This window comes from Eutrema salsugineum, unplaced genomic scaffold, assembly GCF_000478725.1.
Source record: "Eutrema salsugineum unplaced genomic scaffold, Eutsalg1_0 scaffold_2, whole genome shotgun sequence".
NCBI classification, from domain to species: domain Eukaryota; kingdom Viridiplantae; phylum Streptophyta; class Magnoliopsida; order Brassicales; family Brassicaceae; genus Eutrema; species Eutrema salsugineum.
The window spans coordinates 18,089,217-18,160,702 of record NW_006256829.1 but is presented as its reverse complement, the minus strand read 5'-3'; the positions used below and the strand labels follow the sequence as shown (position 1 = coordinate 18,160,702).

At 37.0% G+C, this 71,486-nt stretch overlaps 6 protein-coding genes and 1 pseudogene across 6 annotated transcripts; 3 read left to right on the top strand and 4 right to left on the bottom strand.

Annotated features, from left to right (window-relative positions):
* Nucleotides 1-146: 146 nt before the first annotated feature.
* Nucleotides 147-3,023, bottom strand: LOC18018282 (probable protein S-acyltransferase 9). Its single transcript, XM_006402131.2, has 5 exons — nucleotides 2,744-3,023; nucleotides 2,086-2,271; nucleotides 1,393-1,692; nucleotides 940-1,173; nucleotides 147-860 (listed from the first exon to the last, which is right to left on the bottom strand). Exons 1-5 carry the CDS (start codon nucleotides 2,780-2,782, stop codon nucleotides 384-386), a joined length of 1,236 nt encoding a protein of 411 aa, XP_006402194.1. The 5' UTR covers nucleotides 2,783-3,023; the 3' UTR covers nucleotides 147-383.
* A 10,332-nt stretch (nucleotides 3,024-13,355) lies between these two features.
* LOC112086632 lies at nucleotides 13,356-15,337 on the top strand. The gene is made up of 4 exons (XM_024155604.1): nucleotides 13,356-13,415; nucleotides 13,571-14,431; nucleotides 14,514-14,538; nucleotides 14,787-15,337. The coding sequence occupies exons 1-4, from the start codon at nucleotides 13,356-13,358 to the stop codon at nucleotides 15,335-15,337; spliced, it is 1,497 nt and encodes a 498-aa protein (XP_024011372.1).
* Nucleotides 15,338-19,890: 4,553 nt separating this feature from the next.
* LOC112086631 lies at nucleotides 19,891-20,776 on the bottom strand. Its single transcript, XM_024155603.1, has 2 exons — nucleotides 20,323-20,776; nucleotides 19,891-20,240 (listed from the first exon to the last, which is right to left on the bottom strand). The coding sequence occupies exons 1-2, from the start codon at nucleotides 20,774-20,776 to the stop codon at nucleotides 19,891-19,893; spliced, it is 804 nt and encodes a 267-aa protein (XP_024011371.1).
* Nucleotides 20,777-28,489: 7,713 nt separating this feature from the next.
* Nucleotides 28,490-31,498, bottom strand: LOC112086630. The gene is made up of 6 exons (XM_024155602.1): nucleotides 30,268-31,498; nucleotides 29,998-30,184; nucleotides 29,553-29,732; nucleotides 29,376-29,502; nucleotides 28,905-29,295; nucleotides 28,490-28,812 (listed from the first exon to the last, which is right to left on the bottom strand). Exons 1-6 carry the CDS (start codon nucleotides 31,496-31,498, stop codon nucleotides 28,490-28,492), a joined length of 2,439 nt encoding a protein of 812 aa, XP_024011370.1.
* Nucleotides 31,499-34,404: 2,906 nt separating this feature from the next.
* LOC18018280 lies at nucleotides 34,405-35,229 on the top strand. The gene is made up of 2 exons (XM_006402129.2): nucleotides 34,405-34,612; nucleotides 34,870-35,229. Exons 1-2 carry the CDS (start codon nucleotides 34,430-34,432, stop codon nucleotides 35,218-35,220), a joined length of 534 nt encoding a protein of 177 aa, XP_006402192.1. The 5' UTR covers nucleotides 34,405-34,429; the 3' UTR covers nucleotides 35,221-35,229.
* A 5,197-nt stretch (nucleotides 35,230-40,426) lies between these two features.
* Nucleotides 40,427-41,286, bottom strand: LOC112086629. Its single transcript, XM_024155601.1, has 4 exons — nucleotides 41,146-41,286; nucleotides 40,786-41,050; nucleotides 40,597-40,711; nucleotides 40,427-40,487 (listed from the first exon to the last, which is right to left on the bottom strand). Exons 1-4 carry the CDS (start codon nucleotides 41,284-41,286, stop codon nucleotides 40,427-40,429), a joined length of 582 nt encoding a protein of 193 aa, XP_024011369.1.
* Nucleotides 41,287-47,101: 5,815 nt separating this feature from the next.
* Nucleotides 47,102-47,185, top strand: LOC112086947 (annotated as a pseudogene).
* The last annotated feature ends 24,301 nt before the right edge of the window (nucleotides 47,186-71,486 follow it).

The following is a 71,486-nucleotide window of genomic DNA, read 5'->3' as shown; positions in this document are numbered from 1 at the left end:
TGTGGAAAATTTCTATACATAGGGTCAGTGTCATGGTTTCTAAAATTTTAGTTAGAATAATTGTTGTTCCCTCTATTTTAAGACAGTGGAGTGCCCCGAAGATATTCAATAAAATTGGAACCATAAGATAAGCCAGTAGAGTCACCTCAATCATTAGAAATTATAATGGCTAAACATTCAAAAAGTTGAACAAACAAAACTTAGTTTTGACTCCTACACAACTCCAAGCTTACACTAAACTTATTCACAGTTGCCCCAACTATAATGTTCACAACTCCCAAACCAAACCACGAGGGTCTAAACCCGTAATATAGTGAAAAAATTAAAACAATTTCACTCAGCAAGAAAAAGAAACCTTTTTAATTACTTCCACTGTTCACTCATCACCGTCCTTCCTCTGCAGCTGCATAGCTTCTACTCTCACTGACTGAAGAACCAACAATCATATCCTTCTGTGCTTTGCTTCTTGTTCCCCAGTTTCCATGCCTCGCTTCTGATCGAATAGTTGGTGCTCTCTCATTAGACCCCACTCTCATTTGGTCAATATCGACCCTGTGATTAGCAGTATCGATACCCTCTTCAGCATTAGAACGCTGCTGTAGTTTTATAACATCTTCATCAATGTCTAAATCGTCTTCCACCTTCTGACGCCGTTCCTCCATACTTACTTCATCTTCCGCTCTTTCCCATGTGGTAGCCAATGTAATATTTCTCGGAGGCTCTTCTTTGGTGAACGCTCTGAAGTCATTCCTCGAGGGCTTAACTTTCGAGCAAAATGTCTCAAGAAAATTGTTTGAACAACCACGGTTATAAACGTTGATTCTATTGTCTGATCTGTACCGGAAATTCTCATAGGTCGTCTGAAAAAAAATCACAATGTGGGGAATCAGATGAGACACAGTTTACTCAATACAAATCCAGAACAGATCAAAAACATACCTGATTTGTACTAATAAGATACAAATGGAATCCAGTAAGCCCTCCAACAAACCACAGGGAAATAAAGCAATATATCATCAACATAACAGACCAAGGTGATTCTCGCATTGCCCTCCACACAGTACCTTGATTGTTATCCATCAGAACCTTGATGTATAAAGCAGACATCGAAAACACGTAGATGCAGAGAAGGGTTGCAGAGGAAACAAACATAAAGAAGTACCTATAGTTTCTCTGCCCACCAACACACACACACAACAACAACAAAAAAATGCGTTGTCAAGACGTATTGGCCTAACAGAAGAAAAGATGGAGGAAAATCAAAGCCATAGTTTTTTTCATCAACAGATAGAACAAATGTTCAACATTTGCATATTAACGGCTTTTTTTCAGGTTATAACAAGTTATGAGCTACATATCTCCCAAGTTTAATATGCGTTTAAATCAGCTTACCACTCCAATGCACTGGCCTACCCACGGGCAATGATGATCAAAACGCTCAACACAATTATTGCATATGGAACAATGTGAGCAACGAGGAGGCCGATAAAGCATGCATGTATCGCAGTATTTAACTCTAACAGAAACGCCATAAATCATGACTTCTTTCGTCCTAGGGATTTGAACAGTGGGTGTTTGTCTTCCATCACTTGACACAGTCGTATCATAGCATAATTCTTCCTCAGGCGGATGCGAATTTCTTGGAACGATTCCAGGATCTCGCGCAGAAGTGAGGAATAGCAGGATCAGTACCTATCAGAACCAGTTATATGATTAAACAAAGCAAAAATGAAGGGAAGAACATTAAACCTACCCATCAAAAAATTCCAAAAGCCACACAGAAAGTGGCAACATTCAACTTATAGCTTGTGAAACATAATACCTCAAACTTCACTACTAAGCTAGACAAAAGAACATAAACATCATATTATACATTTTAAATTCATTCTTTTGGTTAGATTCTTAACTTATTGTGTGGTAAGATGGTTACCAGTGAATCATACTACGATGCATTTCTATAATCAATTACTCAAAAGTTACAAAAGAGATGGTACGTGTTTACACTACCCTAAGTTAGAGGTAAAACATGTAAACAAGACAAGACATCAAATATTGAATATCAAAAGGGCATTGGAGAAGACTTACGAAAACAGTAAATAAAATCGCTACCACTAAGATTGCATCCCCTGCGGTGCTCGGTAAGAACTCGTGGCGAAGATGTGTTGCAACAAATACAGAGAACAAACTAACTGGAGTTATGATGAGCAGCAAGGTAAAAGGAAGAGACCAAGCGTCTGGCCCAAATATCAATCTCCCACCAAATAAAAACTTCTGCAAAATAGCAATGAAACAGGAGACAGATTGATCATGTAATAACTATACTCACAAGTATAAGGGGATTCCATCGAACAAAAATGACAATATGGTTTCATCCAAAATGCATGCTCATGCTTGGAGAAAGAATCAAGAGACCGATACTGAACATTTATGTTCATCAATGTCCTATATATGGCTTCTATTGAACAAAATAAAATATAGTAATAAGGTCATCTTCATACTTAGACCTTGATCACTTGAGCAAATGATAATAACAAGCTATCAATAGTGATAAAGCTAAAATATATTCGAGAAATCGAATTCTTACCAAATGAAAATTTTCCTCCGAACCAATCAGTCATACTACAGCGTAAAATGTCTCTTTTAAAGAAACCCTATGTAAGAATTTCTTGAGAAACCAAGAGAATTCGAATAATGCAGATTCCAGAAAAGGGAGAATCACATACTTTAACAATAGAAAACTTACATTACTTCCCTTCCAGGCTTCGTGGACCCGTCTCGCCATTAGAATCAGCGAACGGATCAGACACTCTTCGCTACTCTCTGACCAATTGGAAGATCCTGGAAATTTCTTTGCCGATTCATCTCATTAAAGAGTAAGCGCGGAAAATGATGCAAACCCAGAAGAGAGTTATAGCGAAAAGAAAGATAAATGGTGGGTTTTGTACGATTCGTGGTGAATGTGATCTCTCTCACAGAGAGCGTTTTCGTTTCTGGATTGTGTCTCCCAAGACGAACATGATAGTTTTGTTCCTTTTTTCACTTTTCTTTTTGTTTATTTTATTACGACATTATATACTTTGAAAAGAAAGAAAAAAAAACATATGGCATAAAAATTGAATTGAACCAAACCTAAATTCATCAATTTGACTCCAAACCAAAGTTTATTATCACTCGAACACCGAATCATCCAACCCGATTTACCAAATTAATTTAAACTGTTTGTTTCGGGGTTTTTCGTCCATTTAGAGGTTAATCTCCAGCACTATTGTAACATCTCTTAGTCCAATTTGAAGAAACCCATCAAACCCCAATCCATTTAGAAAACCCCAATCCATTTATAAAACACTAATTTAGTATCATATTTAAATGAGAAATTAAAAGAGAACGAGCCTTATTTGTTTCTCCAAAGTCCTAGCCACCAAGAGAAAAAAATAGATATCATCCTTAGCCGCTCCAGCCACCGCGAGCCTCCTCCCTGTCGCCTCCTTGATTCCTTTGCTTTCAGCCCTCTTTGATCCAGGTCTGCATTTTTGTTAACGTAGGGATTAGATCTAAGTTTTTTTTCTTATTTTCTTGTCTTCTTTTGATATGTGAAGTTTAGATCTAATGAAGTTTGGACGTGTTACAAAGTACATACACATTTTCTTCATGCATCTAGTCAGATCTACATCATAAAACTGGATTAGGATCTCATTAGAGTAAGAATCTGCATGCTTTCTTGGGACTATGTTGCTTAACTAGTGAGTGGAAAATAGCTATATCAGTTTTTCGTCGCAGCTAAGGGATGTCGATGGTACAAATATTGTGTGCTGGGAATCGGATCTGGAGAATAGGCCGGTTCTCAATGCCGGAAGGTTAAACGAACTTCAAGACAGTCTGTGTGACCTTGGTTTGATATATTGAGCAGTGGTTCTGGAACGTGGTGGATGAGAAATTGTGTATCCCATGTTTGTGTAGTTGTTTGTGCGCTTGTAGAGCATGTTTGTTGTTTGTTTAATTTATTCTTGGCATATTGGTGAAATATGAGCGGGTAAGGGAGCGAGCCTAGGTTTGGTTCTCATAATCTCAATTACTCACCATTCCTCTATATCTATTATTTTGCAGGTGGGTATGGTGATGATGTGTTTGATGATGATTATTAGGAACTAGATGATGTGTTTGATGATGATTATGAAGAACTAGATGAATAGTTCTAGTGTGGTGTGCCTTTGGAGAGGAAGGAGGTTTTATTTGGCTTTTAAGATAATCCCGTAATTCATTTCTAAGACATTTATTTTGGTATTTATTTTGGATTTTCTTTAAGAAGTCTTCTTAGGATTTGTAAGACTTTGGATTGAGATTTGGGAATAAGAAATGGGAATTTGTTGGGAATGTGGTTGTTAAATGAGAAATAGTTTGCTAACTTATTTACCAGTGAGTGGGATTATTGGACTGGTCTTTTAGCATGCATTCCTATTGGTGTCGCAACTGATTATACTCCTGAATCGTACAAAAGAAAAAGCGATAAAAAGTGTAACTGGGGAAAAGGGGCTTTGGGACACTCTCCCCATAGATGCTGAGAATCTTGCAAAAGAAAAGGAATTGATTCATCGCAAAGAGAGAATAGCCCTTCTTTACCCTACATCACCGGGTAAAAGATGCCTCTACTTCTCCGCGTGCTGGGCATACCTCTTCCATGTATCTTTCTCGTGGCAGAAACAAAACAACAGGGAAAGACCTCTTCATCTTTATTTGGTAAAGAGGCGGGGTTAAATGTGATATGGTAGTTTCGTCTGGCTCCTTTGAGAAGGCAGGATCGGAGTGTTTCAAGTTGGTAATAGAGCATGGTTCGAGAGGACATTAGAGAGTTAAGTTTAGAGTATTAAGGATGGATATCAGATTTCAAAGTTTTCAACAAAAAAAAACCACCACCTAGATTAGCTTTTCTAGTCATTGTTGTTGTTTTATTTGCAGAAATATCAGTCTTTACGCGACCAGACTGACTTACTTGCCTCTCTCTTGTTGTGAATTTGTAGATCCCTCCAAAAAAAAAGAATGTTCAAGCAAGGTCTGCAGCCGGTCGTTTGGCTGGTGAGGATCAAACCACAGAGACCCTAGGAAGTGTGAATGGAGGCCCAATGAAGCAGCAGCAAGCCCCCGTGAACCAACCAGGAGGAAACCATGTTCGAAATGAGCCTGTTTATGTGCCAGCCGCAGCCCATGCTGCCTTCTTGGAGGAGTTTCACCGATATCAGCATAGGTATAAAGACATGAACCAAGGACCATGTGTGAATGCTCACCAGCAGCAGCATCATGTGCCACCTCTAGTGAATCTTCATCTGCAGAACATGCCTCCGCTGCTGCCTCTTGCGCCAGTTAATGAGTTTGGTTTGACGTATTATGAGGTCATGAGACATCTAAATGACATGAAAATGGAAGCCTTTGGAAGGAGATATGATCTTGTCTCTGCTGATAACTATAGGAAGAGGTTGTAGAGGAATTTTGATTCCATGAGGTATTCGGAGGGTTACTGATAGGATTTAGCTATTCATTAACTTAAGGATGAGGCACTGATATGGTGGGAATGTGTGGTATAAGAAGTCCAACGTTGTTATGAATTGACATGGGATGATCTTAAGGAGGAGTTCTCCCAAGAATACTTTTCAGCTGAGGCCATATACCAGATTGAGAGTGCTTTTGTGGACCTTCGCCAGGAAAATTGTAATGTAAAGGAATACAAGGAAGAGTTTAACAGGCTGAGGAAGTTATCCAGAGAGCATTTCACACAAGCTGAGTTAGTTTACCAGTTCATGAAGGATCTGAGATTGAAGCTAAAGAAGCCCATAGAACACCGGTTTTTTCAGCTCCAGTCTCATACTCTTCATGAACTGGGAACCAAATCAGCTTGCGTGAAATGCTTCTTGTAAAACCTCCTCAGCCTGTTAAATTCTTCCTTGAACTCCCTCACAGTACAATGTTCTTGGCAAAAGTCTTCAAAAGCACTCTCTATCTGGTCCAAGGCCTCAGGTAGAAGTATTCTTGGGAATAATCCTCCTTAAAATCATCTATGTCAGCTCATAAAGACCTTGGACTCCTTCTACCACATCTTTCCATCATATCAGTGTCACGTTTTGAAGGTACTGAACAACTAAATCTTTTCAGTAACCCTCTGTGCACCTCATGAAATCAAAATTTTCTCCAACCTCTTCTTCAATTATTAGTAGAGACAGGATCAGATCTCCCTCCAAAGGCTTCCATTCCCATGTCCTTCAGGTGTTTCATGGCCTCTTAATTTGTCAAACCAAACGCATAAACTGGCGCATGAGGCGGCGGTGGAGGCATGTTCTGCGCCTGAACATTCACTGGGAGTGGCACATGATGATGCTGCTAGTGAGCATTCACACCTTGTCCTTGGTTCATGTCGCCATACCTCTTGGATCCTCCAAGATGGTAGCATGGGCTGCGACTCGAACATGAACAGGCTCATTTCCAACTCGGTTTCTTCTCGGTTTGTTCATTGGGGCTTTCTGCTGCTGGTGGTCCACTAAGACTCTCCATTCACACTCCATGTGGTCTGTGTGGTCGGATCCTCACTAGCCAAAAACGACAGACTGCAGACCTTGCTTGAACATTCCTTACTTTTGGAGACATCTACAATTTCACAACAAGAGAGAGGCAAGGAACTCGGTCTGGTTTTGTAAAGACTGATTTTCCTGCAAATAAAACAACTACAGTGACTAGAAAATGTAATATAGGTGGTGGTTTTTATTTTTTTTTGAAAGCTTTGAAATCCGATTTCCACTGCTCTACCTTGGATATCTCAGATCACTGGTAAATTTTTGTGCCTCCTAGGACTTCTCAGATCACTGGTAAATTTTTGTGCCTCCTAGGACTATCTCATTAAGCAATCCCCCTTAAAAAAAACTAAAAAAAAAAATTGAAAGGAAAGAAAACAAAAAGCCTAAATAATTATTTGGCCAAAAAGTTCAATAAAGGGAGGCATAGTTCATTGGTGACAAGTTTAGACGCCATTTGATTCCTTTTCCGCGCTAAAACATAAGTTTGGAGGAATGGTGAAGAAGTAACAAAAAGGAGGAATTTGCAGCCACTATTGTGCAAAAAGATGTGACTGGAAACTGTGGTTATTACTATATCCTTCTTTTCTTGCTTTTTTGCATAATATCTTGCATCCTCCAGCAAAAAATGGTAACCCAAAACATGTTAAGCCTCACTATTAAAAAGTCTTTGATATCTAGCCCCTTCTGTTGAGAAATTTACGCAAAATTTAATGGTTGTAGAGAGGTAGTTGACCAAAATTTTGAATCTAGATAGGTTGGATTTCGCATCAAGGACACCATGTTATAGTGACACAGGGATTTTGTTGAGAATTTTTTGAGGATGGATTTAGATTGATTTAGTTTGATTGTTATAGTTTGGAAGGACTGTGTTTAGCTAGTTCACTCAACTTTCAACCTTCTTTCCGAGCTTTGATTTCTGTTTTGTTTAAGGACAAACAAAGATCTAAGTATGAGAGAGTTGACATAACCTTTTTTTACACCTTTTTGGATATGATTTCAAGATCTTTTGAGGGTGTTTTAACCCGGTTTTTGATATTTTTTCAAGTGATTTCTATGTTTTGGAGTTTCAAAAGTCTTTTTAGGTTATTTGGACGAAAACATTGCAAATTGGAGCAAAACACTCAATTTTAGACAGATGTAGACCATTAGCAATCCAACTTTGGAAGAAGACCTTCTCACCGTCTGTTGATGCTGCATAGAATGGGGGTTGGTTTTACTAAGCTTCAGGTTCTAAATTTATAATCCCTAAATGTCTGCAAGTGCACAGATGTGCACTGTAATACTTAGGGTATCGATCCACAAAGACTTGGCTGTTTTAGTACGAATTCACGCTAATACTTAAATCATATTAGAGCTGAACAATTTGGGTTTTTGGTTTTGGGTGTCACTAAATCTAAGCTAGAAAGCAAAGTAAGTAAAAAACAAATAAAAATCGAGGTTGTAAATAATTAAAAACGGACGCTGAGCTTAAGGGAAATTCGCAGGGATTCATGGACTAAACCTATGACGGAAATAAATGATAAAGATAATCGACTACGGATGTTCTAGAACTTGAGTGCGGTAGTATGACTAGCCTACTCTCGCAGTACTAACCAACTGTCAGTCACAACCCTGACCAGTAGCTTTCGACTCTGGCCCCAGCCACAATTGTACGCAATAGTTTGAACAAGATTCATCTACATTCAAAACTCACCTATAAATAGGTTTTCACTCCTATGACAGAGCTGCTCTTTTCACCCTAGGTCGGACAACTAATGAAAACTTTCGCAACACCAGTTATCGAAATCGAATTCTAAGTGGCCAACAAAAAATCACGGAATAAGAATAAAGGTAAACGAAGAACACCTAGAAGATTGTAAATCCTAAATCTAACAATTCATAGAATAAGACACATGAAATTCTCTTTGAAAAATCCCATTAAACCCAACTGGGAAACTACTCAAAGAATCACACAATAAGAATAAAGATAAACGAAACCTAGAAGATTATAAATCCTAAATCTAACAGTTCATAGAAGAAGACACATGAAATTCTTTTTGAAAAATCTCATTAACCCCAACTGGGAAACTACTCAAACATATTGTAACAAAACATCATAGAGTATCTAAAGTTGCTGAAAATTAAAAAGAACAAACAAGAGAAACGAAGAACAGAGGCGCAGATGGAGGCATGATGATGCTCTCCTCGACGGATCATCTTCGAAGATAGCTCCTCTCTCTAGGATTTTTGTAAAAATTAGGCACACACACAAATCTCTCTGTCTCACTCTTTAGAAATGACCTAAGGGAGGTATTTATAGCTTATGGAGTTGCCTTTGACACTTAAGGCTTCAAAAATAATGAAAGAAATCGAATTGGGCCTGAATTAGGTCGTCTCGGGATGTCAATGTTGTCTGGCCGCGGTCGCGGTGCTTGTATCCATGGGGAATCATAGTCTGGCCGCGGTCACGGCCTATGCTCTCCTTCGAGACTGTATTTTCTGTCTTTAGTGTATCAAGAATATCTGAAGATCCAACCGTTGGATTGTCTTCAAACCAATTGCATTAGAAATCTGGTTGTCTATTCTATGTCGTCTCAAATTTTGGGGGTGATCAGACGGTGAGAAAATTTTCAGCGCTTGCCATACTTTTGACGGTCTGCGTTTATCCAAAATTGTTTGTTTATTCCAAATTACACAACTTTAGTCTAAGTTTTCTGAAAAGTATTTTGAAATTCTAAAACATTGAAAATACTTTAAAACCCATTGAAAAACAGAGTTAAAACACCTGCATAAGACATTAATATGATTCATAAAAGTGATCAAAATCCGTTGTTATCATCTGTTCAAGCTCAGTTTTGGACACAAGATAGAAGGATCAACAGTCTTTCATATGCAATTGGTTGGAGGATGATCCCATGGTTCGATCTTAAACTACATGAAGGTTACTGAAGCCCCACAAAGCTGTCAAGTGCAGAAACCAAGAAGCAGAAAAGCTCATGGCCACAACCTGAAGTGTCGTGAATGCGGACAAAGACACTTGGACCGTAACCTGAATGTTCTACCAGCGTTCAGTTTCAGTTCAACACAGATCAATTAAGTTGCAAGTCCACTTCAAACCCATCACTTTGATGCATGAAAAGAAATCATATGCGCCTCAATACGATGAAGATACCACATCAAAACAGGTCTTAAGTCTTCTGGTGTGACAACTCTCCAACCACTTCATACACACCAGAATCAGTTTGCGACATCTCATCATCACCATCGACTATTGGAGCGGCCGTTTTTAATCTTCTATATTCTTTGTCTTTTGTTTCTGCAATTCTTGTTTGTCTTGATAATGAATTTTAGAATTATGTCTGAGTATTTCTTTAGTTGGGTTTAAAGGGTTTTCAAAGGGATTTCATGGTTTAATTTGATGGATTATTGATGGAATAAAAGGTTTAATACTTTTAGGAGTTTTTCATTCTATTTGTTCTTATTGCATGATTCTTTGTTGGCTACATATAAGCGGATTTGAGGAAAATACGTGCTGAATTTATTGACCAGAACTAGAGCAGGGGCACAATTGTGTTGTAAAATACAAAACATACTTAGAGGACATTGTGAGCGTATTACGAATTTGATTTATTGCTGATGTGACTGTGTAATTACCAACAAATGCTGAATAGTTAAATTATTTTGATTTAGGTATTAGCTCGTTCAAAAGTTGATACAATTAATGCGTTTCCATGTTTGAGTTCTAGATCTGCATTAATTGATAGCTTTTATCATTGTTTAAACCTGTTAAAGCAATCCATGAATCCCTGTGAATTTCCTTAGACCAAATGTTTTGTTTAATTATTTACATCTTCGTCTTTAATTGTTATCATTGCTTGCTAATTTTGTGACATTGAACAACAAGTCCCTCTTGATTTTGTTTTAGTTTGATTTTAGTTAGATTTATTCGTATTGAAACAACTAAAATCTCGGTCTCGGGAAAGGTAAAAGGATAATTCAATCTGTGCGGTATTATATTTAGTTTCACTCCATAAACATCAAAATAAGTTGACTCTTGGTACAAGAACATGATTCCTACATGCGACATGTGAAAGTGACAAATTCATGTTCACAGGGAAGATAAGTATGGGCGCTCTGTTCAAAGGGAAGGTAAACTGGAAAAATAATGCCATTCTCTCCCTGGAAGGAGTTGATTGTCCATCCAAAAACTCTCTTAGCAGAATAACTCACAAAAACGCAAATACTCCTTTCAATAAATTAGCCTTTGATTCATCAATATTCATTGTTTGGAATTCACCAAAATTCCACTAAAAAAGTAGATACTTCTCGGATCCACCATTCCTAAGAACTTGCAGTCACCGATTCTTTATTCATATATTCTGTTTTCCGACTCTCGTTCTTGTTCTTGACACATCACAACCTCTTTCTTGGTTCTCCACCATAGTATTTCTAAGCTCTAACATTCACTGTTGATTGTGTAGGAGACATGCCTCCAAGTAGAAGAAAAATACGTCAACAATAGCCATGTAAAATATAGGTATATATTACTTGTATCTCAAAAACTTCTGCGAACCGAGTTTTTATAATATTAGAAGTCTTATCAAAAAGTTTCACTTTTTTTGATTGAATTTTACACAATACCTAAGACTATTCTTAGCTTGATACCATCAGATGCTCACATATTTAACTTAGGCCAAACAAATTGCACTCGACCATGTTGAGCTTTCTGGACTTGCATGTTGAGAAGACAATTGTAAGACAAAAACAAAAACAAAAAAGCATAGAGGTTTTTCTTGAAAATTTTGAAGGGCCTATCGTGTCTCAACAACATTATCATATTGGTGTCTCCCTTTGGAAGTTGTATTTTTTAGTTGTAAGTGTACAACGCTAAATCTATAGCTCAAACCATTGTTCTTACTAAGAGGCCGGCTCTGGGTTAAAGTGGGCAAAACTCTTGCTTTAGGCACCACAACATATTAAAATGTTTAAATTGCATCATACTTAAAAGATTAGTGGTGGTGTAGTGGTTACTTTCATTTTTAATGCAGTTGAGGTGTGAACTTTCCTGTAACTTTTTAGTGAAATAGGAAAAAATCCAAAAAAATTCTGAAATTACAATTTTCAGCCAAACAAAACACCAACTATTAGATGGACAAAACAAATCTTTAACTTTCTTTTACTGATTTGTTTAATCTCAACTTTGTTTTGACGAAATCATTTTAGACCTAACTTTAGTCAGCTATAACTGTGGACTAATATCATGACTACAGGCTTGATAAATTAAAAGTAGAAGCTTTTTTAGGTGAGTAAAAAGTTTAAAATTATTTCGTAAACAAAAAATTGGATATTTTTTTTGGAATAAAAAATTGATATTTTTCTACCAAACTATATTTTTGCAAAATTTTTGATTAAAGTAATGGAAACTTTGCTGGATAATAAAATATCCATAACTAAAAAATAGTTAGTTTTGAAAAAAAAAACACAAATATGAAAAACAAAATCACTATTTTTTTTTGTTGTTGTCGACAACTCATCTGATTAAATCAAGTTTTGATCGGTAAAATGATATTTCTGTGGAGTCATCCCTACCGAATATGTCTGACTTATATGGATTAATTATACTAATTTATCTTTCACCATATTTTATTTTATTTTTAAATTTAGAAAATTTAGATTTTTTTTTAATTTAAGAAAATCATTTAAAATAGATTTTGGCTGAAAATCATTAGGGATATGTAAGTTTCTAAGAAATCGAATCATGTATTTTTTTAGTTTTGACATATCATTTTGAATAATTTATTAAAATTTTCTAAAATAATAATTTTTTTTACAAAAAAATATTTATCAAAAAAATTCTCAACTTTTATTGTTCTAGTCATTTTAATCCAAATATTAGTCAACAGTTAATGTTAAGATTAAAATAGTTTGGTCAATAAAATGTAGAAATTTTTAGATTAGAATTGAAAGTTTGTTTTGTTAATCGAATAGTTGGTGATTATTTTGACTGAAAATGGTTATTTTGGAATTGTTTGGCATTTTTACTGAAATGTATCATATGAGCTCAAAATTGTGTGTTTTGTGCATCTAAACATGGCGGGCCGAGCCTCTTAAAGTCAGGTAAGGACGTCTGCATTTTGTATCTAGCCTTTGGTTGACTTTCTTGATCAATTTTTTTTTCAAAATTTTAAGAGCACTGAGCACCAATAACAGTAATGTAGTTAAGAGAAGTGTTTTCGCCGATGATTATAATAAATAGCGTAGATCATGTATGAATTGTGTCAGAGAGTAACATGTGATTTTTTGTATGTCAAAAAATGTATGATTTTAGTAAATAATGTGTTAAATAAAATAGCAAATTATAAAAAAACTAACATGAATTTCAAAAATAATGGGGCAAAATTCCACTCCATTCAATATACTTAAAGAGTTATATGAAGATATATCTACTAATAGATAAACTATAATTAGGTCGTCAGGGTTTACACTGTGCGTAAGCTATTGTTTAGAAAAAAAATCTCACATTACCCTTATATCTGTGTCAAATCCTAGGTCTAAAAACAGAAGCTAAAACACGTTTTCCTAAGAATTTATATCTGTGTGGGGCCCTATCTTCTGTCATTATCAGGGTTGCTGGTTGTGTTTTCGTCGTTGAAAGTAGTGGGAAGTTTCTAAAAAAAAATAAAAAGAGGAAAAAGTTGGCTTTATCCGGTGTGTGGGAAAACGAAAGGTTTGAGTTCAGTTAGGGCTTCAATATCTGAAAAATAACCCCAAGCAGCGATTCCTCTTAAAATCAAGGAGTTACAGTTTCTAATTGCGGCAATGGACAGTACAGATCATAGCAACGGCGACGACGTCTTGTTCGATTCAATGTCCGACCAGGTAATTTTTGGGTTTTAAAGATTTCGAGTTCTAATTGCATGTTGTGGATTCAACATCAGAGGTGTTTGATTATCTGCGATTTTCGATAACTACGATAGTTTTAGTGGTGCGGTGGTTTTTGTTCAGTAATCATTAACTTGAAATCCTTGTTGTAGGTTGCCGATTCTGATCTTCCTCAAAGGATTTTTAGTCCTGAACAAGTGCCCATGGAAGATCGTGTCAACATTTACCAGAAGATGACCATCATCAGCGACATAGATGCCGCTTTGAACCAGTCTGAGAGAGAATTCTTGAAAACATCTCAGTTCGGAAAACTGTTCGACTTCGCACATCAGCCGGCGTGGTCCGGCGCATTTAGACTGTTTGCTTTAACCAGATTGTTAGACGTTAAGAAGGAGAACGAGATTTGGTTGGTGTTTGCAGGAAAACCAATAAGATTTTCAATTAGAGAGTTCAAGATTGTATCCGGATTGAATTGTGGGAAATATCCGTCGACACAGAAGAAAAAAAGAAGACCTCATGTTGTACCAGAGTTTTTCAAGACACTATTTGGCGACGAGAAGGAAGTCCCTGTTGAACGGCCCATCGAGATTGTGCAGAAAAAAACTGCTCTGGATTCCCAGCTGAGGCTGTGTTACGCGTGCCTTGCAATAGTGGATGCATTTCTCGTCCCTTCAGTTCATTTTAGTCGTTCTAAGGTGAGCATGGATCATGCCGAGATGGTTGAAGACCTAGATGCATTTCTTCAATACCCATGGGGAAGGTTATCATTCGATGTGATGATGAATTCTATAAAAGGTAGGAATTTATCTCAGATTCTGACTGCGACAATTACTGTGGGGGGACTATTTCCAGCTTTACAAATGGTGGTTTTAGAAGCAGTTCCGTCCATTCAAGACGATGATGAATCTTCTGATGATGAGGTAAGTAGTCCTTCACGGGTTGCATCTCGTGGTCGTCCCCAGAAAGTTCAGCTACAACTTAACAAAGCGAGGGTGCTCGACGAAGAGGAGAAGGTATGTATAGATATTACATGTAACAACTATCCCGGATTAAATTGTGAAGTGAATTTACTGATAACTGATATGTTGAAGGTAGATAGACATGGTGGAACCCGACAAAAGTAGTTGCTAATTTTGCGACGCTGAAGGTTAGTAGATATAGAAGAACTTTAGTTGCTAACACCTGTTGCATAACTCGTTTAGATGATATAAGCGAAGTTTAGGTGCTAACATTTAGCACACGATAACCGGGGTAACTGATATTATTGAATTAGATGCTAACTTGTACATGTAATTTTTTAGCAATTCCTAAGGTAATCCAACGACTATGTTATGTTTTAAGTCGACGTTCATTCAATCATTCGGCCAGATTTTGAATTCGACAATGAGCAAGAGGATCTGTCTTGGAGTGAAGACGAACCGGATGAGAGGGTTGATCATATGAATACGCTTATCAACCAAGGATTTGAATTTAAGTCTAACATGTTTGGTCCTGGTCTTGATCCTGAATCGTTAGTGGCCCGAACAAGTTCTCGCAGGGGTGGTCAAAAAGCAAAGGTAGCGGCAGCAAAGAAAGGCAGGGGTAAGATGAGAAAGTCTAGTAGACGTCGTACAACCGCAACGGTGGCGCCTACCAATGAGAAAGTAGTGGGTCTCACGGAGGAGAAAATGAAGGCACTCGTTTTAAAGATTGTTCAGGACAACAACAGGAAGATTGAACGATTGTTAGCAGATAAAAATCAGACAATCATCAACAGTATAACTCAGTGGTTTCTTGATAACGCAGTTATCGATCGCGAAATGAATGCTGGTCCATCTTTCTCGGGGTTAAGCGCTGGGAGAACGAGGTCTCGGCAGCAACAGGCTGCGCCTAGTGGCAACCGGTTGCTTCACCACCAAATGTCCCTCAACACCGAGTAAATCTTGAACCCCAGACTATTGAAGATCGTTCTGCTCCGCAGTCAAGCTTGGATCCATGTAATATGCCTACAGCAGATGAGATCGTTTCACATTACGTATCAGCAACCGTTGAAGATGGCAACAATGCGAGAACAGCAGCTCTGGATGGTGAGGATCAGAACGATACCATAAATGAGGTTAGCTTCCAAGTTGCAGAGGATGGTCTAGATGGGACACCAATATCAGGCGACGCTGGGATTGGTTTTACAGAAGACGCGAGACGAGAGAAGGTATGTTGGTAACGTAGTTGATTTTGGATCTTGTTGATTTTGGATCTTGTTGACCGTCTTCTTTTGTGTTTGCGGATGATAGGGAATGGAAAATGCGGATACTCACCAGCTTAATGGTCAAAAGGACGGCGATAAGTCACCATCTCTGGTCAATTTGCAGGGAAAGGTTCTCATACCCAACCTGTTCTAAACAATTATGTTAATTATGTTAGTGAGTTATGGTTTAGGTAATAACCAGGTTTTTGGCATAATAGCCTCATGTTATTTGTATGCATTCGGGTGATTATTGTTTGTTAACCGAACAGGAAACTCTGGACTCATCCGTAACCCAGACTTCTCAGACTTCACAACCAAATCCTGTGTGAATCTCTGAGCCAGGAGAAAAGGTACCCGTAATGCATCGTCGTTAACGGTTAACAAATAACGCTAACATATATGTGATAGGCGTTAACCAACGTGTTAACCTGCAGCATTTTGAGTTAGTGTCTAACAATATTACTTCATATGTGGTAGATATATAGGTTTAGGTGCCTAGTTTTCGAAAATACGTATGTTAACGTTTCGGTGGCCTGTTAGGTAATCGTAGTAGGGGCTATCCACGTTATGGGAATAATGGCCTTATGTTTTCACGTGCCCCACAGATTACTTGATGCATTTGCTCTATATGTTACAAGACACTGTGGCCTCATCCGCATCTCAGAATGCACAATCCATTTCAGTGCCAATCCCTGAGACAGGATACAACGTGGTGGCAAAGGTACTGTCCATTTAATGTACCCAAAACCAGATATAATACAGGCAACTTATTCATAATACAAGTTAGGTGCTAATAGTTCCATCGTTTAAGGCTAACCATTGTTTTGTTTTGTATAACTATATTATCGCCTAAAAAATCAAGCATATACAACAACCTGGATTTAGGCTATATTTTTGCAAAATTATTCAATAACAAATCAAAAACAGACGCTAACTGCTAACATGCTATTTCCGTTCAATGAGTTTAGGAGGAATGTCTAGGGGAGTCACAAGCAGTGGGGGTACTTGATGTTAACACGTCCGACCCTGATGACCACACTACGGAGGTTTAGTGTTCAGCTGCTGCAATCTGTGATTTATTTTAAAAATTTTGATTTTGTGGTTAGTAACGCATGTTTTTTGCTACATGGTGGGAAGATGGACGGAAGTGTTCCTATCTCTGAAAGGGAGGACGACAATCCCCATACGCCTGTTGAGGTTTCTGAGCCTCAAGTTGAGGTGGAGCAAATTCACAGGAGATTTAGCAAGCGTGTGAGGACAGTATCAACCAGATATGACAGTCCATTTCTCTGTGAGAAACGAATTAGATCAATAATAGGACAGAATCCTCCAGTTGATGAGGCGGAGAGATCCCTACAACAACGCTTTAAAAAAGCAATGAAAGCGTTCAAAAGGTTACAGTCTAACTTAATTGTCAACGTTTAAATGAGATTTGTGCTTTGTTTTTTAAAACCACATCAAAGCAATGTTGACGCTTGGGATATTCGTAGGCCTCTGAATGTCGGTGAAGGAATTGTGCTAACGTCGAAGGATATAAACGAAATGCTGGGGGAGACAGAAATCAATGCCTGCCAAGGTTTGTATAATAAACTTGGTATTAATAACGATCTTCTTCTTTATTATGAACATGTGTTTCTTCCCCCAGGTGATGGATACTCTCTGCATGCTCGGCAGAAACTTGCTCCGTGAAGACAGTCGGAAACCCAGAGTCGATGTATTGGATTCTAAGTTTGTATCAATGCTAACCAAGTTGTACCCGAGATTTAGCAAGGCGTATAACCGTGCTGCCTTCAAGTTTTCAAAAGCTCTTATCGAAAGAGTCCAGGGTGTTGGTGAGCTCGACCGCGTGCAGCTTTTCACTGATGCCGACGTCCTTTATTTGCCATTCAACCTCGATATTAAGCATTGGGTATTCCTTGCGGTTGATGTTGTCTCCTGCAAGATCCATGTTATCGACTGCAATGCCAAGCTTCAGAGCGATGTTAGCATGTGTACTGAAATCCGTCCTTTAGCGGAGATGTTGCCTTATTTGTTTAAGGAGGTTGCCGCTAACGAACAGATGAGTCAGGTTGGGACCAGCGAATATGAGATTATAAGGGTCTGCAATGTTCCTCAGATCAAATCAACCCCTGATGCCGGCCTCGTCGCCTATTTCTTGATGTTATCTCATGCGTTATTTGGCATCCAGGGTTGTCTTGAATTCGACCTTACTCATATTGATATGGAGGCAAAGAAAGTTGCGATGGTTATGATTGATCAATACCTTTAAATGGTAATCACTTGAAGACCTTGTTTTTCCAGTGTTCTCATTATGTCAGACTTGCAAGCTTCCACTCGTTTTATTAAATGTTGTTTCTGTTTTACTACCAGATATTTGAATTTGAAATTACACGATATTCTAGTTATCGATACTATTTAATCTCGTTTATCTAGGTATCTGTTATCTAAAAGGGTTTAGTGTTGAAACAATTGGTATCTGCTATCTTGAATATCTGTTAACCGCATTATATTTTATTTTAACATTTTGTCACTAATCTCCATTCTGCATTTGTTTTTCTTTTAATTCAATTTTCAATATATTGTTAGGCGCTAACAATATGTGAATTACGTTGAGTAAATGTTGTCTCTGTTTTACTACCACATTTTAGGTTTTCAAACTACGGAATATTCCAGTTATCGAGACTATTTTAATCTCTTTTATCTCGTTATCTGTTAACTAACAATGTTTAGTTTTGCAACAATTGTTATCTAGTATCTTGAATACCCGTTAACCGTAATATCTTTTTATGTTAACATTTTGTTATAAATATCCATTCCGAACATGTTTTTCTTTAACTCAATTTTAAATATATTGTTAGGCGTTAACAATATCTGAATTAGGCTGTTGAATTGAAGTTAATTTTTTGACACTAAACTGCCATTACTAGCTGATAACATGTCATTCCTAGCTGCTAACAGTCTATATTATGGTGTAACAATCATAGATTACCTGTTTAGTATAGAGTTTTGGGACTACGATTTCGGTTTACTGTTTTGAAAGTTAGGGTTAAGGGTTTAGGTTTACAATTTGAGTTTCATGCTCTAGTCTTTAACCGTTAACATTATAGCCATTCACTACTGAGTTACTTGATTTTTACAATGTTTAAGTTAGCCGCTAACAACTTGACCTGCTAAACATTGAAGTTAGCGTGTAAACAAATCATGTTAAGTGTTTAGGTTCCGTTTTGGATTTTCGGCTTTAAGGTTTGGGGTTTAGGGGTTAGCGCTTAGTGCTTACGGTTCAGTTTTGAAACAACTGTTATCTGCTATCTTGAATAGCCTTTTACTAACGTTCTAAACAACTGTTACTTGGTTTACGTTACTAAGTTCGGAATTAGGTCTTGAATAGCCTTTTAACACATCGTAGCTAGTCTCTAATTCGAGACGTTAGCGTGTAAAAAAAGTATGTTAGTTGTTTTCGGCTAGTCCCATTAAATTGCATAGAATTACCATTTACTATTAGTTTTTCTTGTTACTTCACTTAACGATTGAAAGGTTAGACGATACCAATATATGAATTCGGTAAAGGATTTTCTACCGGTAGATGTTATCGTGTAATATTAGTTCTTTGATGTTTGCGTTTAAGTTTTTTTTTAATAGTGGCTGTTTTTAAAGATTTAACTTTGAATAAAAAATGATTCTGTAATTACTTCAGTTATAGACTAACATTGTCTCGATGATATAATGGCTTTATAATTGATGTAGACAAATAATAACGATTTGCATATATTAAGGATGGTGGAGTAGGTTATACAACACATAGCCGCGGTCTTACAAAGTCGTCTTTAAACAAGTCAAAAGTCGACGACTAACTACTTGGTCATTGCAGCCGTTACTATAGACAAAGTAAAAATGAACGGCAACATATTTTTGAAGATCCTAAACTTCCCTTACAAAGAGAAACAGAAAAAAATGGGAATTAGGCACCATCCTTCCGCCAAAAAAAATCTGATTCAGCGTGCTTATTCCCCCTGTATAAAAATGTTAGCTGTTATACTAATAATCATCATAAAAGCTTAGGATAATATGGAATATATGATTACCGATAATGGGGCTTTGCAGGTGGAACGGTTGTGACCGCGCCCCCGGCACCTTGTGCACTTTCTCCTTGACACACGCTTGAAAAGTTCGAACCCAAATAATTAACAGATATTAACAATTAATTATTTGGTATAAACCACTAACATAAGCAACAACTAATGAGTTTGTCTACCTTAAATTCACCACGAGAATTATCCGCAGCTTCCGTGGCCTTCCTGGTGGTCGACGAACAGACGGGGGTGCAAGATTTCCACCACCTACATCTTCTGGCTTTGGAGCAAGATGGTCTGTATCTGGCACCGGCATAATAACCCCACTGTACGCCAACTTCCGATACTCGGTTGAATAATGAATGTCAACCAAACTATCTACACGGACGCCTTCTTTTATTGCTGCAGCTATGGCATGGCAACAAGGAATGTGTAGTAGTTGGAATTCCCTGCAACCGCAGGTTTCTTCCCACAAATTCACTGCAAAAGCCGTATCAACATCGTCACGAACCTCATAGAGTCCATTACCTGCACGTTAACCAAGATAGAAGATAAATTATATTTGTTACAAAAAGACGTCACCGTGAATGGAATGCAGGGTCAGGGGTACCGATTTTCATGACGAAGTAGCCGGATGACTTGTGAAAACTCTCAATCAGCATTTCTTGTATCTTTGGGTTCACAATGTCGTTTTCAGTGTTTGCAGACTCTCTTCTTAGAGCAAACCAAGAAACAAGGGTTGTTCTTATCGTTTCCAAGATTGACATTATGGGGTACTCTCTAACCATTGTCATCACCTTGTTTAAAGATTCTGAAATGTTGCTAGTCATCACATTGTATCGTTCACCTATGAAATAAGACCTAGTCCAGTGTTCAAAACCAACTCGCTCCAGATATTCAGCACACCTAACATCGATGGACTTTATCTCATGGAAGGCTTTGACAAAGTCGCTGAAACGGTAAGCACGGCCAGCTACTGATGTCAGGTGACTGAGGTGCTCAGATTTAAACTGTGTCACGACATTCCTTTGTAAATGGACAATGCAGGCTCCATGTGAAGACATCGTATACACCTTCAACGATTATCAAGATAATAGTATTATTAGCAGTTTGTCAAGGTTAGTCGGTAACAAATAGTTTTGTTAACATAAAGTAATAACGACTAACCTTTCGAATACTGCGTAAATTGAAGCATGGCGATCCGAAACAAAGACTAGATCATGTTCATCTGGAACAATGGTGCTTAGCTTCCTCAGGAACCATTCCCAGGAGTCGTCGTTTCACTGTTGACAATGCCAAACCCTAGTGGAAATACTTGGAAATTTCCATCCTGAGCACTTGCGGCCATGAGACAACCACCATAACATCCGCTTAAGTGGGTAGCATCGATCACAACCACTTTCCTCATGTAGGGATAACCTTGAACACACGCACCTAACGAGTAGAATAGATATTTGAAACGTACCACCCCCGTTGCTGAAGTCTCAGTTTCCAAAGCTACTACCGAGTTGGGAATGGTGGTGAGTAGTTTTTCAAAATTGGTGTGACCAAAGCAAAGCTCGCCGCAGCACCACCTAATGCGTTATCCATCGCAAGTTCCCTCGCTCGCGATGCCTTCTAGTAGCTGACGTGCAGACTGTATTCTTGACGTAACAGGCGGCGAAGATCACAAGCTCGCGGACCTTTGTCGTTCAGGCCATATCGCTCACGGACCATCTTTCCTATTACCTCCGTAGATGCTACTCGGTGGAAGTCCCCACGTGCGTCCACACTGCAAGTGTGTTTGGCGTTGACCGTTCTTACTTCAAAGCGAACACTGTCTTTCAACTGCACCGTATATATTCGCCAAGGGCACCTAGGACCCACACACACCACAATGACGTGCTCTGGGCAAGAATTCAGTGTCTTGAAGTGGAACCTTCGATTTATTGCATGAATGGCGAGTTTCAACTTGCACTCCTCCTTATTCTTGACGATGCGCCCGACGTAAATTTCATCGCCTTCGTATTGTACATCACCTATCCCTCTGGCTAACTCATCACCTGACAAATACACAGAGTTAACAGTATCTAATTAATAATTTGTTTATCACTTATATCAGTAATTAGCAAATAATTTGCTTACCTCCGGCTACAGGGTCATCAAAGTATGGAGGTGCGTCCCTCTCGTGCAATGCTGGTTCAACCCGGGGGTCAACGTTAACCGGCGGCGTGTGAAGCATAACAACCGGATTTCCGGTCAGCGAAAGAGGTGTCTGACTTAACATATGTGGATTAGCGACTATCACATCATGTATACCATGTAACACGGTATTGTTACGTGATAACATCATTGCTATTAACTCCGCAGACATTTCATGTGGAGCTGTTGATGAAGTTCCTACTTCACGTGTAGCCATTCCTCTCTCGGTCATCACTCCTTTGCCCTTGTCGGCCAGCGTGTTAGACGATTGTATCAGATCCATTTGCGGAGTTGCTGTTTGCAGTATCGGATCCGGGACTGGATCGTCGTATAAACGAGCGATCAAATCCTCACCTGCAGTATGAGAGGATCACCTCATTTTTTCCATTGGTTCCTGTTTCGGTTAATGTTAATCAATGTAAAATCATTCAAGTTTCAGTTACCTATGAGCGACATACGTATGTCAATCTCCTCGGTTGAGACTAGTTCTTCCTCGGAGAAGTCATGACTACTTGATGATGACGGGATTGATGTTGCAGAGGAAGACGACTCCACATTCGCCACATCAGTTTGTGTAGGCACAACTGGGTATTCTTGGTCTTCCTCTACGTACGCCCCAGCCAAAGTAAGCTGTAATCCCGCCTCACGGCAGGCCGTTGGGATTGTTGACATTTTCGCGGAGCCATCTATATCCATGACGTCAACTGCACTAGTAACAGTGTTAACAGCCTCGTTTTCAGTAGCCCTCCCAAAAGGACATGGTGGGCCATGGAAGAAACGCCAGAGTTCAGTCAGATCGCGAGGAAGGGGAGACTCATCCGTTTGAGTTTGCCTCTCCGGAGATGCAGCAATCATAATGCCTGCAAATGTGTTATACGTTTTAACTGTTAATTTTTCCGAGTAACTATACAAAATATATTGCATCGTTGTAACCAAATAAACTAAACCCACAGTTACCTTTTCCTTTTGAACAAGTGTTCAGCTTGGCAGAGTCTGAACCGTTTACACTACTAGCTGTTGGAATAGCAGGTGATGCGGCCACAGTCTCCAAGTTGTTCATTACCACTGTTTGAAAATCTGTTAACAGTTAACATCGGTTAAACACCTGCATATACCCGTAGATGGTGTAAATGTTATGCTTGTTAAAATATAAGCTTGTACCTCTTAATCGTGGTAATACCGTTGTTGGAGTGTCTGTTGGTGAGGGCGTGCTCGAGTACTGCACGCCGTAGGGGACAATCGACATTGCTGCGCTACCAGTACTAACACAGTTACTATTTAAATCCAAAGATCGGTTAAACAAGTAAGCAGTTGTCTCAGACGTCGGACGGTGAACCCTAAATCGCAGGTAGACCTCTTCCAGGTCGGCCTTGATTGCCAAAAACAAGGCTGCGTCTTCATCATTTTTAATAGGGATTGGGAGCCACCTTCCTCCACTCAGGACCCAGAATCCATTGAGGGCCATGTGTAGGTTATGTCGACTTCTTCTTCCGGTTGAAGTTTCAACCCCGATTTAATTGCAGTAACCATCGAGATGAAGGTGTCTCGTTCCTTCATTCCAATAGAGGAAAAAATCCCAACTTGGTCGGGTTCGTGAACCCAACTTCCATCGCTTCGTTTCTTCCAGACACCGCGGACAACAGAAACTTCAAGAGTCATTTCGCCAAGATTCTGTATAACCGAAAGGTGAATTATTAGATAAATGGGATAACAGAGAGTATCAATAGTTCTGTTTTCAAGATATCGTAGTTACATGATTACTCGTATAACGGAATATCATAGAAATCGAACACACTTACCTGATTTTAGGAAGCAGTTTGTTAACGTCTCACCGGCAGTTATTACGGCTGCAACCAGGTTTCTCTGTAATAAATGAACTACTGGGTATGTTTTTTCTGCTTCATCTTCATTACCAGCGAAGCATTAAATAGAGGAGTTAACCATTAAAATATTTATTGTTAGCGTACCAATGTGATTGTTACCTGAACAAGTTATCGACCATGCAATAATAAGATATTGCGATATCTTGTGTCAAGCGGCGCTGCGTATCCAGTATTCTCTGCATATGTGTCAGGATTTAAATGTTGTTGTCGGTGCAGGCTCATTTAAAGTAATCTCTGACTTCAGCACATATAGGGGCAAATCGGGAATGATTTTAGTCAAACTATTTTTCCACCTAAATTTTATTTATGCTTTGGTATTTTCTTAATAAACTGGACAATTTTTAGTTTCTACCCAAGTTACTCTAGTTTAAATTGGATCGTTAATTGCGTTAACTTTTTTCAATATCACTTTAATTTGGAACTACAAAACATAAGGGCGTTACAGGTGGGCATAAGAGGAGGCATATGTTTAGTTTTTTTCAATATTATGGTTTTCCGACAGCCATATGTTTTTTGACAGATTTCCGACGGATCTCCAATTTTGTCCTTTATCGATGGATATCCAACGGATGCAGTTTTCCAACGAAAATCCGGGAGATATTGAATTTGTCAAGTCCCGACTTCCCAACAGGATCGCTTCCCGACGGATTTCTGACTGATTTTTTTTCTAACGGATTCTCGACGGATTTTGTTTTGTAATTTCCGACCAATTTCCGACTAATTTCCGACCACTCCTATATTTTAATAAAAAACATATTTAAAAATAAATCATATAAATAATTTATTAAATAATTAAAATGCTAATTTAAAATTAAATTTATAAATAAAATCAAATTCATACAAAATATTAAATATCCAAATTACAAAAAAACAATTATTTCTAATTTCCTATTCCCGTACTTCCGCCTGTTCCCGGTCCTGGAAAATTAGGGAACCTCAACCTCATCCACGTCTTCATGTTTGAAAGCTTTATTTCTGTATAAGCTTTAGCTTTCTTCAAAGCCGTTACTTTCTCTTGAAATGTTTGGTTATGTTCCATAATATCTTTGAGAATCTGGTTAAGGCTCAATATCTCTTCCTTGTATAATACTTTTTCAAGACCATGTCAACGTCATTTTTTGACAGGAAGTACCTGCAATAGTCAAACGAAAATTTTGAATTAAGAAAATTTAAAAGAAAGAACAATTTAAATTATAAAGGAGAAACAAAAAGAAAACAAACTTACTTCGCGAACCCGACGGTTGACTTCCTCGCGCGGGAGAATGACATGAGAGGAAGAATCACCTTGTGACTGGATGAGCTCTTCATCAACCTGTGAACAAATTTCAGCTACAAGAGGATCTTGAATTACGTTGGATGTCTTGTTTGTGTGACACGCCTACATCAGGTCTAGATGACTTGGAGGTTCTACTCCTACCGCATTTGTCTATTAAAAAAACTTATAAATAATTTTTTTTAAAGAAAACAACTAATATACAAAAGTATTAAAGGGAAAACAATATTACCATTTAGAGTTCTCGACTCAAAAAACTCGTCGAACCGGATCAGGAAAAAAACAGAAAATTAGCGACAGCAGAAATGGTCGGAAATCAGTCGTAACTCAGCATTGTACGTCTGATTAGCGATTGAAATACACAGTCGCTAATTCTTAGTCGCTAATTCAAACAGTCGTAGAGTAGTCGCTAATGTGCGACTGAATTACGACTAATGTGCGTTTGATATTTATTATCGTAAATTAGTCGTAATGTAGTCGGCAAATTTAACGACTACTTTACGACTACTTGTGCGACTCAATTACGACTATAATGTAGTCGTATTAATAATATACGAGTCGTAGGTAATTAGTCGTTAAATATAACGACCAAGTTACGACTGTTTCGTGACCCATTTACCTTCGAATTAGCGACTGTATACCGACTGATGTCGAGAAATGAATAGTAATTTGTTGCAATTTTGCGACTGATTTGTTTCTGATCTGTGACTATTTTCCGACTAATTTATGACTGGTTTGCAACTATTTTGAGCATCGTATATTCAATTTGGTATTGCTGTTTACAAACCCCCAATTTGAAACCCTGATTACAAACAATGCTCTAAAAAGTCTTTTTTGAATTCTAAAATCATGATGAATATTTAAAAAGCAAAAAGGAACAAATAATTTACATAAAAGTCATTGCATACAAACCAAAAAAATCTAAAATGGTTACAATATACAACCATTATAGAGAAGTAGACCTACTCTTCTAAGTTTCCGAGACATTATAATAGTTCCAAGGTTCTAAAAAAAGTGAGAAGAGACCTACTCTTCTAAGGTTCCATTAGTTATCGGATCAGCAGGTGTTGGAGACTTCGCAGCAGGAGTGGTCGATAGAGGAGTTTGACTAGCCAAAAAATCATTGAACCGTGGATCAGTTTGAGTCAAGTACCTTTCAACCATCGTGATCTTCTCGAGCTTGGCTTCTTGCGCAGCTGTAGTTTTGGCAAACTCTGCTTCACGCCGTGCATTCTCAGCCGCTTGGAGCTCAATTTGCTGTTGAGCTTGTTGAAGCTGTTCCTGCAGAGTGTTGTAGGATGCAGAGCTTCCTGGGTACTTCCTCTTGCCATTTACATACAAGTTAGAGAGGCTACCAACTCCATAAGGTATTCCTCTTTCACACATAATAGTGGACTGCGAATACAAAAAAAAAAGAGTTAGCTCTCGACGAGGAAAAAAAAGAGTTAGCAAAAAAAACCCAAATAAGAAAACTGAATCGTACCTGTAGAAACAAGTCATTCTCCTCTTCAACAGTTAGCTCTCGACGAGGTGATGTACCCTCAGGATTCTCTGAGTTTTCAGTCCTGATGGCAGACAACTTGGCTTCCAAGTTTTTCTGGTAAGTCTCAACCACTCTCTTTGCCTTTCCATCCACATAACTCCCATCCTTTTTTGTATGAGTCCTGATGAAAACTTCACCAAGACTCACCGGTCTACCTAATTCCTCTTCCTGAAATGATAAACCAAAATATGTCAATGGGAAGTTATGCATCGATTCATAAGACTCTAACACTTAATGAATAATAAAAGAGTAGAAAGTTACCATTTCTTGCTGGATTTGCAGATAGGATTTCTGACCTGAGTAGTGAACGTGAGGACCAAGACCGTCACGTTCAGACAATCGAGCAGCTGAAGTGGTTGAACTCTTTTCTTTGGATTCTTCTTTGTCCCAATGCTCAGTCATTTGTTCCCAGAGTGTATCGCCGATCCAGTTAGGTTGCACTCTTGATTTCCTAACGGTGCTGACCATATCCTTCATCCTGCTTTTGCAAATACTCTCAAACTTGGCTTGAACCACACCAGTGATCAAGGGATCCCAGGTGTGGGTTTTCTACAATAACAAGAGACAAAGAGATGATGTTAGAATAATACATAGATACAAACTCAATAACAAACACATATAAATGAAAATGAGGATCTTACCGCGAATTCCACGAAGTAACGCTCTTGCCTATCACGAGGCACACGAGTCCAGCTGTAGAAAGGGCCATCAAACTTGTTGGTGAAGAACTTGGTAATCTTCCGGGTAAGTGAGGACTTGTCACGACCAAACCTACATACAAAGAAAACAAAGGAAGAAGTCATCGAGATCATCATTTGAAGAAGGAAACAAATCAAGCTAGAGGAAGTAGACTTACCACGTTGTACCCGGTTTCTCTATGGGAGACAACACCGTAGTATAAGCCTCTCTTCCAGGCTTTGTGAGCAAGGCATTAAGAATCTGAAGCTGGTCTTCAGAGAGATTGACAGCACTGTCTTGTTCTTCAGAAGGATCTGGAAATGCAGCTTCTTCACCGTCATAATGAGCTTGTTGAGAGTGTGGAGAATTACCTCCTTCTTGAGATAATGGAGAGGCTCGGTTTTGAGAGAAAGAAGAAGCTCCGGAAGCTCCTTGATGAGAATGAGGTGATGCAGAATGCTGCCGATGAGGTTGGTCTTGGAAGCGGTGTTGAGGAGATGGAGAGAATCGAATTTGCGATTGCTCTGACCTTCTAGGTTGAGGTGGTGGTTGCAACTCAGGGCCTCCTTGTTGCAAGCTCTGGAAGAGCTCCATCGGCGGTGGATAGTCTCAGACATGTGTCGGCGCGTAGGTTGGGACCAGCGGTGGTGGAGATGTCGCCGGTATGAAATCATACCGACTGGGTAACGGAGTTACGGCGGCTCCTCCTCGTGCTCCTCCGCGTTTCTTCCTTCCACGGCCACCCATCGGATTCCAGGAGAGGCTTGATATCGAAGGTCATTGGGAATCGATCAATTAGGGTTTCGGGACCAGCGGTGAAGAAGATCGATCGATTAGAACTGAAAATTATGGTTTATCGATCGATTTAGAAGGGTATGGGATCGTTTATCTGTCGACTTAGGGTTGGAATCGAATCGAAAAGGGATCGATTTCAAGGGAGCTTTTGGGATTTCGGGAATTGGGGTTCGTGGAATAGAAAGTGATTTGGGGATTTTTCGCGATTAAGGGTTAATCGGGGTTTAGTGGGCTTAGTAAAATTATTGGGCCTGTTAATGGGATTAGGGTTGGGCTCAATTAGCGAGTTTAATTTTAGACCTTTAGTAGGAGATCAGTCGCTATTCAATCTGTAAAATTCTAATTTTTGTAAAAAAAAATCAACATAATTTATCTTACAACACAACAATTTTATTCATGTTTTGTAATCATAAACATACACAGATTAATAAGGATTCTCTTCGTCTTCATCTTCATCATCAGATGATGATAAATTACACATAAATTCATCTTCTGGTTCTGCATCTCCGACATCAAAATCGAGATTTAGCGGGTTTACTCTGTGTACTCGATTTTCAACAATGATATCTTCAATTGTGGTCAGCATAACAGCATCATCACTCTCTTGTTGCAAGAGAGTTGGTTCTTTATCTTCATAATTTCCTGATATATTCCCTCTTGGATTCACTTGTAAGACGTTTAGCCACATCTGCTTTGGTTTTTTTCGGGTTGGATATGGAATATAACATATTTGATCTGCTTGGGAGGCTGTGGAATACAAATATGAATACCAAGTGAATATATCATCATTATATTTATTGAGTTAGATATAAATTTATATATTTATATATCATGCGTACCTAGAATAAATGGTTCATATTTGTTGTACTTTCTTGATGAAAGAACGTCAACGACACCACCATTGCTCCTTCGAGTGCCTCTACCAATTAAAGGGTCATACCACTCACACTTGAAAAGTGTGATTTTCAAATTTGCCATCCCCTCATACTCTAGTTGTATGATATCAGTTAAGATCCCGTAAAAATCAGCTTCATCAGATGCATCGGTGTAGTTTTCTCCTTTAACACACACTCCAAAGTTACATGTCTTCCGTCCTCTGCCATGGTTCTGTGTATGAAACAAATATCCTCTCGTAAAGTAAATAGGCCAGGTTTTGGCTTTATTGACTGGTCCGTGAACTATATCCTGAAGCCAAATAGGAAAAGGATTTGTGGCATTCCAGTAAGTAACCTGCACATATAAATATATGTATACATTACTAATTTGTTGATAGAAAACGTACATAGTTAGTAAACATATAGAAAACGTACATAATTCTTCACCCATGAAGGATATTCGTCAGCTCTTTCTTTAGCGACTTCTTTATCAGAGAGTTGTGGATATTTTGTGCAAATATAATCCTCAAACATCTTGTATAAAGGGTTGTAAGTAATGATACTAGAAATGATATTAGATTATACATCTGAAAAGGATGAAATTCGATATACCTCTCAAAGGGTTGAAAGTAATCGCAATTTCGTAAAACATATGCATGTGCAATTTTGTGATCTTTTTCTGAAAGCCATATTTCATGCATTTGCCCACTTGGCCGACCTACGTGAGTAAATATATCAGGAACTCCGGGGACATCATATATAGGGACTTCACCTTCGTCAAATCTTGTTAACCTGTGCAATATTTAATAATAAAAATGAATTCACATATTAATGTAAAATTACCTTGGCCATTATAGACTAATTATAAATATGAATTCACAGTTTTGGAGTTTACCTTGATTTCGTTTGTATATGATCGGAAAAGTAATGCTCCGTAAAATAAGCAATCTCGTCATTGATATATGATTCAACAATTGATCCTGATGCATATCTTTTATTTTTTGCTTTTGCTTTCAGTTTTTTTAAAAACCTTTCAAAAGGATACATCCACCTATACTGCACGGGGCCTCCTAATTCAGCTTCATAAGGAAGATGTATAGGCAAGTGCTCCATTACGTCGAAAAATGATGGTGGAAAAATCTTCTCCAAATTGCATAAGATTAGGACTATGTTTTGTTTTAAGATTTGGACCCTGTTTTTTTGCAAAGTTCTTGAACATAAGTCACGAATGAATCCTCCAATACCTAGATATATGAAAGTTCAATTCAGAATAAATTACTATAATCAGAACTTTTACATGTATGTACCATTAAATCGACTAAAGTACCTGATAATGCTAGGTGGACATTACGGTCCAAGAGTTCTGAAAAGATAAATGGAAGTAGCCGTTCCATAAAAACATGGCAGTCATGACTCTTCATGCCGGAAAGCTTTCCTCTTTCTATATCAACACAAGCAGCTAAGTCTGACGCATAACCGTCAGGAAATTGTACCCCTTTCACACATTCCAATAATCTTCTTCTATCAGCTTCTTCCAATGTGTATACTGGAAAAGGAGCTTGACCATTTTCAGCAAGATGTAAGTGTGCCCGATCACAAAATCGTTCTATATCCAACCTTGACTTGATATTGTCTTTTGATTTACCCGCAACACTCATTAGAGTATTCATGATGTTATCAAAGAAATTCTTCTCTATATGCATCACATCAAGATTATGTCGGAGATTGAGGTCCCTCCAATAAGGCAACTCCCAAAATATACTTTCTTTGTGCCAGTTATGCCACTTCCCATATCCGGGCATCTTTTTTTCATGACCGTTTCCACCGCAATCAGACGTTTTTGCAGGATTGACAGTTTCTATTCGCTCACTATAAACTTGTTCACCTGTCAAAGACTGTGGTGGTGACTCATTTATAGCGTGTCTACCCTTCAAAAAGTCTTTTATATTCTTTCGTAATGGATGACCATGAGGGAGAAACCTCCTATAACAATCAAACCAACACGTCTTCCTTCCATTAGGCAGATAAAATGCCTTTGTATCGTCCATACAAATTGGACAAGCCAATCTACCATGGGTCGTCCATCCTGACAACATGCCATACGCCGGAAAGTCGCTTATCGTCCACATCAGCACAGCCTTTAGTTTGAAATTCTGCTGCAAAGATACATCGTATGCATCGATTCCAGTTGACCATAATTCTTTTAACTCCTCGATAAGAGGTCGGAGGAAGATATTGAGACTAGCACGCGGATGATTTGGCCCAGAATTCAGTATTGTGAGGAACAAGTACTCAGTCTTCATGCACATACCAGGGGGTAAATTATAAGGAGTCAAGATCACAGGCCATAATGAATGATTACGAGACATGCCAAATGGATTGAATCCATCTGTACATAACCCAAGATACACGTTACGGGGTTCTTCAGCAAATTGGGGATGTAGATTTTGAAAATATTTCCACTCTGCAGCATCACAGGGATGACACATTTCGCCCTCCTTTGCATGGTTTTCAGCATGCCATCTCATTGCCGCTGCAGTCTTCTGGCTCTGATACATCCTCTTTAATCTATCACCAATAGGTTGATACCACATACGACTATATGGTATTCTGGTTCGTGAACGTCGTCCTTCGTTAGGCTTATATCTGGGTGACTGACAAAATTTACACTCCTCCCACATTTCATCTTCTTTCCAGAAGATCATACAATTGTTAATACAAACATCGATTTTATGAAACGGAAGCCCCAAATTTCCCATCAATTTCTCTGTCTCGTAATGTGACTTGGTTGACTGATTTCTTTCTGGTAAATACTCCGTAAACAAAGATGCCCACGGATCCACACACTTTTCACTCATATTATAATCTACCTTATTTTGCATGAACCGAGCAGCTAAAGATAACTGCGAGTGACCTTCATGACAACCATCATATAATGGTTTTTTCCCAGCTTCTAACAAATTGTAAAATTGTTGGGGATGGTTACGTACATTCTGATAACTATCATCTTGATGATAATTACCATGAAATGCATCATTCACCATATCCACATATCTATCTCCTACTACATTACCCACATCTTCTTCACTCCAACTTAAATGAGTTGTATTACCATAACTAGTTCCATAATCCATAGTAATTTCTTCCCCATGCTTATACCAAATATAGTAATCTGGTATGAACCCTTTACTGTACAAATGATTCCAAATTTTGTTCCCCGGCAAAAATTTATTATTTTTGCAAACACTACAAGGACAGTAAAATTTACCGCCATTACTCTGTGCTAGCATTTGGTTGTTTGCAAAATTCATAAATTATTCCACCCCGGAAACAAATTCCGTTGAGAAATTTTCCGTCTCTTCATCGATCCGTCTATACATCCACTCTCTATTACTATTATTACTGAAATTTCTAGACATTATATCTTAGAAACGCTCTCAGAATTTCAGAGCTTGTGTTTGTGAATGAATGGAAGAGAGATGCGTTGTGCTGTATATATAGAAAAATTTGCGACTACATTGCTACTATTTTCCGACTAAACTGCGACTGCACAGTTTTAGTCGCAAAAAACTGGTACACCTACCAAAAAAGTCATAACACGTGTTATAAATTATGCGACCCGCCGCACAAGTCGCAATGTAGTCGTTAATTAACGACCAAATTACGACTTTTTTAATTGGCAACAAATCAGCGACCCTTTTACGACTAAATTACATTAGTCACTAAATAGACGTAAAACAGTCGCTAAACAGTCGGAACTATTTACGACTGTTTTATCTGTCGTAAATGGCAGTTGTTAATTTCATGTTTTCTTGTAGTGGGAGTTATGGACGTATTCCCCCTTGCCGTCTCGGTCACTCTTTCGGTTTTTGGATTGTCTATTTGACGTCTTATCCGTCTCCGGATTTTGCCAGTAAGGGATTAATTTTTCCTAGACAGAGGGTTCAAACCTCTCGGTTTTCCTTGACTTCTCTTCTACTTCTGTTTCCACTCGTACATGTGGTTGGAGTATTGCGTAGCACATTCTTCATGAAAATACTCTTCGACTTTTCTCATGCTACTTCTATGCTAAGTAAACTCTTGCTAAAAAATAATTTAAAACATGTTCTTTTTAGATAATATTAATATTAAAAAAATTTGTTAGTTGATGACTAAATACTTACCGCAAATTGTTTGAACCAAATATTTTTCTCTTCGATAGGAAATTCAGAGAACGTCGGGTAGGGCTTATCGAGCATTAAATGTAGCATTTGCTAATCTTATTGTTTGAAAATCCAAACCTTTATAACAAAAACAAACTTATTATTTTCAAAAAACATATTCAATAAAATTAAAAAATTAAAAATTTTGATTTACCAAGTCGAATTTCCTTGAAGAAAAGAATCAAGCTTCGTGCATAACTCTCGTTCTGGATATAAAAGTAAATCATTGATACTATCGTAGAAGGCCTGGGAAGACAGAAAAGTCGCAGAAAATGCCGGGATTCCGAGATGTCATCAGACATATCCGGAATGTCACCAGATTCGGAGATCACCGTGTCAGATACATGATTGATACATCGTCTGTCAAACTAAGACGACGTACCAGATGCATGAGCCTGATATTCCCTGTAACGAGACGATGACCTTTAATAAAATTTTGAAATATAAGTTATAAGAACATATATTTTTTAAAAACATATAATAGTTACTGTAGAAAATAATTTTAATATTATAGTCTATAAATCTAAAATTAAAAGAACTTATTATTAGTGGAATTTATAATCAAATGTATGTTTAAAGAAATTGTTATAAATTAAATATAACAGATTTGTGAAAAATAATATTTTAATTAAATTGAAACAGATTCTATATCTTATATACATATAAAAAATTATTGTAATTTTTTAATATATCTAATATATCTTAAAAATCAAGTTTATCTATTTGATCATTTACTAATGTATTCAGATATCACATTCAATCAGTCTAACTTTTTGTTTTAATACGATTCAAACTTTGAAAAGAGAGATGATCGAACAAAAATAAGAAAGGAAAAGAGATTGAAAAAAAAAAATTAAGAAATGTTAATCACAACGCATTGTTCTTCATGTCATGTGCTGGGTTTATAATTGTTTCCTTTTTTTAATAAACAATAGTATACAATAGCAATAATGTATAATAGTCTATTCCATCTCAGATAAGTTATTAACATATTTAGGAATTTTATTGTCATTGACCAAATATTAGGTCTTTTTATGGTCACACACCAACTTCTCCCTAAAATACAGGACAAAGATTGACCACATTCATCCGTATTTTGTAGTTTCCATACAGAGAATCAAAATATGAAATTATAAAGAGAAAGTAAATGGAAATTAAATGAGAAAATTTGACCAATTTTGAAGCAGATTTGTGAAGGCGTGTATCTAAGATTCGTGCAATGTAATATATAATCATAACCACAATTGAAAATCAATACAATACCAAAAACTCAATTTTAAAGAACGGATGGCTTTTTCTTCATCTTCCTCTTTTCTCGTTGTTTCTCTGGCAGTTTTGTTACAATCTTCATTTCTCTTTGTCTCTGCTTCAACAAAATCCATCGATGCCATTTGCCACCGTGTCACGGACAAAGCTTTCTGCGTCCAAACTTTGAACGCATATCCTCCTGCGGCTTCTGCCTCCACCACGGTACTTTCCAACGGTTTTAATATCTTGGTCGATTACATTTATTTCTTAAATCATCTAATATAATTTCAAAGTATGGTATCAATCGGAATCCAGGGTCTTTGGGTCTTTATATTATATGAAAACGTATTGAACATTATAAAGTTCAAGATTGTAAATGCAGTTATCAAACCAAAATCTTTTTTTTTTTTTTTTGTAATTGAAATTACATTCATGTCTTTCTCAATCATACACATATAACATTCATTTTCAATTTGTAGTTCCAAGCAGCTCAGGCCGCGCTCAGCCTCAGCATATCCTATGCGGGGAAGTCTGCGGGTTATGCTGCAGCAGCGGCAAAGCAAAATCCAAACATGAAGAAGCAGTTTGCGGCGTGTCAAGATGCCTTCGTGACCATTACAGCGTCTCTTAAGAGCGCTGCCTCGGAACTCAAGGAATCCCCAGACACTGCAAACTATGATGTCATGGTTTGTAGGGACAGCACGACGATCGTGAAGAATTTGGTCGGGAAAAATGTAGACAAGGCTTCGAAGACTGTTATTACAATGACCCTAATGATGGAGAAGCTTCTAGCTATTGCCGTTGGAGCCACCCTAGCTGTTGGTGGGTAAAGACGACGATGAGAAAACATTTGATATAAGGGCATGCAATGTTTTATTTTTTAGAGGATCAATACATTTCTCTTCTTTTTTCCATTTGAACATAGGCATGTGGTAAAACTATTTTAATGGGAAAATGCCAAAAAAATACTAAACTCTTGATTTGTGCCAAAACAATATACACAGACCTAACTAGAATAAATTGAAAATACCAATGTTTCGAATAAATGGCAAAATATCTCTTAACTTGATTCTTAAACCATAAGTTATATTAATTCCACTTTTCTGAATAAATAGAGAAATCTATTGTTGTTCTGATCTCCTTTTTTTTTTTTGAGTCTTCAGGATCTGTAAGCTAATAGGATGTAATGGAACTCGTTCGAAACATAATTTTCTAGGATGATGTAGTAGTAGTAACACCGGGGGAGTCATGCAAAAGAGATTATAGGTATGGCTTTTGAGACTTCTACTGTCATAAATCTTTTGGTTGCAGTTGAAATAAATCATTCAGTTTTGTTCCTAAGTCGTCCTTAAAATGCATTCGTTAAACGATGAAGCGATAAAGAATGTTTTGCGGCAGGACTAGAGCATCACTGTTATTTATAAATGAGTTTGGTCTTAGATTTTATATAAATTAGGATACTGGTCTGCACGCATGTGCGGACTTGAATGTTTTTTAAAATTTTAATTTTATTGGGTATATTGTTAAGTTTTGGGTCAAATTTTATAATATTGATATTTGACAGTGTATGTGGATAGAATGTTACTAATTTTGGGCCGAATATGTTATAAATATAAGAATTGGATTGTGTTTTACAAATGGCTCATGTTTGCAGTTATAAATTTTAAGTAATTATAATTAGATATGTATAATGAAGAAAATGCACATGAAGAATACATGTAATTATGAATACATATATTAATTTTATGTTCGTAAGTTATTCATCAAAATGTGACATATAACATATTTTATAGATAATATGTGAAGATGTATTCATTTATTTCGAATTGTATCTTCATTTGGAAATTGTGATAAATCAGTCAAATGTTATTTAATATGTTTTAATTATAAAGGATTTTTGGGAAATATGAAACACATCGAAGAAAATAGAGGAATCACTCTGTACGAATTCTATAAATACACACCATAAGAGAATTTTGATCAACTAACCAAGCAAACAATTACTCACTCAGACACAACCCATACTACAATTATTATTCTCATGTGATCCTCACACAGACGTACAAAAAATATGTTTGTATGAAAGAAAAATATACGTTTTCCTACATAATATTTCTTGTGCATCTGTGGAGAATCACATCAGAATAAGTAATTTTATTCATTGTGTCGCCATAGAGTTATTGTAATTATATTATTTCTGAAATCTCACTTTCGATAGGAAGTATACTGTTAGTACTTTATACCAAATTCTGGATAGAGTAGAAATACAAGTAATTTCGATCAGTAGGTAATGAAAAATGTATACCGTTTTCCATAAGTTTTTGCCATTGATGATTTTTTATTATTCACTGGAATTTTTAGGAAAAACTGTCCTTGCTTATGTAGAAAATTGTTCTTTAAATCGAATGAGATCCAATATTATATAAGACATAAAAACCTTTTAATTGGTATTTTTTAATTTGAAATATTATGATTTTCCAAATTTTCAGGAATGTTAGATTTATTATTTCTCATCGCAGCAATTATCTAAAATAACAACAAATCACATTTTTCTATATTATGTATTTCATTTAAATTTGAAATTTAAAAAGTTGATCAATTTTATTAGAGATTTCCAAAATTTGAGATATATTTTATCTTATTAACAACTAAGTTACGATTAATCCGCATCAACAATACATTAAACTTACAATTATAACAGTTTATTAATTAAATTATAAATTATAAGTTACGGTATATCTAATGAAATGTTAATTGGTTGACTGTTGTATTAATTATGTAATATGTGATGATGGAAAATATAGTATTTAGTAAATGATTTACCTTACTATTTCATATATTCAACATAAAAAGTAATTTAAAAAATTAAGACGATGAAAAACAACAAAATGAAAGTAACTTATTGAAATAAAGATTCAGCATGCAATTTTGAAACTAATCTTAAGAAAGACATGTAAATCTAATTGACCGAGAATAAACCCATTGCATAGCAAGCTTCTCTAAAAGTGTCGTATGCAACACCATTAACTGTTCGGATATCTTCATAACTGCGAGGACCTCTAATGATATTCAACAGACAACCCAAATAAAAAATTTTCCCATCATAAACTGAATACTGTTGAAGAATAGTTGGATTTCCTGAACCCTTTACCCATGGCCTCCACTCATGCAATGTGTCATTCCAGACAAATTGATGAAATAATTCAGTGTAGAGCAGGAATCTGGCAGTTGGGTATATCTTGTTACACTCCATCCAGGCAATAAATTTTGTATTTTTCATTAGTTTGTCCACCTTGTTTCGCTTGAGAGAATTTGTTCTTGGTAGATGAAATTGAATAATTTCTGAAAACAATCATAAGAACTTGTTAAAACAGTTAAATTCCAGGGAGGGAACTCCATCTTTCTGAAACCTCCGGAAGGTACCTTCGGAGGGAAAGGGGAGCGGATCGCGTAAGCCATGGGGGTCCCCTAACGTTTTTTACGGGGGGAACCTATAGGAGGGGGGAGATTCGGCTGCCGGAAAAAGGAAACAAATAATGTATGACAAGAAGTGATAAAGGGTAAGTCTCTATAGCTCTATACCAAGAATTCTTAATAAAATAAAGTTGGACGCAGAAAGCTTACCTATTCTGTTCATAGCAGTAGAAATGGAGAATATTGAGAATTTGTTTTCAGTGTAACAAATGAAGTTGCAGTTCACAAAAGTATGATGTGAATATATAGATGGATTAAATAGGGCATACACGAATATACGAATAAGTTAAAGATTGCAATATGCATCTCGTTATAGAAAGTAACAACAATATATCAATATCCTTCATATTATATTTTTAAAAATCCAGAATATATGGTTAGATAATTCAATTTATACATAATTTCTTCATAAGAATATTAGTTCGAAATTATCGGAGCACAATATTATGTTACCATATATTACGGTATAAATCAAACTGTAAAGCGAAAAATCCAAATTTTTAAACATTTTTATCTGAGACAAGTTATGTGAATTTGACGAAGAAGACTTGTGTAAATATTATGTCCATTTATCAAAAGCGAAAGTGAGAAAGTCAAACAGGTTGGTTGAAACAGTATTCCCAAGAAAACATAGAAATTTGGTGACATTGAATATTTTTTAACTACCCTATCCTATATAAAATATGGGTTAGCTTCTATTATAAAAATAGTTATAAAATTTACTCTTCAACCCTAAACGCCTGATAAGAGATTAGACAAAAATGGAGAATCACCAAGAAAAACGTTATGGTGAAAACAGATTACTAAAAATTAATCCACCACCATTGAACATGAGATTTGGTGTGGAAGAAACACCATCACCTCCTCCAATTTCTAATTCAGAGATGGAGAAAAATAGTATGCGGGAAGAGATGAATGACTTTCTGAGCAAATCAACTGCAAAGGCCATTGAGGTTCCTTCTGAGGTAATTTAAACTTTAAATTATTCTGTTTTATTGATGATTTCAGTATTATTGGATGTTCATATCAATATGTAATATCTGCAGCTTGATGAAGAAAAATCGACTGATGATCAAAAGGAACGTTGCAAGAACGGAAAACACGATCTCTATCTAGATCTAGAGATAGGTTTGAAATGTATAGAATGCGGCTTCGTTAAGACAGAAATCCGCTACCTAGATACATCTCCGTGGGTAAGCTGTTAATATTCCATTAATACATTGATTTGTTTGACTAATATGTTTGAAGTTAACTACATAATATGTTTTTGAATATTATAGGCACATAAGAATAAACGTGGAAGGAGAAACTTCGAAGTTTAGCTAAATTTATCTCTGTTTTTTTTTTTTGTTTTTTTTGTACCTTAATTATGTTGAATAAAATAAAAAATAATTATTCTCCCAATTTACTTTCTCATATATGTGTATTGATTCGTAAGATTATAAGCTCATCTGCTACATTGATTATAATCCACAAACATTAAAACATCGATAATTTATATAATATTTTACACTCAACTCCAAAGGTAGTGAGAAAAGCTTAACAGTAATTGTCAGCACTGAAATGCGAACGCCAGTCGGAATTAATTTAAAACTACTCTTACACGTAAAGTTGTTAATAGATCAATAGTGAACATTGGACCAGAAAAAAAAACAATACTAAACAAACGTTGTCAATTGCGTAAGAAACGTTATAGTTGCATCGCGTGACATAATTATAAATAAAGAAACTCATAAAAGCTCATAATAAATGTAATTTCCAAGTCTACCGTAATAAATTGGTACTTGGCATAATATGAAAAATGGCCATTAAAATATTGTAGTTGTATAATTTGGTAATATCATATTATTATGGAAATGTGAAATATTGGATGGAAGAAAATGTCTATAAAGGAAGTAACATTTAAAAATTCAAATGAATTCTATATATAGATGGTATATGTTATATCCAAAACTATACATATATACATGTTGTATATATAAACAATAAATACAATGATATTAAAAGACATAAGTAAAATGCAAATAAACATTACTATAAATAAATACTAAATATTTCATTACAAATATACGAAAGTAGGTTCAAATACATCCCAGTTTTATGGGAAAATATTACATAATGTTTGAACGTTTAACATTTGGTATTAAAATATAAGTAGAGGAATTAAAGTTATGACCAGCTCGGATCTCCATGGATATCGGTAAAAGGAAGCCTGACTGAAAATAATTTCAAGTTAACAATTGAAAAATGATTAAAATAACCCATAAAACTTATTATATACATTAATACCAATTAGAAAATTACCAGTCAAGATAATCAGAAACCTCTTTTATGTGAGGATTGAAAAGTATTTCAGAATGGTCTCCAGCATTATTTATACGATATCTCCCTGTATGATTTAGAAATATAAAGGGCAGAAATGTTAGAAGCCAAATTAACATATAAACAAAGTCGAAATGAATGTTCCCACTTGATTATAAAATTTTATTACTAACCTTCGGAATCATAGGTCAGACGAAACATGCGCAAAGTCAAGACTGTTTCATAAGTACCTATGTCTTCTCACTTCTTCCAGAAATCCAGAGCAGTCTTCCCAATGAGTTCGATATCCATATCATTATAACTAGACCAAAAATTATATTACAACAACATTAACTAAAATATAAATACTCTGGATTATAAGACAAAAGATTGGCCTTTACATATATAGATGATAATATAAAATGTCTTACTTAATGTCCCTTATCTGAATGTCCAATTTGTGAGAAGTTCCAAAACTCATCTCGTATGGGTCATCAATGTCATTACTTAGATCATCATCAACATAGATGATTACGCCGATCAAATCTACAAAGAAACATTTTCATTACACAATATTTATAACCCTATATATTAAATTGAATAAAGGTGAGAAGCCTAACCGATAGAGTACTCAGTAGGGAAGTTCCCTCGAATAATGTCATCAAATGGCATAAAATCCATCATATGCTTAGGATTGACTTGAAAGGTCTTGTCTACAACAGTATCGGCGTTCATGTTGATGAAGTGGTAGTTTATAGTATTTCTGAAAGATCCGAACGCATTGACAACGTTGAAGAATTTGACATAATTCCATTTTCCTTCTTTAAACTTTGGACCGAGGGAAGAAATAAGATCCTGATCTATCGATGCCTCTATTTTGTAACCCTAAATTCGTGAACCAAATAATCATTTCAGAGATTTATGTGTTTAAATGTTCATAACATGCAACAGAATAAAAAAATTTCAAAATATTAACTTACATTTTCGTCACCGAGGATAAGATGCAATTCCTGGCGTTGATTACGGTAGTTGAATTGTTCCCAAACTCGTAGAACTTTTATAAGGATTCTGGAGTCAGATTTTGTGGGAGAAAGATAATCAAGGGTACAATAGCGAGGCATGTTTGAGGAAAGTGGTTGTTTCAAGGGTACAATAGCGAGAAGTTTTCTACTTGGTCCTTTTATATGTATAGAAAAACAATGGAAAGTATAGGGTTTGAAAGGTTGTGTCGTTTTGTAAAATCCGAATAAATAGCAACCTTTGACATTTATTGCATTAAGTGACTTACGAACAAACTAAATGGTTACATTCAATTCATTGGTATATTTGACTTTTATATTGATTATATATATATAGTAAAATATGTAAATATGGTAGGAAAATGTCATATCTTGTACTGACTACTTCTTTTTAATTAAGTTAATTACTTCATTTCATTAATTACAAATCATTAAAGAGAGTACAATACCAGAATTTATGAACTCTATTTTTTAATACAGACACAAATCACGGACCATCCAAATTTTGAATATCATTGTTATTTTTTGTAATCAAAGAAATAGAGTACGATTCTCGACAATATACCCAAAAAAAATTAATTGTTATTTAGAAAATATAAAATATTGTCATTGGATAAGTTATTTCAATCAGAATAATTTAGAAGTATGGTTTAACACTATAAAAATAAGAAATAAGAAACAACAACTTCTTTTACTGAGACTGGTCTTCATATTCATCGTGGACCGGAGAAAAATCATTTGAAGATGCAAGCCTGAAATAATATTAGGTTTTTTTATCATTATAAGCATTATGTCAAAATATGAACTATAACTATCATATATTTAGAAAGATTATAAACATACCTCAACCTTGCACTTTCCACTTCTAGGGTAGGAGGATCCTCGAGAATATCAGATATGAATCTTTCCGATTCAACTATTCATTCATCTAAATACATAGACATACTCACTATTTGGAAAAAATATATATGTAAAACTTGTAATTAATTAAAAATATCAAATAATGAGGTAGATAATTACCTCTCCATCTAGTGAAAGAAAAATCGCAATACAATAATATGCCTAGAAGACCTTTCACGATTCGTCCAAAGATCTTCAAATTTCCTTGCCAAGTTATCCCAAGCAATACATTTCAAAGTTTTTCCACTATATATATAAATAATTTAGAACATTATTATTATATTTTAAAATTTATAAAAATATACAAATAACAGAGGTTCTGAGAATAAGTTGTACAAACCTGAAATCTTGAATTTTAAAACGAGTAAATGGACGTTCCGTGGGTGTGTCCAATGTATCGGACATAGGAACTCCTGACTGAAGTTTCTGAACAAATGTGACAACGCCGAGAAGATCAACTACAACTATAAAGGACTGCCTTTAAATACATGTTGGAGTTCCTTAGATAAATGATTTTTTTTAAAAAGTTGTAAGAAACATACCAAAATATCTATCTGTATGAATTAATCTATATAAAATATTCATGAAGGCACAAAAGAGTATATTCCTCTTGAAGACTTCAGATCGGTTTTCTCAAGAATGGTATCCTCGAGGAAATGTATATGATAGTTGTTTGATGATATACTTGGACGAATCACTCTGTCAGTAACTTCAAAATTACCAAGAAAACCCAATCTCCTTCAACCAATTCATACTCGAATTTGTCCATAATATCATATTGAATAGTAGACAGAATGCGATTGTCCTACACGGTTTATAAAAATAAATAATTTAGGAAAATATTCCTAAAACATATATACGGTAAATCTTTTCAAACTTGAAAACTTACAAATTCATCCGCAAGAACTAACATCCGATTAAGTCGATCGAAGAGAGTATAATCATAATAATCTCTTAGTGTCTGTACACAAATACGATATCTGCCGTTTGAAATCTGAAGATCGGAAAGTCTTTCACAAGGAGACATTCTTTGTTTTAATATTTTTGTGAAGATTGAAGATGAAAGAGAATAAGGAAATGAATAGTTTTCTATGTGATGGAGTAAAACGGTTACTGTTTTAATGTCGTCTTAATTGAGACTCTCGTGTAAATTTATAACAGTTGGTTGGAAAAAAAATCACAAATTAAAGGTTCAAAATAATATAATTAGGGAAAAACAATCTAGGGCAACATTAAAGTTCAACGATTAAATAAAATACGCCAAAAAGGTTCCACAAATACCGCAAACAAAATAACGAATAGAGTTCAAACGTTATCCACCCATTGGAAAAACTGGTTACAAATATCAGAAGCAATAATCAATCACCAGCAATGAATTTCTGCAATAAGTTCATTACGATGTCTTGCTTCTTCATAACTTCATTGAGATCTCTTGCTTCGGTCGCTTTTTGTTAACAGATCTTTCACCTTCATCCAAATAGTTGGGACTCTTAATTACCTTCTTAGAAGAAGGAGTGAGTGAAGATCCAGACGATGGATTCTCAAGTTCGTCTGAACTCGTAAGCATCAACGGTTGCTGAAGACATAGGTACATTTTTGATGTCTTAATTTAACTAAACGATCAGAAAAGCGAGCTTTAGAAGTCTGTAAAAATTTATCATATATTACCTCTGATCGAGAATCTCACTCTGTCATAATGTCGACATCTTGAGACCATAGTTCTACTACATATGGAGACTGGCTTCCTTTTGTATGTTCTTCTGAAAGTGTTATTTTGAAAAGTATCCTCATAGTTAGGAGCTTTGTCAAGCCATCAGGGAGCCCTCTTGGTAAATCCTGCGCATCATTATATATAATGGATTAATATTATTTCAGAAAATGTAAATATTGCAGAATGTATACAATTATTACACAAATAACCTCATCATTTTGTTCCATTATAGACTTAGCTGAATGACCTAACAACCTTTGAGCAGTGTCATCAAACATCAGGAAGCGGACATCGACGTCTGAATCATCAGTTACAAATAATACAATGTAGTACCTATATTGTTTGAAAAATAATAGAAGAATGAGTTATCTAAACGTTACAATCATAAACATGTAATGTAGTGCCGGAATAAATGTATGATGAGACGAATCAATGTAATAAAATAAGGCGAACATTTATCCAGTCAATCAGAGAAAGTCAATATTTATAATTCTGCTATATGTGCTAGATATATTACCTAATAAATACTTAATGAAATAAGTAATGTTTTCTTGACTTTATGGGACAAATCATTGTATTACCTTGCGACGATGGTATCATATGAATAAATATCACCACAATTCTTGCAACTGAGAAGAGGAATCCTCTTATCGTAATCTTCATCATCAGACATAATTCCATGCACTAAAACTTTGATGTTGCAAGGTTTGCATGCCCAATAATACCATAGCTTTGAAGTGTCAACATCTTTGACCGTAACGCATGTTACAATCTTGCCAGGCTATAAAAAACCATTAATATGTATATAGTTAAATGTAAATATATTTATACCATTTTCAAAATATATAGCTCATACCACTTTTGTATCACGAATTCCAGCTATCGTCCGCCTCCTATTTTTCACACCTAAAAATTCTTCACAATAGTCAATAGCACAACCCCAAGAAGTCGAATAACTCTGTTCAGCATGCACAATTATTTGATTGTTTTTTGGCAACTTACAAAAACGTAAACAATAATTATATAAATTCTACAATTTTAAAATGATATTAAATTGTCACATAACATACTTTTCTCTGAAGTCTTTCACGATCTTGAAGTCAGGATCAAACAAAATTTTGGTGGAGTTGAAAGCGTTTGATATTGAAAAATCACCTATACTCGGAAAACATAAAATAAAAATAATTAACATTTGTATACAATGATAAATATGTACATTATTACAATATCAATTTTATAATCAAGATGATGACATACCGATGAGGACGTTTTTGTCGAGTTTGTCTTCCTTTATTGATTTGAAATCAGACAAATATTTCTCTGGCCAATCTGATGGAAAATCATTAATCTCCTTAGCATGGGTTGTCCTGCACAAAGTGATCTTGTATGGTAATGGAGCCGTCCTAATCATAGTATTTTTTAATTATGAAGCAATTAATAGAAAGTGATTTTTCTTCTATAAAGATCCCTTTATGTTTTGCGATCAATTAAACAGTAGCGTGAATCCTAGTGCCCTGTGAATCACACGTAAATAGTATTACTATATAATCTATAGATTACTTAAAATAACAATAAGAAGAATACTAAAGATCGCATACAAACCTCTTCGTCAACCAATACCATTTCTATAACAAAGCCAGACTGCCTATTTTTGACTTTCCAAAGTGAAAATATAGTAGCTCTAACTTTCTGAATTTCACTTGATTGATCTAATTTGGCAAATGGAACTATAGCAGCTGAACGTCTGCGGACTAAAGCCATTTTAGTGAATGAGAATGGTAGAGTTTTAGGGTTTACGATAGGTGGTATATATAGGGAGAGGAAGTGAATGAAAACATTTTAAAAATGATGTTAGGCAGGATTTCAATTATTTTGAGAAAGAGAATGAAATGAAGAATATGGATATTCGGAATGTGCGTAGAAGTAGGTATTGTTGCGGGAATATTTGAGAATCAATATATTCAAATTGATTTAATTGCCAAAATTGATGTCTAGTATTAAACTGTAACATAAATTCTTGTTTCTTTTTGAAAAATTAAGATTTCTGTATATTTTGTTACATTAACTCCGGTAAATCTTGTTAATAGTTAATGTAATCTTCCATTTTGGGAATAATTTCTATTTTCTTCGCGGAAATTTTTTTAAAAATCAATAATTTCAATAAATTTAGAAATGGGCTTCTCAAACGTATAGGGCCAAAGAGTGTTTTTAAAATACAGATAATCGGGCCGGGTCAGATATAAAGATCCGCGTATTTATCCGTTTATGATTTTCTATTCTTTTGTTTTTTTTTTAAATAAGAAAAACTTGGACAGAAATTACACATCAGCACTATTATCCAATGAAATTGCGCAGAGCTAGCGACTTTGCCATGTCACATTTGACGTGGAATAAACGTCATCATTGACGTTGGCAAGGGAGCTTTTCTAAGCCAATCAAATTAAAACAAATCGGATTTTTTTATTAAACTACATTCTCATTTAATATATAAGATATTTAATTATATAATTAATATGTATATTCAGGTTAATTGTGTTAAAGAGTCGTGTGTTGATCGTGACATATATCAAAAATGGGTAGTTATATTTTATCACATAAGAAAGAGACACAATTGTGTTGTTTTAAAACTTATATAAGTTGTTGTAATTAACAAAATAAAGTTTTCAGATTTACTTCTTTTTCTCTTGTCAAGTTTTCCAGATTTTCTTCTCTTTCTTATCTTAAGAAATGTGATCTACGTTTCTTTTCTTATGCACAGTGAAACCCATATTTATCCTCTGTACAAGAAGTAACAACTTCTAATATGATATCAGAGCTTTATTGAATCAAAGACCGACACAAGCACTAAGCGAAACAAAAATTTCTGCAAAGAAAATATATTCAAGTTCAAGCAAAAACAGAGAGGATGACAACGAACATATATTCAAGTGATTCTGGTATTTGATGGAGAAAATTATGATTTCTAACATATTAAGATGAAGACCATCCCAAAGAAAAGAGAATTGTGGAATGTGGTGGAAAACGGTGTTCCAAATTAACCGACAATCAGAAGAGGCACCCAAAGTGGTGCGATTGAAAAATCAGTGGAATGAAGCACCAATGAAAGAGATGATGGTGCTGCAACTCTTGCAAACTGCTGTGACAGATTCATTATTTCCCCGTATAGCACCAGCATCAATTTGAAGGGTGCTTGTGATGCATTGGAGTCTGAGTTTCAAGGAACTGCACATGGAGAAGATCCTCTATTTCTTGGAAAGCAGCATGATTCTCATCATTTGATAGGATTGCATTGCTGTATTCTGTTTGATTGCATGGTATACCCTCTAAATCTTTCCCAAACCTCACAAAAAGATTCATGATTCTTCTGAATAAAACTTGAGATTTTATTTCTTAACCTTGCTGTTCTTGATGAAGAGAAGAACTTCGTTAGAAATGCTCTTTTGCATTGCTCATATGTTGTGACTGATCTTTGAGGTAGAGACTTTTCCCACTGATGAGCTTTGTCTCCTAGAGAAAAATGGAATAACCTCAACTTAAACTGTCCTCACTCACTCCATTCATCTTAGTTAGATCAAAAACTCTATCAAAGTTATCAATGTGATCTAATGGGTCTTCTAATGCCAAGCCTTGGAACCTGTTTGATTGCACCATGTTGATTAAGCCAGACTTGATCTCAAAATTGTTTTCAGGTGTTGGAGCCTGAATCCCATGTCTCTGACCCTGAGCATTTGCTTCATCACCAGCTCCCACAACTGTTCTTGGACGTGGTGGTGGAGCCTGGTGGTTTCCATTACCACCCTGAGCCTGTTGCTCTTGATCCATACCCAACCCCTAAATGTGCACAGCTCTTTCTCTTTGTCTTCTTGCTTGACTTTTGGTGTTTATACCTGAAAACAAAGACAGCACTTGAAAGGTAATCAGTAAAACAAAAGAAAATGAATTGATCTCAAGAAGATCCAAAGTCCTAATGCTAGAATAAACTCTCCAATTGGCAACGGCGCCAAATTGATAGTAGGTTTTTAGCCTACTAAGGTCAATTAACCTCTTGTGTTGTAGCTCTTGAGGGTCAATCCAAATGGAGATTATCTAGACACCTAAGCTATGAGGATCAATTCTTAATCCAAGTCTAATTAAACAGGTTTTGGTAACAAAGAGATCTAAAACTTAAAACAAACAAGAAGCAAGTAATGATTGAGAACTAAACAAGCAAGACAAATAAGAAAAGACTCAAATTCAAAATAAAGAGAAAATTAAACCTCTAGATGTGATCATTGATTAGGGTGCTTTAAATGTTGATTCATGATGCTAAGAAAACAATGCAACACTTGCAATTCTTTAGTCTAGACTTCCAAAGCAGATTAATTTATTCCCATGACAGAAATCCCTTTGCAAATTACTTAATCAAGACTAATTCCCATTAGTGAATACGCAATCAACAAGCATAAGGTTCCAAGTCTAAAAGACCAGACAGTCTCTTTGTGCATAAAATAATATCTAAGATAGACTGAATCTTACACAGAAAGATAAAGCAAGCAATCACATGGTCTCAATTCCAATTAACTTATAACTCTAAACTAGACTAATCCTCTCATGACGACATTAATCTCTATACTAATCCACTTTCAAACCAAATTCTCATTTGTGAAATATGAATCAATAAGCATTAAGAGACAGTTCTAATATGTCATTTATGCATCAAACAGACATTCCCATGTGGTTTAATCAACATAAACCCTTAAGTTAGCTCATTCAGGAATTTCATCAAACACTTTGTGGGTGGAGAAATACCTAAGTTCTAGATCAAGCTTATAATGAAAGATCTAGCATTAAGAGCAGCTAACTAAGCAAAAAAATGAGAATCTAGAACCTAAAAATCATAAATCAAACATCAAAGCACCCTAATCTACACACCTAAAAGCTTTAAAAAAGACTACTCACTAATCATGCTTAACACACCTAATCTTTTGCAAGCGATGATGTTTAACATGATTAGGAGCAAAGATAAGATGATGAGATGATAAGAAACAACTTTAAGATGATTAAATCTGCTAGATATCTCTTGATCAAACTCGTCTTTACACAAAAAAGACAAAGAAAACTAAGAGAGAATGAAAAGTACTTAGGGTTTTTTTCCCAAAAAACTATTTATAGCAAAAGGGTTTGGACCGGGTCAGCCCAGGACAAACTGGGTAATGACCTGGTTCAGCTGGGCCTTGTGTCTGATGTGCTGACACCGGGATGCTTTTGCCAGGTGTGGAGGGCGGTGTTGTGCAGAAAACTTGGACGATGGAGCTAGCACCATGATCCATTTCCTAGGTGTTGGAGCCGTTGTAAAATGAGCAGAACTTCTGTGAGATTTACACGGGGGAGCACACCTGGATAAAGCTTCTCGGTATTGGGAATATTTCTGGAATGTGTGAGCTAACCTTGAGGTTTATATAGCCGGTGTAGAGGTCGGTGTGGCAGAACATGTTGAAACGATGCAATTTACACCTAGGTGCTCTTCTCCGATGTTGTGGCCGATGCTGAACATGAACAAGGATTAGTGCAAGGCTTAACTAGCACCGGGGTGCATTATCTCGGTGTGGTCCTTGGTGTGGGTCTCAATGAAGCAAAATCTTCAAGGTATGTCCAATACTGAGGTCAGTCTCCCCGGTGTTCATCTCGGTGCCATGAACCTCTCTGTACATAAACCATCATAACTTTCTTCTCAGTACTCAGAATCCCAAAATTCCAAATCCAGTAGAAAGGTAGCTCACTCAGCTCCAACATTGGTGAAGACAGTGTTTGCTTCTGGGGAAACGAAGGTCTCCCGGATGGTCGATATTTGAAGTGAACTGGAAAGCTTTAGGAATGACTTCTAGACCTGTTTTCTTTCCAAAAGGTTATCTCCCAGCTCAGAGGTCTAATTTGTGTGATCTCAAGCGTTTTGGATAGAAGACTCAAAGAGATTAAATATTTGTGAAGGCCCCGAAAATTGAATCGAAGGGGAAGAGTAGCATTCTGTGTAATCTTTGAAGTACATCGGATCAGTTTGGAATGCAAGCGAGACAGGTATGTCTTCTATTGGTCATAACTCTCAGCTCACTGATCCGAATCCACTAATTACAACTGTTATGGAACCAAGACTCAATCTTCGCCAACTTTTATGAAGACCACAGAAGCTGAATCGGACGTTAAAGCGCCCCGGACAAGTGATCTTTGAGATGTATTGGTAGAACAGGTTTTAGCCGAGAAACTTCAGCAGCCGGTACGTGCTCAGGCCGAGAGATCCTGCCCGCGTAATGGATTTTAGACGAGAAACATCATCCTGCGGTACAGTCGTTTGCCGATGAACTCCAAAATGCTTCTTTCATTATTTCTGATCCTTTCTCCACCATTTTAACACCTGGTCTCATCTCTCCACTCCAAATAACCTCCAAATGAACCTGTTTAACACTCCAAACCATGCAAAACTCTCTTGGACCTAATGCAAGCTCCTAAGTCCTAAATCAATTCTTAAAGACCCAAAATCTATGCAAATGATATATGATTTGGACTTAAATATGTACACTAAATGATGCATTTTATGAATATATCAGCCATGGATTCTTCATGCCGACGGCTCCTCCTCCAACTGAGGTTGGGCAGTCGGCATTCGCCTTAAATCTATTGATGGTGAAGACTTCGAACAATCATTTCATCTCGGATTTTCGGCCTTGAATAATGAAGCCTTCATCGCTGGACTCAAACTTGTTAAAGGAATCGGCGCTCAGAACGTCCATACATAATGCGATTTTTAGCTGGTGACCAATAAATTCCACGGCGAGTGTGAAGCCAAAAATAATCGAATGGACGTTAATTTGAAGATCGTCAAGGATCGTGTCCCTGATTTAATAACTTTCGAACTGACAAAGATACTGCAGGAAGAGAATGTCGACGCCTTTGCCACTTTCGATGGACAATCCCAGTCGAAGCAATCGACCAACCTAGCATCGATCGCGCACCAGTATGCAACATCATTACCAGACGCCGTGATTATGAGGCAAATCCAAAGTTATAACCACCGTCGACACGGAAGAAGAAGACCAAGCACCCCGTTCCTGATTTCAGTATTGACACCGAAGCAATCAGCGAAGACAATTTCAATGATGAGGACAAGTCCGAAAGGAAAATATGTACCAATTGATATCAAAGCAAGGAAAGAAGACGAGCCTAAGGATTGGACAATGGAAATCGTTGGTTACATCGGCGATGACACCATTCCAACCGAAAAATGGGCAGCTCAGCGTCTCAAAGCGCGGACAACGCGTTACGTGGTTAACAAAGAAAGTTTGTACAGATGGAGTACCACCGGCATAATGCTGACTTGCATTCGCGGACACGACATCATGGAAGTTATGCAGAAAGTCCACGAAGGTGAAGGAGGAAATCACTCTGGAGCTCGGTCGTTAGCCTTCAAGATCAAGAAAGCGAGATACTACTGGCCCACTATGCTCACCGATTGTGAAAAATATGCTGCTTGATGTGAGAAATGCCAGAGACACGGTCCAGTGATTTATCTTCCGACCGAACTCTCAATGACCTAAACCGTGCCCTACCCCTTTATGCGATGTGCAATGGACATCATCGGACCATTCCACCGATCTACCAGCCAAAAGCAGTACGTGCTGGTTTTCACTGACTACTTCACTAAGTGGATCGAGGCCAAAGCATACCCTGAGATTCATGGCATCAATGTCAAGAAATTTGTCTGAATGTTCATCATCTGCCGACATGGAGCACCATACGAGATCATCACCGACAATGGCACTCAATTTACATCCATCACATTCACAAACTTCTGCGCCAAATGGAAAATCCGGCTAAGTTTTCCCACCCCAAGGTACCCCCAAAGCAATGGACAAGCTGAGGCAACAAAAAGACAACTATTGACGGACTCAAGAAGCGGCTTGATACTGCAAAGGAAACTTGGACTGACGAATTAGATGGTGTTCTTTGGTCTCACCAAACTACGCTCCGACGTTTTACTGGACAATCTACTTTCTTCCTTGCTTACGGAAAAGAAGTTATGTATCCCACCGAACTCAACGTACCCGGTATCTGTTGAACTATGCTCGTTCAGCACCCCAACATCATTAGACACATAATGCTGGATAACCTCAACACGATCGAGGAACAGTGTGAACAAGCACTACTGCATACAGAACTATCAGCAGCTCCCCGCTCGCTACTACAACAAAAAAGTCAAAGGATGCCACTTCGAAGACGGCGACCTCGTCCTTCGAAAAGTATACCAAAATACAGAAGAGATAAACGTCGGCAAACTCGGTGCTTACTGGGAAAGACCTCATCAGGTTATGAAAGTCATCAAGCATGGAGTTTAACAACTTATGAAAATGGACGGCACCCCAATACTGAGGTCGTGGAACTCCATGCATCTCAAATGCTACTATCATTAGTTCGACGAGTTTGCTCTAAAAAAAAAAAAAAATCCGAACTAGTATGTTCACTAGTATGTTCGGAGAACATACCCTTTGTACTTTGGACTATGAATGGCTTGATCCCTTCCCAAGGGTACGTAGGCAGCTCGTTCTCGAGTTCAGCTGTAACATTAATAAAATTTTATTCTAAGGAAAATCTCGAAAGCCGAACTCTCACGTTCACAGTCTTACAACCGAACTCGACGATACTACATCGACTTCTTGGCCAGTTGCTCGATAGCATTCTCCATGAATGCATATTTCAAAAGCCGAGATCCGTCTCGCGAACATCCCCACGGTGCCGTGGTAAAATCTACACGATAAAGTCGGGGCCAGTCCCGCATTAAAATTCCTAAGTCACCAAAAACATTAAGCCAAGCCCATCTCGCACACTTAGATTCGACTTATGAGACATTGAAAATGTATCATTTGTTTACAAGAGTTCAACTTACGCTCTTCCAGCATGAGAAGACTCACTTGTGTCCCCCAAGCCGAGTTCAACTAACTCACACAACTTAAGCCGAACTCTTCTGATTCGCACCTAAGCCGAGTTCTCAACACTCGCAAATTTAAGCCGGATTATCGCTATTCGCACCCGAAATAAATATCAAAGTCCGAACTAACCTAGTTCGCTTTCATACTTAGCATAATTCATGAAAATGCACTTCATTTAAATAAGACAATAAACAATAAGGAAAGTGATGAAAGAAACTCATTACAAGCCCACCGCGGGCAACATGTTCAAACAAAAGCTCACCACAGGCAAATAAGGAAATCCCCTTGGGCAAGTAAACATGAGTTCAAAAATAAATGCCTTATTGGGCAAAAACAGAAGGAAAGATAACGATTAGAGAATCAGTCGGTCCTTGGAGTCTTCAAGGCTGCTGCTTGGTCTACAGGGATAATCGCCTCGTTAGATCCAAACTCGTTCACTTTGGGATTAACCGAGACCACAGCAGGTGCTTCAGACTCTGGTTCCGACAATGGAGATAACCTCTTGTCGCTTTCCTCGAGAGAAGATGCCTCGATCAATTTAAAATCGACCATCGCCGCATCATGATGAGACCGGACCCTAGACACGATATCTTTGGGAATGGTGAAGAGGCATTTCTTCTTCAGATCCTCTACAAACTTAAGATCCCCGTGAGTTGGTTAATCACAAGGTAAGGTTTCTGCGCCTTATCCGTATCATCCAGACATTTGACGATCTTCTCAACCTGACCAGTCGCGTTAGCATGGAAATCGTGATGGTGAGCTCTCTCCTTTGAAACCCTCTCTTGAAGCCACACCTTGTCCGCCTCGAACTCCACGATAAAAGGTTCTAAGCTTCAGATAACTCGGCCTTGGCAGCCTTCAGATCAACTGCATGGTTCAACTCCAACTCAGTAGTCAAGCGCTTCTCGTGCTCTCTAATCTGGTTTTCGAGGTTGGCTTGCTTATGCTGTTCCTTGAACAAGGAATACTCATAATTCACAACTAGGGAGTTCGTCTGGCTGGCAAGCTGAAATAAAACGATACATTGTTAAGTCAAAAGATTTCAAGGTTTTAAAGTAAAGTAAAATTGAACTCACCATTGTGGTTGTATACGCTATCTCCTTGTAGCTATGAGGGAGAAGCAGCTCGGAGATCTTTCGGCTCACCGCCCGAGATCTCGTGGTAGAGGTCAGCACAAGCCTCCTCGTTGTCCACCAGAGGTTCATCCTCGTCGTAGATAAACTGAACTCGAGGCCTCTTACTTGGCCTGGATTGAGAAAAATCCTCCAATGTTGGATCTCGGCTAGGTCTCTTATGAGAGTTTGATGGCTCAGAGTAAGATTGCTAGACTGCAAGTTCTTGAGCCTGGGAGGTCGGAACGACGACTTCCTTTTTACGAGAAGTGCCCTCTCCTTTCTTCGAAGACTTCTTCCTTGAAGACTTCTTTTTCTGAGACTTCTACCGGTCGTTCCCAGCAAGTAGGACCAAGGTCGGTGGAGGAACTTTGCCGAGCACCGCGTCATCTTTTTCGACAGTCGATGCGATCTCACGGTCTCCTCAGCCGGGTTTTCATCTCCGCCAAACAAGTTAGGGATCTCGTCGAGGGATATCAACTTGCAGATGTAGGGTTGGCACGTCTGGATCTCCTAGGAAGGAAAGGATGGGTTTTTCTAGTTCGGCGCTTGGAAGGTCTAGGCTTTAGCTGTTTAACTGGAAAGGGAAATGACGTCAAAACAACAGACTACAAGATAATGAGCAAAAGAGAAATGATACAACCCGAACGTACTGGATCTCCGAGCTCGTCTCTGGAGTATGTCTTCCCACGCGTCTATCCAACGGCGTTTACCGGCTTCACTAAAAGCTTTCTGGAACTCACTTGTCAAGACGGAATTGAGTAGGACGCTGGGAAGATGACAACCTGTGACAGAAAGAGAAACAGTTAAAAACGTTCAGAACCCGCCAATCAGAATAAAATGGTTGGTTCATGTCACTAAGGGAGAGGTCGTTAACTTCAATGAAGAAGTAGTTCGATTCCCAGCCGCTGTACTTGCTGGATTTTGGGCCTGTGATGAGGTCGCGAGCAGGTTTGGCATTGGCAGAAAAGAACCAATGATTCTTTGGGTGGAGGTTTACAGAGAACAGGTCCTCAAATAACTGGTTGGTGGGATCCTTGTTGAGTTCAGAGCAGAGGAGTCGATATCCTGTGTAGTTCGTTATAGAAGCAGCCATCATCTGGGAGAGCGCAACCCAGCGAGAATTGCAGTATCCGAGCAGTCCTGCTAGATGGAGAACCTGAGGTTGCAGGTCGTGAAGTAGTCCCCGTAGACACAAATGAAGCTTCGGGCACACCCCAAGGGTGATCTCTGGCATTGCGAGCGATGTACGCCACTCCTTCTGAAAATCCACCGGCCTCCAATGCAGCTCGGATGGAGTAAGGCGTACTTGAGAACAGACCGAAATTCGAGGGTCAAAACACTTCCCGCGCAGGATCCTTCTTGGCCATGACATCTACCACTTGCACTTCGACCTCATCGTCACCGGCCTCATCTTCGTTTTCACCGACCTCCTCATTGTTGTCTTCAATCTCCTCCTCGTGATATTTGACCTCCTCCTCGTGGTTACCGACTTCCACTTCGTTGTCTCTGATCTCTTACTCGTCAGCGTTCGGAAGAACCTGCACCTCAGTTTCCCTGGAACTCTGAGCTAAATGTTCTGAGCAATCGACCGCAAGAGTAGCTCGGCTAGGTTCAGCCCCAGCCGACATTGAGTTCTTTCGAACTAGGGGTTGGAAGGTTGGGGCATTCGCCGATTTCTCGGATGATTATAAGTATCCGAGAGCTCGGAAGGCTCATGATGATCCTCGAGAAAGATCCCGTGAAAGGAGGAAGAAGAAACATCATTGAAAAAAAAAGTTGGCAGACTTTTTGGATAAAAGGAAAAGAAATTGGAAAAAGATTGAAGAATAGTTTGAATGAAGATCGAAAAATTCAAGCAGATCAGATGAACACATGAGGATCGATCAGAAAATTCAAGCAGATCGGACAAACAGATGAAGATTGATCAGAAAGTTCAAGTAGATCGGCCAAACGGATGAAGATTGATCAGAAAATTCAAAGGAATTGGAAGAAAAACCAATAAACTAAAAACTAGAGAGAGAAATAAAGTTAGAGAGAAGGGAGAGTGGTGTACCTTTTATATGCGAACGAAGAAATGAAGAATGTGAAGCAGACTTCGAGTTGTAAAGGAGGAATAGTAATCATGATGCCTCGATTTTTGCAACGGTTTGGATGTCACGCGACTCTATAAATTAAGGTTTTCGAAGGTCAGAGAAAGTGAACCGTCTGCAGAAGCCAAACTCGATTTGCAACCAGAATTGAACGCCGAATTTGGAATGAGTTCGACAAAGAATAACCCATTTTAGCTAACTTTTGGAGGTGAAAACGGCGGTACAAACCGAGATTGGCATAATTAAGCTCGGTTAACGATGGCGAAATACCTGAGAGAATGGGGCTGGGTGAACTCCTGGGCCGATCTAGGCCCATGAACGTTAAGTCGGTGGAAACCTCCTGAAGGAATAAGGAAAGTTTCCACCTTCGACCTAGAGAAAATGAAACTCTCTAGGGTCCCATATTGGGAAGAGACCTCCTCTAAGACCGACTTAGAGCACATATGAAAGGAGAGAGAAATCAACACCAAAGACACACAAAAATCCTGAGATACCTAGAGATTAAGAGCACTTTAGTCTTTAAACTCCAAGTTCGTTTGAAGCCAATTTACAAACGAACTCAGTTGAATTTTCTCCGATCTCTATCAATAAAACTTTTGATTTAAATTATTGTTTTGCCCTTTTGTGTGATATTATATATCAACAGGCACCAGCACACCGTGTCTCTCCATAGTCAACCTCCTCTTGATACCTATTCTCGATTGGTGCTTCATGGTAGTTGCCGTTGGGGTTGAACTCATAGGTATCTTCTTCATCCGAGCTTGTTTAATCCATGAACTCCATTGATGTTCTCTCTGTTTTCTCTGAGATATTCCTCGACAAACAAGACAAGGAAGAAGATCAAGATGTATCAATGATAAAAGAAAGAAGTAAAGACAAATTAAAAGGAAATTTCTTATCTATTTTTTTGGAAATTGAATTTTGAAAACAAGACTAATGAAAAGGAAACTCCTTTTTTTCTCTCTCTCAAACAAGACACGAAAATTGAATTTCAAGCAAGAAAGATTTACTTTTTATTTGATTTTCTGGTATATATATTTTTTTTTAATAAAAGAGGAAATAAAACAAAACAGAAAATAAATCAAACAAAGGTGAATTTTTATGGGTTTTTGTTTTATAAAACGAAAGCAAACAAAATTGAAACAGATTTTCTTTTTTAGTTTATGAAAACAAAAACTAATAACATGAATCAATAGATAAACAGAGTTGAAACAAAAAAAAAACAATTTGTTTTTATAGATTATACGATTTGGATAAAATAAAATAACAAAACATACAAAAAGAAAATATAGGTTGGGTGAACACAACCTGAGATAAGAGCTTTGGAGCTCTGCTACCAGATGATGTAGGCACTGAATCACATCAATTCTGAATGATCTCTTGATAATCAAAAGCTAACAAACTTTGTGCGGAAGTGGCGATGATAATGAGATAGAAGGTGGTAGAAGTGATTGGCTCTCTCAGTCGGTGGGTTGACTGATTCTCTCAATCAGTGAACGAACAAGTTATTTGAGTTACACAAACAACTAAGTTTGTGGCTTCTGACGAACAGAAGTGAATCACACATTTGTATTCAAAAGAAAAGAATAATTTCTCAAAGAAACAACTTTAAAAGAAAACAAGAAACTTTGTATTTATCTGATTGAAAGGTGAGTTTTAACAATGACAAAGCTGAGGCTTATATAGGACTCGTACAAGAGATTTCTAACAGTATAAAAATCTAAGACAATAAAGAGAAATCAAAACTTGGCGTTGGAATTGAATCCATCCCGGCCAAATAAGGTAAGTGGAGCTGAGCTTGAGTCTTGACAACTTGGGTGCGTAGGATTGGTGTCTTGGGACGTCCAGGTTCACTGAATGTGTGCTCAAGTCGCAGCAGCAGCAAGGATATATCCATAGGAGAGTTAAGACGCCAAGTGTGAACATGTTGAATGAACTGGGATCTAAATAAGAAAGGTCGGTCCATGTGCATCTCCAATTGATCCTTTGTGTTTTTGTAGAAGTAAAGATGCCTAGTAGAGCCTCTGGTTGAATTAGAATGTCTCCTGGTCGCCAAATATACGTTTGAAGTCTCCAAAACCTGGAAGGTTCCAAACAAGGCAAGTCGAGAATCCTCTGATTTAGAAATTAAATTACTTTCCAACAAAAACCGGTCTTGGTGTGAATCAAATTCTCCGTGCTGATGAGTCATATTCCAGACCAAGTCGATTGACAGCTAAATTCCTCTTGGTTTAGTCGGAGTTCTCCAATTAAAGCGCATATGTCCAAATCGGGTAAGTTGAGGATCACCAGATTTATAAACTTAATATCTCCTTCATTTCAACTCCAATTGGACTGATTCTACTTTGAGGTGTGCTCTGGTTGAGTTAAGAATGTAATCCAAGTGTTAGTTGGTCTGGAATACTTGTTCTTGGACTTCATTTGGCCTGGACAAGGCTCGTGGCTCTTTTTGGGTCGAACAGAATCTTCAATAGATTGATTTGAGTGGTCTAATGGCTTCTTGGTGATGGGATATGAGTCTATAAAGAAAAATTAATGACAGCTGTCTCTCGTTTGCCATTAATTTGTTCAACAAGGAGAGATCGTCTCTCCTTTACCCTTGGCTAGACTCTCATGTCTGTTGCACTTAGTTCGTGCAAGTGTTGAGAAGACCATGAGACGTCTTGATGGGTTGATGTCCGCATCAAGTTTACAAACATAATCTTATTACTATTGTATTTTTTTGTTCTCATAAGATTTCCAAGTAAAATTATAGGACCAAACTTGTTGCTCTTGACATAAGAGTTCACATACTCGGCATTTTTTTTTAGTTATTTGGAGGTTCTGGGGCTAAATTCCGTAATCATCTCAGGCTCGAAATCACAACATGTAATATTAGTTTTGTTTCAAGCGTCATTCAATCCTTTGACCTCTAGGCTTTGCCCAAGACCCCTCGGCATGTTTTCCTCATAGAGTACATTGAATTATTGACTCACTGCCATAGAAATCATAAAATTTAAACAAAGTAGTACAAAGAATTATTTAATTACAAAATGTTATCATACTAACTTGAGATTTCTAACTTCAATATCCAACAACTTTGAAGAATTTTCTGAAAAAAAATTCTCCATAATACCATTCACGCCTACAATGTCATCAATTATATCTGTAGCAGAAAAAAATAAAGAAATAAAAATATGAGACTAGTTCAATTTCCAATATCAGAACATGCAGCGACTAAGAAAAATAGCATACCAATAAAAACATCATCAACTATATACTGAGTTAAAATCTCTGCAAATGGGCAGAAATTAAAGGGTGGTTGATTTAGAATCTATTCACACTGCTTTTTATATATCGTAAATTTGTATTTTATTACAACATAATAAAATCAGTAACTAACAATTTTTATAGAATAATAATATAAAATAGTTAAATAACAAAATAATCAGTATTGTAACAAACTAAAAAAAACAACTAATAGAAAGCTTAAGAAAACAGATAATTTTACAGTCAAATTTTTTATAATGGTCAAATTTTAGTGTTTAATAAAAAGAACAATATAATAAGTTTGTTTCATAAAATATATTTTTATATATTATACTCAGAGGTTAGGAAAAATAAATAAAAATTGTGATATCTACGACAGTTTTTAAACCTAAATTATTTTAGAAAGGTATTTAAACTCCTAAAACCTGAATTCCTTCTATTTATAGAAATAGCGAACCAGTCAAAATCATTACAACAATTCTTGAAATCTCTAGCCAAAGTCCCCAACCAATGATTAAAGAAAAGCAGAGATGGTGAGTACCACCCTATATGCCACCTGAATAAGCTGAACAGATGGATTGGAGTTCATATACTCCATGCAACTGCTAAGCTTGAAGATGGATTCATAGAATAGCTTGATAGATTGAGTCGAACCAACTGGATTTTGAAAATAAGCAATTGAAAAAATCCTTCAAAGTACAAAAATAGTTCGAAAAAGTTAAAATATAACCGCAAAAACAGAATGCATTTTTCATTTTTTTCTAAATCCTACAATAAATCCCATGTGTTTAACTAAACAAAAGTGTATAGGAAAATTTTTGATAAGATTTGCATAAACAAAAGCATCTACAGTGAGTGTCTCTCGTAGAGTCTCTCACCATTAAAAAAAAAATAATAAAATGAGAAGAGAGAGAGTGAAATGAGTCTCTAATTTGAGAGACTTTGAGATATTCATAAGAGACTTTTAAATTATGTGTTTCACTGTTATTGGTTATATTTTTTTTTTAATTAAAATTTAAATATAAAATTCAATTTTATTAAAATATTAATATTATTTGAGGAGAGACTCAAATTGATCTTTCACAACTGCAGATGGTCTAAAAACCAAAATGTTTCAGCGACAAAAAATACGAAACACAATCTACAATTTAATTTAAAAACCTCTTTGTAAACAATATTCTTTGTTTTCTTCCGCACACTTTTGTTGTTTTGATCAAAATCCTCAATCCTTCCTCGGCATTATTCTAGAAATCCCAACATAGATCTGACCAGAAAAATATCATTCGTAATAACATAATCTAACATTTTCTAGTCGAGATTCATGGCTAGAAGAATCATTATCTCGAGGGGGGTATTAGGATTATGTAGAGATTATTGGGCCATGATATTTGGGAGAGATCTTGGACTATATATTACGGATTTGGATCAATCCACTCACTGCCAATTAGTTTTGAGTTGGAAGTTTTGAAACTTAACAGTTATCTCGAAAGCTAGTGAAACTAGAAACTGCCGACGTCTCATCCTCTAAGAAAATTTTGCGTCAGCAGGAGTAACTAAAATCCTTGGAATTAAAGCCCTCTCGTCAAAGCTGTTGGTGGGTTTTCTCGTACTCTAGCTTTCATAACGTGATTAGCCAAATGATTCATAATAGCCGCATGCCATTGTACAAACCACATTTCGGGTCAGTGTTCTTAAACAAAATAATTAGGGCACTGATCTTTAAAACCAATTTATTAGGCAAACACAAAACCTTGACGATGTTTAAGAACTCCTTAGTAAACCATGTCATTTGGATGACTTGTGTTTGTAGACTCCGCACTATCTTCACTAAAAAACAACATTGTCAGCAGGCTCGATACTATCAGAACTCAAATAAACTCTTTTGCATTAACCGAAAACAGAGACAAATATTATATCACAGATCAAAGGACAAATGTAGCTAATAACACATATCGACAAGCAATGGATAATGCTACATGATAATTGTGAAATCATATAAATTAGTTTGAGCAAATGTAACTCGTTCCCTAAAAAAATCGGGTTCAGTTATTGTGGCAAATGATTTACCATATATTTCTTTAACTATCATCTTGCCCTCTATTGTCACAATCTTTTATCAACAAGTCTTCAGAAATATATATTTATTTCTCACCATCATTGGTTTGTTGATTCTTCCATCGCAAATTTCCAAAGTCTACTTTGAAAAATAACTAAATCGTCTGAATTGTTCTCATTTACACCCGCATGAAACCTCATGTTTTTGTAAATCTTAGAATCTTAGAATTGTCCCAAATCTCTGATGGACTCAGAGAACCCAAAAAAATGTTTCAGTTCGACCGACATCAGAAAGTACCTGTTGAAATCACCTCCATTAACAATAACCTTACCCTTAAAAGGCTCCACATTTTAATATATCACGCATACTCCTATATGATGTCTTGTAACAAAATTCACTCATCATTGGAGTCTCGTCCCAAATTACGATGTCATCTGGCTTGGGCATCTCATTAAAATTAGTAAGAGAAGTTCCATTGTTACACATCAATTTTTGGGCAATTGCAGTTATAAACTAACAAAAATTTAATATTTAAATGAATAACCATATAAAGAAGATGGTTACTATATTCTCTGTATTATATACAATATATATAAGTATACTCTTTAACATCTCCACTCGTAGAACATAATATATTAACTTTAATCTAGCTGTTGGTTTTAACTCATCCACATAAATCAGTTGTTCAAAAACAAAAACAAAAAGGTTTGGGAAAGAACTTTTAAACTTGCGATAAAGCTTTTTCTTTCAATTCTGGGTTTGGATTTGGGTTTGTACTCCTCAGCGACATCAACAATTCTGGATTTGGGTTTGTACTCCTCGACGACATCATCAATTCTGGGTTTGGATTTGGATTTCTTGAATTCTGGGTTTGGGTTTATATTATGATTTCGATTTCGATTTTGGGTTTGGGTTTATTGTTGGTTCTTGTCGACATCATCGCAGAAAGACATAGGATGATATCGACGATTCTGGGTTATGGGTTCTGTGATTGGAGACTGAAATCATCGAAATTTTTGGGTTTCAAATTAAATAAAATTAAAAGTTCTATTTTAGGGTTTTTACTAAATAGACAATAGACTGACTATATGTAGTTTACATAGAATGACTATATGTGAATCATTTTTAAATATATATGTGTTTTCTATGTATACATACATGAATGGGCTTTCTATTGATAGGATTTTCTATAGATTGTCTATATGTACATAGAAATTTTGTATGACTCTTTGAATGTATGTTTTTATTGTATCTAATAGTCTATTTAACTTGATGTCTTCTTCTCATTTTTTTAAAGTGTTGCGATGGTAGATTTAGGCTTGCTGGAAAGAATGTTCATGGCAGATGTAGTTTACATAGATTGTCTATATTGACACAAATCAGTAATAGTAGATAATGCGTGCGTGCGGCACGTCTGTGAATACATTCTCTTTCCTTTTTTTTTACCACTCTTATCCACAAGGTTATTTTCGTCTCAAAATCATACACAGTGTTACTTGCTTTATTATGTGATCTTCATGGTTATTTTCTTCATCACTTAACGAATTTTGGTTATTCATTTAATTATCCCTCAATTTTTCTATCTCAGATAAAGCAACTTTTTTTATTTGATCTTAAGATAATACTAATGAGAATAGACTACAACAACCTATGTGAAGTCAAAAAAAAAAAAAGAAAAAAAAGCAATCTATGTTAAGAGTTGAGTCTTTGTCACGAGTATAATAGCAAAATATAGTATGGTTTTTATTATGGTTCTCAATATATTTATTATTCTAATATTTTTTCTTGGTTTTATGTTTAGAGGTAAACATACCTACAACCATTTAGAATTTTTAACGTTTTGTATAACAAATTTTAAATGAAAACATGTGATAAACAATAAGCATTCGGAAATTGAATAAATTAAATCAGATCTGTAGCTGAAGTTGTGACATCCCAAAGTTATGAGCCCAAAATCCATCAAACCCAAAAAAAAAAGGAGAAATAAAGCCGTAAGTGTAAGTAATGACATTTTTGTCATTTTTTCCTCCACCCTAGCTCTAAGGAGCTCGACCCCCTCCCTTTATTAAGGGCCAGCCACATTCCTTTAAGAGACAAAGAGTTAACGCAGTGGAACTCTCTAAAAACCTCTGCAACCTCAGTTTAATATTGTGTCTGAGTGAGGGTTTTTCTGTGTCATTTTCTAGCAACTCAGATCGAGCTAGGTGCCGATCTTTATACCTCTGGAAAGATCTTGATGCAAGGAATTCATAGCAGTTTACAGATAGAAAATCCGAGGTAAGCTCTGTTTTTTATGTGAGCTGAAAATTGGTGAAAAATCATTTGTTTCTGCAAATCTGATTTTTCCAGTTTTGCAGTGCCAACTTTGGAGAGGATATGCCATCGATCCAGAAGGACCCAGATACCGATCCATATACCGATCTGTAGATCTCGGATCTCTCTGTCCAGATCAACTTTCAGATCCAGATTCCGAGGTAAATTTCGAAAGTTATCGCTGTATCTTCTCGGTCAAGAAACAGCCTGGACCTGCGAATCTGAAATCCTAGTTTTTGTGTTGTGTGTATCACAGGGCTTGGATACCAACTTCTTTTCTTCAGACTCGACTTTGTGGTTTTTTTTAAGGTGAGGACTAGTTAATAGATTCAGTTGATGCATTAGCTGGTCTAGTGATAAGTGTATGCTTGGTGTAAATATTGAATTTGGTTGATAATTGATGATTGTTAATTGATGGTTGATGAATGATACTAGAGCTTAGAGAAAGTTTTGAGTTGCCTGATTGATAGGTTGTTAGAATTTGTTATTGTACTGCTGTGAACATAATTGTTTACGGTTTTGTTTGACGGTCTACAGTGAATGATTGAATATTGTGAAGCTGTAGTGATCGAGAAAGGGCTGAAGAGTCATAGTCAAGCCCTGTTGAGGGTGGTGGCACCGGTAACTTGTCAAGCCCAAAAGGAGTGGCGGCAGAGAATGAGTACCATTGACAGAAGTTCTTTGGGAATGTGTTATAAAATCTCTAGGTTGATTGCTATGATTGAGTGATTATCTGATTAAGAAATATTAGAATTATACTATATGATAAAATTAGTTATTATACTTTAGGTTGAATGTTGCGAGGGTTCAATGTCTATATTATGAATACTCGTATTACTATATCATATAATGTGTGTTATGAATCTTGTGTGCTCCTTAAATGCACCCTCACTGAGTATTTTTCCCTGAATACTCACCCCTCTCTTCTTTTTCAGGTGAGACCGAAGAGTAGTACTTGTAGCAGTTGATGCGGTGTTGTTTCCAGACCATGGGCGTATTTTATTTAATAATTCTTAATAAAGATTTTAATTATATTTATTTTAATTTTTCTTCAAAAATTTAACATTTGGTTTATTGTTAAGAAGTTTTGAGTTCTCGGTTTATTTATTTTTAGTAAAGAATTTTAGAAAATAATTAATTATTTAATGAGTTCGTTATTCTTTTAAAAGCCGTTAGATGAGTGTAAATCATTAGGTTTAAATTACAAGATTAAGGTGTCTCAATTTGGTATCAGAGCGTAAGGTTAGTCAACCAGTTCTGATCCGGATGGCGTCTTGGGACAGTGTCTTAAATATAAAAAGTATTTATTTTCTAATTTCAAAATTTCTTTTATTTTTTTTTAAAGAATTGCTTCATCTTTTTTTTTTGGTCTAATATTTTATTTTTAATTATTATATTCATAACTATTTTTTTATGGAGATTAGAGAGTAGGGAAACAACAACCACGACCTGATTAAATCTTCTTTGATTCTCTAGGTTAAAGATCTGATCCGTGTTTCTTCCATAATGGGCCAAGATTAAGTTCAATAGCTGAAGACTCCATCATTGATAAGATAGAATGGAATCCAGGAGAGGCATGGGATCGACTGCATAGCATATCCGTTGGGATGTCACGGTGAAATGATTTGGAAGAACGCAAAGGTGGGTTCCATAACTAAGTGGGAGAGAGGCAGTTCCGAATTTGAGGAAGAAATCTATTTCAAGTGAGGGAGTTTGTGACATCCCAATAATATCATTAAGGGCAAAAAGGGATATTTGTTTAGAAAAACCCTAACCCAGGAAGCCTCATCTCTTACTCTATATATAGAGTGAGCTCGTGGCATAGAAAGAACAGAGAGATCAGAGCGGTGAAGCCCTGCCGAAGTCACGTTTGAGCAGCCACCATCAAAACAGCTCAAAAGAGAAGTCACTGCAGCAATCTAGAAGGCTGATCCAACGTATTTTGGCGTAAGAGATAATCGGTTGGCCAAATCTAGCTACAGCCACAAGTGGATCATTATTTGGAGTTTTCTTCTAAAAGTTATGAGTGTTTTCCGGAGCCATATTTACAAGGATCCAATCCGCGAGCAGCCAAATTGCGATGCGTTTTTCCGGCGATCTAGGAAGTTACAGATGACGATCTACATACCGGCGTGAAGATCTTCAATCCATCTTTCCAGATCAATCTTCTAATAATTATTCTGAGCTGTGACCAGAAAGTTATGAGCATTTTCTTGTCTTGTATCAAATCTGTCCAAAGGTGAATCGGGTTTGCTATTCTTCATCAAGTGGCAAAGGTGAGGACTAGATGTGGATTCCTAAGATGCCTTATTTGAAGTAGGAATATGTGTATGTTTGATATAGGTAATAGATATGATTGTTGTTTGTTGTATTGAAAAATGATTGATGCATAATTATGTGAAGTAGATGTTTGCTAGGCGTGTTAGCACGATTGTTTTCTGCCGGCGTCATGGGTGTTGAACCATGTAGCACGGTATTGTTTGTTGGCTACACAAAAGACATGATGAGAAGTGTAGTGCCATGGTTCCACAAAGGATTCGTCAGTGAATGAGCCAAACAGCTGACGAGCTGCAGATGTTAATAAAAAGAAAAGTAAAGGAGAATGAGTACCTTAGACTAAGGTCTTCAGAAATGTGATATATTATTGTTAGGATGATTGACTTGAAGTGAATTATTGCATATAGAAATGATTGTTTCATGACATGTAGGACTGTATTAAGAACATATAGGTTGTTATGTGTTTATTGCTTATAATGTACATACTCGTTATTACTGTTTTAATTAATGTATCTAAGAATCATGTGTGTTCCAAAAGCACACCTTCACTGAGTATTTCCCCAAATACTCAGCCCTCTTTTTTTTTCAGACGAGACCAACGAGTAGTACTTGTAGCAGTCGTTGTTGTGTTACGTCCGTCCGGATCCAGGAGTCATGGGCACATTTTGAGTTCTTTTTATTTTTTTTCTTATTTGTTAAAAAATTTCGAGTTTTCCAATTTGATTTTTCTATTTTATATATTTAATTCAATATTTAATGAGTTAATTATTATTTTTTAAAATAAAAACTGTTAAATAAAAGAGTGTAAATCAAGTTAAATTTAATTTATGTAATTAGGGTGTCTCAAAAATGCATTTTGATCTCGTCTTCATTATCATTTTCACCAACATCCGCTAGCACATAGGCAGACCCTTTTGGTAATATATTGATGAGCTGTGATTTATAGCCCATGTTCTAAAATTTATAAACTCTAATCCACAAGTGCAAAAGTACGTTTGCAGGACTTAAGATGTCAGTCCATAGAGGATCTCCGCCTTGTCTGTGTTGGGATATCAATCCAAGTCCCATATTGGAAGTTTAGACTAATATAATCTAGTATATAAGTAATATGTCCAATAGTTTAATATGAGGCACTTTGGAAAAGAACCCAAAAATAAATCCGTGCGGGCTTTGCCACATGGGCCCAAAGCGGACAATATCATACTAATAGGGAGTTGGACATAAGCTTGAAAAGCCCAACAATTGGTATCAGAGCGAGGTTCTGGAAAAGGTGGATCTGGACAAATGGGTGTGGGCTGTGTGTTCGGTGTAGGATGGCAAAGCCCGCACGAATTTATTTTTGGGTTTCTTCCCAAAAAGCCTCATACTAAACTGTTGAACATCTTGCTTATATACTAGACCGTATTGGTCTAAACTTCCAGTGTGGGACTTGGATTAATATCCCAACAATTTTTCTCTTAAACCAAGAACCACACAAACCCGTGGCCTCCAACCTCCTGTGAAACTTGCTACCCATCATATACCACCGTACGCACCAACGAAACTCTTCTCTAGCCCTTGCGCAACCATTAAGAAGACTTTCGATACAAGGCACCAGCACCCCAATCGCAAGATCACCTTGAGGGCTCTCTCTTCTACACTGAACACATAGCCCACACTCACTTATCCAGATCCACTTTTTCCAGAACCTTTCTCTGATACCAATTGTTGGATATAGACTTGAAAAGCCCAACAATTGGTATCAGAGCGGGGTTCTAGAAAAGGTGGATCTGGACAAGTGGGTGTGGGCTGTGTGTTCGGTGTAGGAGAGAAAGCCTTCAAGGTGACCTTGCGATTGGGGTACTGGTGCCTTGTATCGAAAGTCTTCCTAACGGTTTCGCAAGGGTTAGGAGAAGAGTTTCGTTGGTGCGTATCGCGGTACATGATGGGTGCCAAGTTTTGCAGGAGGTTGGGAGGCCACGGGTTTGTATGATTCTTGGTTTGAGGGAAGGATTGTTGGGATATTAATCCAAGTACCATATCGGAAGTTTAGACCAATATGGTCTAGTATATAAGCAAGATGTCCAACAGTTTAGTATGAGGCATTTTGGTAAGAAACCCAAAAATAAATCGGTGCGGGCTTTGCCACTTGGGCCAAAGCGGATAATAGCATACTAATAAGGAGTTGGATATGGACTTGAAAAGCCCAACAATCTGCTAAACTCAAAAGTCAGTTAGTAGCACGTTAAGACAAAGTGTTTTTGAGAGTGTCACAAAAATCAGTATTCATAGAGAAAGAAAGTAAAATCGGTTGCAAACTATAAGGATAAAATAAGGTTAAAAAAACTATAAAGATGAAACGCTGGGTTTAAACGGATATTGCAAAGGTATAATTTGATTCAACAAGTTAATAAAGTTTCTAAGTATTTCTAAATCAAATTTCCTGAAACTCGAACAGAAAATTTTTGTTAACCTTCTTTCATATGAAAGCTCACTCAGAGCGCTATCTTTCCACCAAAATTCATCTGAAACAAAGTTTAGGAAGCCTTCCATCGTGTGCTAAATTAATCAGTCCAATTGGAAAGAGTGCATATCTTGGAATTTGGGCATCTTTTGATGTTTTGGACTTGGGAACATGTCTGAAGCATGATGTACCCTTCTTTTTCTCATTTTAACATTATTTTGATTGTTTACCTGCGTAGACTCAATATATCAAAAATATGAGAATACCACAAAACCATTCAAAAACTCTAGAATAAAATACTAAAAATTATTTAAAAAACACTTTAAATAGATATATATCAATATGAAACCTCAAATTTGAGGTTTTGAATATTAATGCCTCAAATTTACTGTTTCACTATTCAAAACTTAAAATATAAGATTTTGAGGTTTTCTTTGGAGGACATAAAACTTCCAAATTCAAGTTATAGAATATCTCTTTGAAATATTTTTAAGCCATCGCGGTTATCGTATCATAAAAAGTTGAATATGCTCAATGTAAATATGATACATATACGAATTCTAACTCACTAGATTACAACATCAATTCAAGAAGAATAAGGAGAGCACAGAAGAAAAAGAAAAAACATGATTGGAATGATCTTGTGATAGAAGACAATCAGATAAAAGTTCCACCCTTATGCTCATGTTTCCCTTCTCAACATTACAGAATGCTCATGATTTTTCTTCCTATTCACCTTTAAATAAAACAGTGCAGTGGTAACCATATATGATTCTTGGGTTTAAAACATTGAACTTTTGATTAAATGGTCTAGGGTCGCAGTACTTGAGGAACAGCAAGAGGATAACACATAAATGTTTGAGGATGAGAGTGATGGATTACATACTTTATTCTAGAATACAAAACTCACAACACCGTCGAGAGATAAACAAGTTATGCATGTGAATAGCCACTCAGGAGTTCTGAACGCAGAACAAAATTTTGCTATCAAGAGAAGAAGCTTTATCAAAAAAAAAAAACTATCAAGAGACTAAGAGGAGGATAAAATTGATCTGAAGTGGAATTAGTTGGAGATAATTGTTAAATAAGTTGTAGCAACGACTGGGTGTGACCTCCCTGATCGAACCGACCTTGAGTAGTCTATCGACTTCGTCGTTTACTGCCTTAGCTCGGTCCGGATGTTATCTGTAAGTCTATCCCAGGCATGTCCTCTGTGGACCACGCGAAGGTTGTGGTATTATCTTTAAGGAACTTTGTGAGCTCGTCGGGGACAGAGCTTGAAAGCTCTGACCCGATGTTGACCACCCGTTTGGGGTGTTTGTCATCAATACAGACTGGAACAACCAGGTCCTTGCGCGGACCACGAGTCGTAGGGTCGTTCCCTTGCTTAGTCTGCTGTTCGGCGAGCTCATCTTGTTTCTGTAATTGCTACAAGGGGAAACTGCTCGATTTGTTTGTGACTAGTCATGTAGCAGATTCTGGAGGCTCGCTGGCTTCCGCGGACAGTTTTGACTCATTCAGCTGTTGAGAACTTCACACATTGGTGGTATGTAGAAAGTAACGCTCTCATATTGTAGAGCCAGGATCTTTCGAGTATGGCGTTGTAGGGGCCGGAGCGATCTACAACTTCGAAGATTGTCAGTTGCTGAACTCCGCCGGCTACTACCGGGAGTGTGATAGTTTCAATAGAGTTGGTGGTTTCTCCTGCAAAACCGGTAAGTGGTAATTTGGTGCCACATAGAGTGTCATCACCGTAACCCATTTGTTTGTATGTGTTATAGAATAGCACGTCGACGGAGATTCCAGTATCGATCATTATCCTGGATAGCTCGCACCCCCCAACGTCAAGACGAACTACAAGAGCATCATTATGGGATTTTTCTAGGTTGAGCGTTTCGCTATACAGGTAGGTTATCTTGTGGTCGGGACTTTGAAGGGGAGCGGTTCCCGCATGTCGGTCCCGACCCTTCTTTGGTAGGGTTTTATGGAATTTACCAAATTTCAGCAGAATTTTGAGCCTCCGGATATGAAATCTATGCGTTTTGGCCAGTGTTGCTAGAAAAGATCCAAGACTCACGATAGTTTGCGAAGTTCTGGTTTTGCGACCTTGCGAACTTCTAGCTGTTAACTAACAGCCTGCGAGCTAGCGTCTTTTTTGGGAGCAGGTGATGGAGAGATCACTGACTTCATAGATCTCCCGCACCGAGTGAACCCTTGGAATATGAGATATATCCTCTTTTTAGGGGCAGGAGCGGGGTAGTTCGAATTTTCCTCTGCGGGAGCTTGCTCCCTTTTCTTTTTGGAGGTTTTCTTGGTTTTGGTTGCAGAATTTGCTTGCATCATAGGTGGATTTCTTCTCCTTTTTAGATGAGTTCCCGATGGCGAAAGCATGCAACCCCTTGCCGCCGGATCTTTTTTGGCCGCCTTTTTCGCAGCAGTGAGGTTGGGTGTTAGTAGCCCGGCTTCGAATTGCTCCCGGAAGAAATTTTGCTCCTCCTCGTAGTGAACGGAACTCAAGGCCCTGTGCAGGGAATCGTCTAGAGACACTGGACAGCAAACTGATAGTTCCTGTCGGAAGGGTGAATCGAACCAAAGTCCTTGTTTGAGTGCGGAGAGTGCTACTCCCTCGTTTAGGTCGGATATTGTGGATTTAATTTCTTTGCACCTAGTCAAGTAGGATCGCAGGAATTCTTGGTAATTCTGTTTACAATTCCACAGGTCAGCTTCCATAGCTTTGGATACCATGAATACCGAATATTGCTTAAGGAAGGCCAAAGCAAGTTGTGTGAAATTATCGATGGATCCTTCTTCTAGTCCGACGAACCATTCTAGAGCGTGTCCGACTAAGTTTTCTGCGAAGAGCCGTCAAAAGCCTGCTTTTTTTCTTAATCGTTTAGGTGAGCCCGGGCTACGGCTAGCCTGAAAGCTCTGAAGTGAGCTAGGGGATCTGTAGTTCTGTTGTATTCTGGGAAACGCATTTTTCTCGTGTCCCTGATCTTGGTGTTATCTATGTGGTTGGTGAAGGGAGTTCTCCGAGTTTCTTCCAACACGCGATCTTTGTCAGAGGCTGAGCTCGTAGCTTTATGCACAGCCGAGTACATACGTCTGAGCTCTGCGTTGTTTGCTTCGATGTATCGCTGGAGAGCATCAAAGTTGGTTATGGATCTTGGATCTATGATAGTCGGGGCAGT

What these genes read in the sequence shown, in the direction of transcription:
- LOC18018282 (XM_006402131.2), bottom strand. Translation starts at nt 2,782, where the DNA reads ATGGCGAGACGGGTCCACGAAGCCTGGAAGGGAAGTAAT. An exon ending in CGATTTTATTTACTGTTTTC is followed by an intron (nt 1,693 to 2,085) that starts GTAAGTCTTCTC and finishes TGGTTCTGATAG; the next exon opens with GTACTGATCCTGCTATTCCT. An exon ending in ATCTTATTAGTACAAATCAG is followed by an intron (nt 861 to 939) that starts GTATGTTTTTGA and finishes ATTTTTTTTCAG; the next exon opens with ACGACCTATGAGAATTTCCG.
- LOC112086632 (XM_024155604.1), top strand. Translation starts at nt 13,356, where the DNA reads ATGGACAGTACAGATCATAGCAACGGCGACGACGTCTTGTTCGATTCA. An exon ending in TCGATTCAATGTCCGACCAG is followed by an intron (nt 13,416 to 13,570) that starts GTAATTTTTGGG and finishes TCCTTGTTGTAG; the next exon opens with GTTGCCGATTCTGATCTTCC. An exon ending in CATGGTGGAACCCGACAAAA is followed by an intron (nt 14,539 to 14,786) that starts GTAGTTGCTAAT and finishes TCATTCGGCCAG; the next exon opens with ATTTTGAATTCGACAATGAG.
- LOC112086631 (XM_024155603.1), bottom strand. Translation starts at nt 20,776, where the DNA reads ATGTCTTCACATGGAGCCTGCATTGTCCATTTACAAAGGAATGTCGTG. An exon ending in CTACTTCGTCATGAAAATCG is followed by an intron (nt 20,241 to 20,322) that starts GTACCCCTGACC and finishes GTTAACGTGCAG; the next exon opens with GTAATGGACTCTATGAGGTT.
- LOC112086630 (XM_024155602.1), bottom strand. Translation starts at nt 31,498, where the DNA reads ATGTATCAGAGCCAGAAGACTGCAGCGGCAATGAGATGGCATGCTGAA. An exon ending in TGTCCACCTAGCATTATCAG is followed by an intron (nt 30,185 to 30,267) that starts GTACTTTAGTCG and finishes TCATATATCTAG; the next exon opens with GTATTGGAGGATTCATTCGT. An exon ending in CTTCATGGGTGAAGAATTAT is followed by an intron (nt 29,296 to 29,375) that starts GTACGTTTTCTA and finishes TTATATGTGCAG; the next exon opens with GTTACTTACTGGAATGCCAC.
- LOC18018280 (XM_006402129.2), top strand. Translation starts at nt 34,430, where the DNA reads ATGGCTTTTTCTTCATCTTCCTCTTTTCTCGTTGTTTCTCTGGCAGTT. An exon ending in CGGCTTCTGCCTCCACCACG is followed by an intron (nt 34,613 to 34,869) that starts GTACTTTCCAAC and finishes TTCAATTTGTAG; the next exon opens with TTCCAAGCAGCTCAGGCCGC.
- LOC112086629 (XM_024155601.1), bottom strand. Translation starts at nt 41,286, where the DNA reads ATGCCTCGCTATTGTACCCTTGATTATCTTTCTCCCACAAAATCTGAC. An exon ending in TTATCCTCGGTGACGAAAAT is followed by an intron (nt 41,051 to 41,145) that starts GTAAGTTAATAT and finishes TCACGAATTTAG; the next exon opens with GGTTACAAAATAGAGGCATC. An exon ending in CCCTACTGAGTACTCTATCG is followed by an intron (nt 40,712 to 40,785) that starts GTTAGGCTTCTC and finishes GTTTCTTTGTAG; the next exon opens with ATTTGATCGGCGTAATCATC.